The sequence below is a fragment of the Lygodium microphyllum genome, chromosome 3 (assembly GCF_053477565.2).
Source record: "Lygodium microphyllum isolate KBCC chromosome 3, Lygodium_microphyllum_v1.1.10, whole genome shotgun sequence".
Taxonomy (NCBI): domain Eukaryota; kingdom Viridiplantae; phylum Streptophyta; class Polypodiopsida; order Schizaeales; family Lygodiaceae; genus Lygodium; species Lygodium microphyllum.
In genome coordinates, this window is record NC_141137.1 from 72,908,547 (window position 1) to 72,980,635 (window position 72,089).

The following is a 72,089-nucleotide window of genomic DNA, read 5'->3' on the forward strand; positions in this document are numbered from 1 at the left end:
GAAATGTGAGACAGATAGTTTCTTACCAGTGTAAGCCTCATGAGGTGTTTTTCCCTTGAGAACCTTTGTATAGCTCCAATTTAGAATGTAGACTGCAGTATTAACAGCTTCAGCCCAAAAATGGTTAGGCAATCCCTTGCCCTTTAGCATGCATCTTGCCATCTCCACAATGGTGCGATTCCTGCGTTCCACAACACTGTTCTGCTGAGGTGTGTGAGGCGTTGTCAATTGACACTTGATCCCTTTGCTCTTGCAAAAGCCTTCAAACTCCTTTGAGTTGAACTCACCACCACCATCTGTTCTAAATTTCTTCACACTTTTCCCTGTTTCATTCTCAACAAGTATTAGCCATTCTTTAAACTTACCAAAAGCTTGAGCCTTATCACGAAGGAAGTACACCCACATCTTCCTACTGTAGTCGTCGACAATCAACATAAAATAAGAAGATCCCCCCAAGGCCTGTGTAAGCATCTTACCACACAAGTCAGCATGCACCAACTCTAGAGGAGCCTGTGCTCTATTCTTGCTTTCTTGTGGAAATGCCTTTCTATGTTGCTTGCCCATCATACAAGCTTCACATGGTTCCTTCAATTTAGTTATTGTAGGTAGGTGAGCAACCATACCTTGCTTTTGCATCTCCTTCAATACTGCAAATCCGATGTGTCCAAACCTTTCATGCCAAAGCTTACTTGTGCCCACTCCAGCGGTGGCTGTAAGAGCACTTAGCTCATACAGGTTGTTCCTTCTTTCTCCTTTGCCAACAATTGTGCTAGCACTATCAATAATTTCTGCACCTGTCTTCTTGAACCTCACTTCATGACCAAGATTAGTTATGGCAGCAACTGATAAGAGATTTCTCCTGATTTCGGGAACATACAACACATTTGAAAGCTTTTTGAATTCACCATTTGTAGCAACAAAAGAAATAGTACATGTGCCCGCAGCAGGGCATTTAGCATCATTTCCAACCGTCACAGTGATGGATTCTTGTAGAGGCTGCATAGAACTGTATAGACCTTTCTTGTTGGTCATGTGACGGGAGGCCCCACTATCCAACACCCATGAGTCAGTGGTAGATTCTTATTGCGCCGAGGAGCACACTTCCTCAATGATCGCCATGAATAATTCCAACTCTGCTTCAGTCGTATTGGCTGTCTCTTTCCCTTTACTTTTAAGGGTACTATTCTTTTCATCTGCCTTCTTGACACAACAATCTGCAATTGCATGTTCTTTCTTCTTGCAGTAGAAGCACTCTCCTTTAAACTTCTTCTTGCCGCCCTTCTTCTTTTTGTCACCATCATTTTTGGTGGAGGAACCACCTTTGCCTTTTGCATTGGCAGAGAATGCAGCATCTCCATTGTTGCTTCCTTCTCGGGCAGTTACTAGTCCATCAAACTTTTGTGGACAAATCCGAAGACACCTCCGAGCTAGCTCTTCGCTAGTCTTTTGTATCCCAGCGCTAGCCATCTAGTCGCGCAGATTCTTAATTCGAGTGATGAATGCTTCAACTGTCTCTCCTTCAGCAAACTTCTCTGCTGCTAGTTGATTCTCCAAGTTTTGAATCCTTGTTTGGTTTAGTGTTTCATACTGACTCCTTAGTACATTCCACGCCTCTGACGCTTTGGTTGTATGTTGAATCAAAGTTAGAGCACTGTCAGAACAGCTTGTAACTAAGGCACACAATGCATCTGCATTCCTTCGTTTCCAAGCTCGTACAAGATCTGCATTCGGAGGAATCATCACACTAGGATTTGATGGGTTGGGGGTAGGCTGTGGTTCTGCGTCAGTCCCCAGCACAGTCTCCAGAAGCTCATAAGAATCAAGGATAGTTCTAATTTTGAACTTCCACAAGGTGTAGTTTGTACCATCTAACTTGCCTTCGCTGAAGGTTGGTGGATGAATCCTCAGTGTTTGAATAGCCGGTACAGTAGCACCACCTCCTGCACCGCTTCCTAATGCACCAGAACCGCTTCCGAAAGTCGACATAGTTTCTCCTTGCTATTGAAGCCTTTGCCTCTTGCACACTCTTCAATCTCTAGAGCCCCCTGGGCTCTAATACCGTGAAAAATATTACACGGTGCAGTGAACAGAATCTGAGAAAGAGATAGAGAGTACACAACAGATAAGAGGAGAATTAGTAAATTCTTTAACTCCAAACAACTGATACAAAGATGGCTCTGTCCACCCGTGCGCTTCCACTATGTGAAGCTTAGATGGTGATCTAGACAGAAGATAGGTGAAGAGCTTAAGGCTAGTTGGAACAACAACTCTGACTGGGTGAAAGATGAGTGAGAGATGGATGCGAAGGGGTTTATCTTTTATAGCCCGCGAAGGTCGTTAGGTCGGCCTACTAACCGACCTACCATATGAGCCTCCACTAGTCGTCTAGGGAATATTCCAGGGAATATTTCCTTTACCATCGAGCCGGGGGCGCTGCCCCCGGACGCCCGCCAGGGGGACTGCTGGCCCCCCTGGGACCCCCCAGCCAGGGGCCGCTTCCGCGGCCCTTGGACCCCACAATAGGGGCCCCTTTTAACTCCCTTACACCACAACTCGATGCAATGTGCCTCGAGTTGCTACCAACTTAACCACTCCATCTAACCCAAAGATTAGACCCACAACGGTCACCTTTTTGCCATCTGGTCACATAGACCTCATCTGATATACAAGTCAGGACTCAATCAATGTCCGGGCTCACATTTGGCTTCTCCTCATAATGGGGGCCTAACAACTTTCAGCACCATGGATCATTGGTAACACCTAATGAGGGTGGGGCATTGATCATATCTAACAGAAACTCCAACAATCACAATGTGTGACATGCCTTTCCTTATTCAAATGTCACTAAAATAATAAAGAATGAAGTAACAGTGATGGGAACCCACCACCTATAGTGTACAGGTGTGCCAGTACTATCAGTGTGTGTAACTATTACATGGGTAGCTAGGCACAAGCACCTTTACCCCCAACAATCTAATTTGTATACCCGAGTATATTTAACTTGCTAACATAATGCTATAAAAAAATTCTAGTTGCTGCACTTGGATGATGGCAATGAACCCTAACCTTAGTGATAATAATAGACCTTTAAAACCCCCTATGATATATATTTTGCACTAAACTATCTTATGTTTCCCTCCCTGGCATTATAAGCATAATGACTACTTATGTTTGGTGGTGCATAGAATCATATGTGCGTTAAAAGCATAAACATTGACTGTCAAGATTGTGGGAGAGAAGGAAGGAGTCTCACTTGTAGCTTTCTTGCTTACATAATGGGGGAATACACACAAGGGTGGAGGCTGAAAACAGTTTTTCTCTTCTTAGTTGTGTAAGCCAAAAGAACTCTCATACAAAGAAATAGAAGAACCCTATATATGGGTCTCAAACCAAACTCAACTAACTAAGGTGGCATACTAACTGAGCCACGAACTAGAGTAGATAAGGATAGCTATCATGTAGCTATTATTCATGGGCGGTGTACCAACCGCGTCTGCAAACTGACAAGTTGGTGACATAAATACACAAAGGTCACCCTGGCGTATCACGAGTGGAGCTCGATATCTCAACACTCCCCCTCAAGCTCAATCCCAATTCCTGCACACCAAGTAGGTCTCTGAACTTGCGCAGCTTCTCTGCGCCCAATGCCTTCGTAAATATGTCAGCTACCTGATCCTCTGTGCTGACATAAACTAGATCAATAAGACCTAGTAAAACCCTCTCCCGCACATAGTGATAATGCACCTCAATGTGCTTTGTTCTAGCATGATAGACTGGGTTATTTGCCAAGTGTATACTACTCATGTTGTCACAATAAATGACAACTGGCGCATCTGTAGACTGATGCATATCATAAAGTAGCTTATGCAACCAAGCTCCCTCACATGCAGCCATTGCTGCACCCCTGTACTCAGCCTCTGTGCTCGACAAGGCAATTGTAGGCTGTTTCTTGCTGCGCCAAGTGATTGCAGCACTTCCAAAAGAGAACACATATCCACTAGTAGATTGTCTATCAGAAATACTACTGGCCCAATCAGCATCAGTGTATCCATGCAGCTGTATCTGAACCCCAGTCTCATAAAATAGTCCATACTGCAATGTGGACTTCACATACCTGAGTATGCGTCTAGTCGCATCCAAATGCGGTTTCCTTGGAGCCTGCATAAACTGACTTACCAATCCAACTGCATAGCTCAAATCTGGCCTGGTAATAGTCATATAAATCAAGCTTCCTACTATGCGTCTGTACATAGTAGGGTCTTCCAGAAGCTCACCTGCATCTGCGCTCAGCTTCACATTCTGCTCCAAAGGAACTGAAATAGGCTTACAGCCTGTCATCCCATATTTGGACAGCATGTCCAATCCATACTGCCTCTGCAAGAGCTGTATCCCACTTGGTGATCTAATCACCTCAATGCCCAAGAAATAACGCAGCTCTCCCAAATCCTTCATCTCAAACTTCTGCTTCAATAGCATTTTCACATGAAGGATATCTTCATCACTGTCACCTGTCATAATCAAATCATCAACATAAATGACAAGTAGCATAATACCTTTCTCTGTTTTTCTCACATAAAGTGAGAAATCTGCCTTGGAAATCTGAAAGCCAATAGTGACAAGATACTGTCCTATCTTGTTAGACCATGCTCTAGGTGCTTGCTTCAAGCCATACAAAGCTTTCTTCAACCTGCAAACAAACTCAGGATGAACAACATGCACATAACCTGGTGGCTGCTCCATATAGACCTCTTCTTGCAAATCACCATGCAAGAAGGCATTCTTTACATCCATCTGATGTAAAGACCATCCCTTTGATGCAGCCATAGCAATGACTGCTCTTACGGTTGCCATCCTTGCAACCGGACTGAATGTTTCTTCATAGTCAATGCCATATGTTTGTGTATACCCCTTGACTACTAATCTTGCCTTGTATCTGTTCACAGAACCATCTGCATTGTGCTTCACCTTATAAACCCACTTACAGCCAATTGCATTCTTACCTTTAGGCAAAGGTACCAATTCCCATGTAGCATTTGCTTCCAAGGCATCCATTTCTTCATCCATGGCTTTCTTCCATTTTTCTTTTTCCATGGCTTGCTCAAAAGAAGCGGGTTCTGGTTCCTGTATCACCTTGACCATATATGCATAGTGAATGGCTGTAAATCCATCATATTTCAGCCTATCCATAGGATACCTAACTCTGGTAGACCTGCGCAAAGTGGATTCACTCCCAGGTGCTCTCAAAACATCCCTGGTCTTCCTTACTCCAGGTGTAACAATAGAAGGAATACCCAACTCATCATCAATGCTCTGTTCTGAGCCACTGGATTCACCATCCACATAAGAGTGACCTGCATTCACATCAAACATGGGCTGATCAACCTTCTTTTTTCCTTTTCGTGATACCTGCATACCACTATCTGCATTACTTTGAGAAGATTATCCTAATCTCAATCTGCCTGTCCATGGCGAAGAATGTGAACCACTGCTAGAGGACGCTCCAGGTCCACTAATATTTTGTGACTGTTGCTGTGAATTCTATGCAGCATTACCATTTTGTGCATCTACATCATCAATCACATTTACTGGTTTATACCAGCTACTCATCTCATCAAAAACATCTCTGCTCACTGTAAACTTACAAGTAGAAGGGTTATAGCATCTATACCCTTTTTGCTGCACAGAGTAACCAATAAAGATGCACTTCTCAGCTTTTGGATCCAACTTGGATCCCAACTCATCTGGCACATGTACATAGGCAATGCAACAAAAAAATTTCAAATGAGAAATATTTGGTTTCCTACCAGTATACCTCTCCTCTGGAGTAATTCCATGTATTGCTGCAGTGGGAGTCCTGTTCATTATGTAAACTGCTGTAGCAACTGCTTCAGCCCAATAAAAATCTGGCAGGTCTTTTTCATTGAGCATGGCACGATACACCTCTTCAATATGTCTGTTTTTTCTTTCTGCAATTCCATTTTGCTGTGGGGTATGACTGCATGAATATTGTTGCTTTATGCCATGCTCCTACAAGAACCTTGCAAACTCATTTGAGAGGTACTCTCCCCCTCCATCTGACCTTAGGCATTTTATTTGCAGGCCTGTTTCTTTTTCAACCATAGCTTTAAGAGTTTTGAAATGCCCAAAAACTTCACTTTTCTTTTTCATAAAATACACCCAAACTTTTCTGCTATAGTCATCAATAAAAGTAACAAAATAATGACAGCCTCCAAGAGATGCAGCTTTAGTAGTCCACACATCAGAGTGGATTAATTCCAATGGCTTCTTACTCTCTTGAACATGTCTAGGAAATGATTTCCTTGCATGTTTTCCAAACTGTTAGGCTTCACATACCTTATGCATTTCTGCAACCTTGAATCTAAGCAATCCTGCAACAATATTTTGGGCCTGCATTGATTTAAGTCACTGTACATTAACATGACCAATGCGTTTATGCCAGATATCAATATCTGCAACTACACTGGTCCCATGTGCAAACATTGCTGCACTCAATTCAGACATGTCTGCATCCAACGTAAACATTCTGCCCTTCTTCTTTCCTTTTGCTATCAAGCGACCTTTATTTTTCATATCCTCAACAAAGCATCCATGAGGATTAAATCTGACTTGCAAGCCCTGCTCAACCATTTGACCAACAAAAACCAGATTCTTGGTGATATTCGGGACATGAAATACATTGGATAGGTATTTCTTTTTCCCATCCTGCATAGACAAGGGAATTTTTCCAATCTGCACAATAGGATGTGCAGTATCATCACCAGTCTCCACAAATCCTGGTTTTTCCATTTTCCTTGCATCCTCCATCCATTCTGCATGACCTGTCATGTGGTTTGATGCACCTGAGTCAACATACCATACATCATTGCTTTCTTCTACACTTGTCACAGAATTGTTCATGTGCTGCACCATAAACAAATGCTCATTTCTGTCATCACCCTGTCTACTAGAAAATGCATAATTTCCTTGTTGCAGTTTTCCATTCATGATGTCATTCTGCTTTTTATAGCAGTCTTTAGCCATATGACCCATTTTACCACAATAGTAGCATTCAACATTACTGTTTGCATTTTGGTCTCTTTGCCATCCACCACGACCTCTTTGGCTCCCCCTGCCTCTAGAGTTACCACGTCCTCCTCCATAGGACTGGTTTTCTTGAGTTTGCTGCATATTTTGATTTCTATCACGGCCTCCAGATCGGCCTCCTCTACCTCTGCCTCTACCTCTTCTAGCATTTGAGTAGAAGACAGCTTCTTTTGAAGTTCCTCCTGAAGAAGATGCACCACCATTTCTCTACTCCTCAGAAATTAGAAGAGCAATCAACTCCTCAAAATCAGGAAATCTTTCACGAACTGAAATGGATGTCCGAAACTGTGCATAATCCTTTCCTAGACCATTCAAGGTCACAGAAACTAAATCATCATCTTCCACTGGCGACCCAATGGAAGCAAGTGCATCTGCAATCTTCTTCACCTTCATGTGGTAGTCATTGATGCTCATATTTTCTCTTTGCACATTGTGCAACTCTTGCTTGAGCTGCATTTTCCTGGCTTGCGTATTTGTGCTATACATCTTTGACAGAGTATCCCATGCCTCCTTTGGCGTACTTGCATCCTGAATATGCACAATCATAGAGTCTGAAATGCTGATAGACAGCCAATACATAACTTTCCTGGCTCTCTCATGCCATGCTTTGAATACCTGCATTTACTGTTGATTGGAAACATCAGGAAGAACTGGTTCTTCTTCATTTCCTGCAACAAATTCCCAATATCCTTTTCCCATAAGGAAATTCGTCATTCTAAACTTCCATGCCTGGAAGTTGTTCTTGTCAAGCTTTTCAGTTACAATCTGTGAAAGAGAATCAGACGCCATTATAGAACACTGCGAAAAATTCTGTCACTGCAAAAACTCAGCTTCACCCTCACAAGGGCAAATCTGCAAAACTGGCGAAAGTGGTATTTGACCACACAGTCACTTCCTAGTGACGATTTTGCATAAATAGGAACCAAGGATGATTCTGAAACTCCCAATGTCTTTGCGCACAAGCATACGATGCAATTTCTACAATAACTTTTCACCGACCTGTAGAACAGTGGTCGCACAGCATAAAACAGGGCCTTTTCCTGAGTGCGTACAAAAAACTTCCGCCTCCAAAACAGGCCCCGAAATGGCCTCGAATCAAAAAAACAGGGTCGTCAAGGGCTAAAACCCCTTTCCCGCAGCATATATTGCCCTCTTGCTTCACCACGAAGGGCGTCTCAACCTGAGACAATGTACTCCTGCAATTTCCGGCTGTGCTACCTATAGAGATCTGCTCCCAAAACAGAAAATGAAAGCAACACTGCTCCTCTTACCAGACCACCGCGAGCTTGGCTTGCTTTCTTGAGCTCCTTACCACAAACAAGGCTCTGATACCATGTCAAGATTGTGGGAGAGAAGGAAGGAGTCTCACTTGTAGCTTTCTTGCTTGCACAAGGGTGGAGGCTGAAAACAGTTTTTCTCTTCTTAGTTGTGTAAGCCAAAAGAACTCTCATACAAAGAAATAGAAGAACCCTATATATGGGTCTCAAACCAAACTCAACTAACTAAGGTGGCATACCAACTGAGCCACGAACTAGAGTAGATAAGGATAGCTATCATGTAGCTATTATTCATGGGCGGTGTACCAACCGCGTCTGCAACTAACAAGTTGGTGACATAAATACACAACGGTCACCCTGGCGTATCACGAGTGGAGCTCGATATCTCAACATTGACCAAGCACATAAGCTTTGTTTTTTGAATAGTTATCCATATGCCAAGAAGTGGCTTTTGTGGCTAAATAGACATAGTAAACTTGTAATAGAATTTGCAGCTTCGAAACTGATTGAGTATATGCAATTAACCATTATGAATGTATCTATTTGAATTTTCCAAGTCTTGTTGAAACTCTTGCTCGATTGAACAAACTGTAACCCTAGTTGTGGTGTAAGACCTTTATGACCCTTTTTAGGGTATTACTTACCCTAAAACCCTCTTATATTTCACCCCCCCAAACTTAGGGTTTCCTCTCCCTTGCCCAATGGCTCTTCACTATGCTACCTCTATCGCTATGCTTGGCCAAGCTTTTTCATACCAAACTAGACTGATCAAGATCACTCCATCTCATTTCCCCACCATGCTATATCTTGCATGCCACTATTGTCTCAATGGTACCTCACCAATGACCACATTAGCCTATGAATCTTGGCAAGATGTGTGCTTAATCTTTTCATTTTCTTTATTTTCTTTGGTTCATTCACATGCTTGTGTTTGATAGATCTATGCCCACTCTCATCCATTCATGTTGCTATTTGAGCCATTACTCGAACCATGGTGACTACTGGAGCACATGCAACCTTCTACTTGTGTAAGCAATAGATATCTTCTTTTCCCTTCTCCCTTTATATTAATATCATTGTGCAATCCTTGATTAGATTATTGTGATGTCACATTATGCCGTAGCTTTTATTATCATTTACCATGGACAAATGACAGAATGTGTAAAAATAGGCCTGACACTCAGCATCACCTACCTAACCCTAATTGATCCATGTCATAAATACCATATCTTTAAAATCTAGAGATCATTTATAGCTTATTTTCCAACATATTCTAGTCTAAATTAAAGTTTTTTATTAATTTGATGAGAATTTTGTAAGTAATTATGGTTTTTAATAATTCATATAAGTTTTATTACAACTTAGCCATTAGGCATTTTCTTATATAGCATCTAATTATTAGTTCTTATGGTTAATCGCTTATGATCGTTTAACTAACCATTTTTTGAAGAGTGGTTGAGTGTTGTCTTATTGATGTTATGTTTAAGTTAATGTGCCTCCACACCCATAAATCTAGCCATATGCTAAGGAACAAGGCTATGTACACATTCAAAGAATATCTTTGTAAAGTATGCATGATCTCTAAAGTACTATATGGCACCTATATTTGCCTTCTATTCTACTGTATGTACCTATGCATGTGGTCTTACTCTATCATTGCAAGCCTTTACCTACAAATAAACTACAATGACTTAACCATAAAACTAATTCTTAGCTTGTTTACTTGGTTGAGTAGGTTTGTCTTAATTTGAATTAGTAGTTTTGTCATGTATTTAAACCCAATCTCACCCCTACCTTAATCCATGGGAACTAATTAGAGCCTCACTACTCTTTTTGTTCATTTTACTTTTTTCTAGCTTATCGCTTTTGTATGACATCAATCTGCTTCAATTAAAATTACAATATGCTCTTATTAAACCACATTTCAATAGGAACCTAAAGTAAGTATTAGTTGACAAGCAATTATGGCCCTAAAGCTCCTACGTCTAGGACTATGCCACATATGGTCTTACTAAACATTCATGGCATATTATCTAGCTTAAACCCATGACAGGGACTTTAATTGGAATGGCATGGTGAATTAAATGCTAAATGTCCATTTTCAAAAGTATCCATTTCCTCTACTATTGGGTTTGCCTTTTTTTTTTTTAACAATGTGTTTTACTCTTCTATTCCATTAGGCTACTTCCCTATATAGTCATAGTCAAGACCTAAGCCCTACATAGGGTTACTTCACTATACAAGCATAATTAGGATCTTAGGCCCCTATCTCATCAAATGCTTACTCCTTCTCTTTGCATAGTAAACTTGTCTTACTCCTTCTCTTAAGCATAATTAGGATCTTAGGCACCTCTATTGAGTAGCCTCATGAACATATGCATGGTAAACTTGTCTTACAAGGGTAATTGGGATAGCAACTGAATACTACCCTTGATACTTGCAATGAAGGATTGATTATCTAGCCCTCATTAATAATATTCATGCTTGATTTTTGCAGGTACCCTTTCAAGCTTGTTTCTTTGTTGTGTTCAGGCTATCTTATGAATCTAAGCTTGATGTTGGTGCCTATTTAGCTAGATGTAAAACTGTAATGATACTTCTAAGGCTTTCACATAATTGCAAATGGTTATGAATATGTTGCTCCTTTCTTAGCCATCTTTGTGATCTAAATGCTTGTTGAAACACATGCATACACACATAGGTTATTTGCATGTCTCTCTCTATACATATGGAGGTGTACATACATCTACTCCCCTTAACCATACAAAGGATGTGTATAAAATGCTTGTTTCAAGTCACATGTAAATTGAGAAAAGAGACTCTCAATTATTGTTTGCAAGGTTGCCTTATTTTAGGATATCTTATGAAGGAGAGAGTTGCGTTAATCTCAGGATAAGTATAATTTAGAATATTGGTCATAGATTGGAATTTAAGAATTTATCATTATCTTTTAAAAAGTTAAGCATCCTCCTCGCGTGTAAATAGCACCTAATTTTGTGCAAAGTGAGTGTGTTCCTATTTGTAGCAGAACCGAGAAGCTCAGCACAAGCACATGGAGCTGGGGCCTAATTTGACCTTGAGAGGCCGCCATGTCTATGCATTGTCCGTGCATTTTTATTATTAAGAGGTCATATTCTTACTTCAATATAATTATGCTCATGTATATAAGAAGCACAAAATGCATGGTGAGCTATAGCAAATATGCACGGGGTAAGTCCCACAATCATTGCCAACACCCATCATAGTCTCCTTCTCAATTTTGTGAGTATTGTATATGATTAGACTTTACATGTGTAGCTCAAGATAATTTTGTGAGTATTGTATATGATTACACTTTACATGTGTAGCTCAAGATAATTTCTTCTTTCTCCTTTTTTACATAATTTTTTTAAATAATTCTCTCTCCAACAAAAATACTGCTTATAGAGGCTTTTTGTAAACTAAACTAGAATATTGAGTTTTTGCTTGCTTTTTCTTTTTTGTTCTAGTGCTAGCTTTTTCTTTACTTCATGTTCATGTGTGTGTGTGTGTGCGTGCATTATACATGTGTGGCTCAATATAATTTATTTTTTAAATAAATTATTTTTAACAATTCTCTCTTTGACAAAATCACCTACTTATTTAGGGTTTTGCAAATTAAACAAGAATATTGAGTTTTTGCTTGCTTTTTCTTTTCTTGTTCGAGTACTAGCTTTTTCTTTATTTCATGTTCAAATCTGTGTGTGTGTGTGTGTGTGTGTGTGTGTGTGTGTGTGTGTGTGTGTGTGTGTGTGTGTGTGTGTGTGTGTGTGTGTGTGTGTGTGTGTGTGTGTGTGTGTAAAATCATTTGAGAGCTAGCATTGTAGGTACAAACCTTTGTAAAAGAGGGTGCTAAGCTTGAAATTAGGTATTGAAGTTTGATGGAAAACCCAATACAATATATCAAATTCCTTTGTGTCTACTTTAAAAGTTCCTAACAACCAAATATTGTGTTGAAATTGAACACCAAATGGCATTGAATCACTTTAATGAATTGATGAAAGTGCTCATTAAGATAATGGAGGCCCTTTCTAATGTTGTACACTTTAAAATCCTACTTTCATCAAGTTTAATCACAAATGTAGCTACTCCTTATACCTCTTATAAAGAAAAATCATAGAATCTGATTGTCAAACGTTGAAGGGTAGGAAGATCAAGAAAAGTATTATTAAATTCATTGTAAAGAATCTCTTTCTTCTTGCTCTTGAAGCTAGCCTTGATATGAAAAGATTCACTCAAAACTTCCATCATTTTACCATTAACTCTTTGTCTAATAGTCTTCACCACAAATGGCCTTGAAAGTAAACAATTACGTAGTTAACCTTATTTCATGTTTGATAACATTAGCTAGAAAATTTGTATATATGCATCTCGACTAATACCAATACTATCCAAAGTCTTTTGCACTAACTTAGAATCCAGAGAATGATGCTCAATAAAAGAATCCAAGCATTATCTCTTTACTTTTTTGAATTTTTTCTTCTCAATAATATCCTTTGGGATTGTTGAGAGCAAGAGATGATAATAAAACTAAGATACCTTTGAAGCATCTCTCTCACTTAAATTTGGCTAAAGAAGAGACCTAAACAAGATCGATATCATAACTCATATACTATTATAAGCAAAGTTCTCAGCATTTCTTAAGTCAAAAGATATACCTTGCTGCTTGGATTCTTTTACTGTAACCACCTCCTCCTCGTTTGAGATGCTCAATATTCTTAAGAGTTCTTTGTTGATTTCAAAGGCCTAAAATCATTTGTTTTCACTGGTATATGCATTGATGTGTTTCTCCAATGAATGATTATTTTGTCGACAATCGTGTGGTATTTGCAAACAACTCATCTGTATGTTTTGTTAACAATTGATTCTCTAGTCTAAGAATATCCTTCTGTGCAACAATAAGATTAAGTGTATAGCCTAAAAATCCATTATAACCATCACCAATAAATTAGATCAATGAAGAGCTATCATAAAAAGAAGTGCTATTTTTTATAGCATTTGTGATGGGGTATAACCTTTCATCCAACCAATGATCAAGATTTTTATTTATGTCAAATCAAAACACATGTTTCATGGACTCTAAAAAAGTATTTTATTTTGTTCCTTTCCTAATTGGTTCATACTTACATTCTAGCTCAACGTGAAGATGATAGAGAGCTCTTTTACTAGTGTTACAAGGATCACTGGATGATTGATCCATAGCTAAAGATGTGATCTACAACTTTAAGTAAGAATATTGTATGAATTCAAAAAAGTAGAAGAATGAGTAAGTAACTAATAAGGAGAAGAAGAAGGAAAAGAGAGCGAGGATGGAGGAAGATAGACCACATGTCAAGAAAATTCAAATTAAATATTTGCTTTCACTTATATCAAGACAAGATAGGATCTTCATTAAGTCAATCATCATTATCTTTATGATGGCCTACATTTTTAGGTTTGATGAAAGCTATGAGAATATTATGATAATGACCTTTTAGCAAATTTACATATATTTATTTACCAAGATATAAACTTTTTTAAAACTCAAAAGTGATTTTTATGTTCTAAAATATTTTCTCTATCTAAGATCTCTTACATGGTAGTTTTAAGACTTTAAATCTACCCTAATGCCTCATTATGGTAATCTTATTATATAGGTGCTTTATATCGATTATATGTTGATTGTTGTGTGGGAGAGCTCATGAGATGAGTTGGATTCTTTGAAGACTCAGCTCAAGAAGAGCTTTGAGTTGAAGGACATGGGCAGACCTCACATATTCTTTATATGTGCATTACACGCAATTTCTCTAAGAGGCTCCTTTACCTGTCACAATAGAAGCACATATAAAAGATGCTTGATTGATTGCATATACAAGATGTGAAGCCTATTGGCTATCCTTTATCTTTCCATGTTGTCTAGGATACTACAGTCGTGGAATTCACTTACTCTAACTATGTAGGACATGCAAATAGCACCTTTGTATGTATTTACCTTTGTTGGAGATGTTGTTTCTTAAATGTCTAGGCTGTAGAAATCCATAGCATTATCTATTATTGAGACAGAGTATATTGCAGCCACTGAGGCTTGCAACGAGACCCTATGATTAGCCTATTTGGTGGCAGATCTTGGTATTACTATTACTCCTACAGTACATTTGAATTCTATGAGTGCTATTCAGTTGGCCAAGAATCCAATCTTCCATGTGAAGACGAATCACATTGAGATGTGCTATCACTTCATCATGGAGGTGGTAGAGGACAAGTTTGTTGAGCTTGTTAAGATCTCAACTTATGAGAATCCTATAGATCTACTCACTAAAAGTCTCTCGACAAAACATTTTTCCTTCCTTATAGGAAGATGATGGGCGTAGAATGAGACCATGTCTTTCCTCATCCTGTTGTACTCTACGTACATGTTGTATTTTGCTATTTTTCTTTCCTCACTAAGGTATAGTGGTCTTTAAGTGGGAGATTCTTGGGGGTAAATGCACTTGTTCGTAGTCACCCACATTTATTCATTATACACTATACCCTCACACTTGTACAGTGAGGGTGGCAAGCACCCATCATTATGACTTTATTCTTTGTTCTTTTAGTAACTCTTGAATAAGTGAAGGTCGGTCACACATTGTGATTGTTAGTATTCCCACATACGGTGCCTCTCTCTCTTGCTCTGTTACTCGATCTGCCATACCTCTTGCTTTCAGTTGTGTGCTTCCACTCGAGCTCTATCTTTCATGTTATAGAAGAAAATTCCTCTCTATAGCGACACAAAAATATTCTAAACATCTAATTCTACCATTTGAGACAAAGTTTTACTTACTATATTGATGTAATTTTTAAAGGGAAAAAGCATCTCTATAGCAAAATGTACATAAGGGTGAAGGATAAGGTGTCCAACCACAATATGGATGTGTTCTTGTACACTATAAATTAATCACTCAATATTGATGCATTGTTGTACACTTCTCAAACAATACTTTCATTTGAAATAATTGACTACTTATTGATTGATAAGTGTCATGTCAAAATAAATATATTTAGTAATATGAGTATCTAAAATAAATTGGAATAGTACCAATCAAATACATTGCCTTTCTATAATAACAATGATGATGCAATTCTGATTGTGACATCATCTCACAATTGGCTCATCTTGCACTTCCATTTACCATAACATGCTCCTTAACCACACTACTTCACATGCAACAAAAACAAGATATCTTATACTCAACCTTCGTAGAAGAAAATGCCCTATTGTTTGCTTCTTGCCATCAAGGAGAAATATTTGAATCCAAACAGAAGCAATAATCAAAAAATGATTCTTGGAATTAATATCTCCTATCCAATCTAAACCATGTTGGCTAGTTCTCGCAATCCAAGAGAAATTTTTGAATCCAAAGAGATGTTATAGTCAAGAGTTCTCTTCAAGTACCTAAACATTCACATTCCGATTTTCTATTGAATTTTTGTAGCTATCGATATCGGTTAGTGGTAAGGTATCCTCAATCAATAAATTTGCATTGACCTCCATAAGTATAGATATCTCCTTTCAATTTAACATGACAAATATGTTTAAAATCTTCCTTGCATACTTCTATTAATAAATAAATATCTTTCTTGGCCCTTAGCAAAATACAATCCCCAAACAATAATATATCAAACCTAATTCTTAATTTCAAAACCTTAAAAAGAATTTATTTATTAACTCATACCTAACATTCCTTACCCATTTGATCAAAATAAATAAAAATCCTCATGTCTGCATGTTTGTTTGGGCATAAAATTAATTTGTTAGCCACAAGCATTAATAGTTTAGTTCGTTGAGCTCCAACGATCCCAATGAATGCCACGAGCATTGATAATTAGTTGAGTCCCAAAAGATGAAACAATAGCTTGTATCATGGTGCAATCTTTTGACATACTCTAGGGGCTTGTTTCGATGATGCAATACCTTCTTCAATTTTCAAACTTTGTTCCAAAATGGGAGAGCTCAAAGCATAGTGGCTATGTCTTGTACATATTCTCCATGTCGTCATCATTTAAGTACATTGGCTTGATATCCCAAACAATATGAAAATATACATTTGCACACCTCCTTGGTACTTTCTTTAAGTTAATTGTGACGGTTGGTAGTTTGGTATAGAAAATAGATATCATAACCAATATGAGTTAGAGAAGCGATTGGTAGTAAATTCCTCTTAATCTCTAGAAGTTTTGTACGTCATCACTTGCAACAACAAAGAAAATAAAACTTGTGCCCTCAATAGGGTATAGCATTATTGCCAATTGTCATAGTGATGGGTTTTTAGAGGCTCATAGAACTATATAGACCTTTCATTATAGTCATGTGAGGGAATGTGCCACTATCTAATAACCATGAGTCAATGGTTGATACTTATTGAGGCAAGGAGCACACTCCATGCTATATAACTTGTTTGGAATGTTATGAATCTTCATGTACATAACGCTAGTGGACTCTCTCTCCACATCATGTACCCCTTACCACAACTTTAGTTTCCAAGCCATACTATTCGCATCATATCATGAACATGGCCAATAATACTATCTTCAATGAAGATATACAAATATCTTGTTGCTCAAAGCATCTTTTTAACCCATCGTTTGACGAGCAAGTTTTCATCACCACCTTGGCTAACTAATTTGGGCAACTTTTTAACCCATGGTTTGACTAGCAAGTTTCCATCACCACGTTGGCTACACCATCAATAACTAAGTCCCATAAATCTTTGTTGATAATATTCTAATATGAAAATGTCACTTTGGGTACTTGTTTTAACCTTGCTTCTTACCTGCAATTATGTTTACATTTGCAATGTAAATAGCCATTTGTTACACTAATTTATTTTGCAATTAAAAACATTCCAAGCAAACAAGTAAAACATAAATACACACTGCTGTCAAAGATAAGCACAAGCTGCTTAAAGCATAGATGTGCTAGCTGCTGAGCATCTATTATCTGACATCATAAAGCATCCAATGGACAAGGAATGCAATGATGAATGTTCTGTACAGACTCACGCAATAAGTGAGAAAAGCCTGCTCAGGCTGCCATCCATCACTTTTGCATAGTGCACAAGCACAACATAACTACATATGCCACACCAATCCTACAATACAACCAAGAACAGCCTCAAATCTACGGTTTTTCCACTACTGAACATACATTAACACATCTTGTGCCTTTCCACTAAAAACTACCTTGCTCGACAAGAGCCAAGGGCATGCATTCCCAAAATATATTGCATGTCCTGTAAATATTATACAGTGCATATGCTTTCTAAAACTTTCAAACAGATGCAGTAAGTAGTAGCCATGAATATGTGAACTTCAGAATCAAGGTCACTCCAAAATATTTTGTTTTGAGCTCTTAACCTTGCTGGATAAAGATAGTAAGGAAACCTTTCAACTTAAAATGATTTTGGTCTGTTAGAGCTTTATGGAACTCCAAAACAAATCCATCTTCAATGGATACGTGGTTTTACTAGTAAGAAAGAACAAAGTTTCCTGGTATTATGTTAAATTTGTGTTTATTATTTAAATTTGGGCTTCGTGTAAAAACAAAGAAATAGCTATACCTTTCATACTCAGTTCAGAATGCAGGAAGGTACCTTTTCGCACATTCAGAATCTTTTTTATGCAACATAATGGATTAAAACATATTATGACCAACCCTCAGTTATGACAACAATGAATATACTTCCTTGTCCAACAAGGGATGGAAGTTGATAGAATGGAAATCAAAGGGATTCAATCAATCAAAATTGGAAACTATCATAACCGCATAAATGAATTTACATAATTTGACAAGTAAAATGAAGATTGTATGAAGATCCTACAGCTCATTGCAAGGGCCTCAAACAACCCCCTGCTGGGTTACCTGTTAAGTAATACAAAGACGGGAAGAATGCTAATAGCTACTGTAGCTTTACAAAAACAGTCACGCTGAAAGAGCCAGTAAAGCAATGCTTGTGTCTATGCCACCCATCTGAATGTAGCACCCTGATTTGTAAATGGCACACTTCAGTTCTTTGCCACCCTGATCCAGCCATCTGTATCTTCTTTTGATGGTAGCACTTGCATAATGATCCATCACGGCAATAGCAGTGGGTTTTTTTTTGTAAAGTCAAGTTTGATGCGAGCATGAAGTTAACTCTGCTTTGAAGTGTAGACGTTACAAATGTCCTTGCAGGACACCATGCATCTCTCGTTCCATCTGTCCTTTGCTGCCCTCTTCATACTCAACTCTCTTTTTGCGAGATCTCCGTTTCCCAGGTCCACGAGGTTCTATGAGCCCACGCCGCTGCAGGCTTTTGTATCTCTCTTTAGCTAGCATATAGCATCCCTGGAAATTTATATACTCAAACAAAAGTTGTGAAACACAGATAATATCTCACATGCGCAAATATTTACATAAATATCAATTATTGGTCTGCTACCTTCAATTTTCGGAGTGATCCTGTTACTTCCTCTGATAATAGGACTTGCACTGGATCTGGTTGAAATCTGGTTTTTGCAACCAAGAATTAATAGAAATTTGTCATAAATCTGCATGGATTGATGACCCCAATGAACTAAAATAGCATTTACAAGTCAAAAGAACATGGCAGTGCTGACACAAACCTGTGCTTTCCCAACCGGGGAGGCCCTTGGGCACATTTCTCCTGCTTTGCAACAGTTCGACGCACCCACTTTTGATGCTTATTGTGTTCCTCATCTTCAATATCTCTGATTATTTCATCTAAGCTGAACATCCAAAATTTTACGCATTGAACAGCATGAAAAATATTTAGGAGAAACACCAATCACTGTAATATGGCGATGATTGAGACCCACACAAAGAGCAACATTTCACAAATAACATCTAAAAAACAAATCTCTACAGACATGCTTTTTTTCTTATATTTTTAGTGATCCTCTCTAATTCTCGAAATGAACATAAATACAGGCACAAAAACAGAACAACTTCCTTTTGACTCACTTCAGAACATCTTTTCCTAATTTTGCTCGTTTCTGACTCTGTTCTTCTATTTTCAACTGTTCCTTCCTCCGCTTTTTCTTGTTTAAGTCTGCCCTGGTTAGCTTCTTCACCTTGATTGGCCTGCAAATAACAAAAATAAAATCCAGCTCAGCCATTTGAGAAAGTATACTAGAAGACTTTACAATGGAATACACAGCCAACATGTACACTAAGAACCTAGAGAACTTGAGTGCAGTTAAGGGTGTACTCTCAAAATTCTCATTGAGCAGTAGAGAATTATTTTCCTTATGACAACAGGTTTGACCTTGCTATGGCTAATCTGAGGTGCTTATTTAAGCAGTCTAATTAGAACTAAGTTTGCATGTGCATTCTTTGAACAATGTTAGTAGTACATCTATAACTTTGAATATGTCCTTAAAATAGACCTAACTTTGTGCATTGGCCATCTGACTCAAAGGTAAAAGGGACACCCTGAACATCAGATCAATTCAGTGTCCAGAAAAGCAACACTATATGAGCAATAATGCATTATCATACAATTTGCAAAGGTTGTAGAAATATAATAAATAATCCAGAGTACCTTGACTCCCGACTATGGTTGTCCTCAATCTCAGTTTCATCACCTTCTTCATGGACTTCCAAGAAGTATACCTATATTAGGCATGTGTAACCAAGGTAATGTTTAACACTGAAATGAACCAATTCAATCTGCATGAAATCAGGCATACTAACTGCTGTATAAGTGGGACACGCATGCCCATATTCTCCATAAAAGGACATCTGAAAATGTAATTCATGAAGTACCTCTACCTGTATTAAACCTATTAACACAAAAGCAGATCAGTTAACATAACCCACACAGATTCAATTATCTTGTAAGGTAAAATGGGTGATGTGATTGAGATTGAATGTCACCATCAAAGTCTCTAGTGTCTGTCACATAAATTATGGTTTCATGTGACACTTACAGGGAAACGACTTAAGGAGCTGTGTCTTATAGAATATACACATACAGGGTTCCAGGGTACATGAATAGCACACCTAAGGAACACATGTGACCAAGGGCTTAAAATACAGGGCTCCAACTGATCAATGCATGTGGACAAGGGCTAGAGCCAATATAAGTATGCAATACAGTAGGCATGCACATACTTACTAAGACCAGCAAAAACTAATAATATAAGGTCGTGTTGAGTTTGGGAGGTGCATCCTGCAACTCCCACATTTTTCTTTCCTATTCAATTGCAGAAACCCTAATTTACATATCAGACCAGCAAGCTGTTTTATTTCATCTGTCATTGGTATCACTGCAAGAAGACGTTGGAGATCAAGGAGATGACTGAAAACCTTAGATTTTATTAGCAAAAGCAAACGTCCTTACAAAGTGCTCGCGTTGCAGCAAGAGTGCCACAACTGGTGAGAAAAGGCAACAATCACATTAAAAAAGTCAAAATCGCCTATCAGCTATATTCCAACAGCCACGTGGGCAACTTCTCATCTTTGTAAAGAGTCAGAAGTCCCAACTGCTCACAAAAATAAGAGAGGAGGTCATAACTGCTGTAGACGAGCACTTCTCCCGTTGGAAGACCCCCAATGAGCAACCACCACAGGAACACTTTTCCCTGATAAGGGACCTTAGACTTCCAAAGCAAGATAAATCTTTCCCACCACTTCTTTTTATTGTCCCTACGATGCCATAACCTATTCACTTTCCCCATGACCCATCTCTTGGCTTCCACCATCTAATGATATATTTGATTAGCTGACCTTTTCGCAAACTCATCAGGAAGCACAAACATCTAGTCACGCCAAGGATCCAATGGTTGTAATGCATGCAAAGGAAAGAACCTCTGAATATTGTCCTATATGGACGACCAAATGTCCCTGTATCTACGAGGCACCCTAAAGTATTGATGAATACGCCTAAAGGAATAAAGACGGAGCTGCCCAGGAATAACACCATCACGGACTGTCTTCAACCCTAACCTAGCCATCCGATTGAACTTGTCTCGCTGCAAATCTTTTTGTGGCAAATCCAACAACCTTCATGAAGCCAATATTTCTCCTTGCAGTGAATTTTTCTCTTTATGAATATCCAGGGGACGCCAAACTGCAAAACGAAGCATCTCCTACCAAGAAGCTATCAAATGAGAAAGGAAAAAAGATTGGGAGACCTTTAAAGGCCTCGTAGAATTAAGCGCATGCCACTAGGAAGCATAAATAATTATGCTACCATGAGAGATGCCAATGTTTTCTATGAAGAATTTGGCAATGTGTGACCAAGGATGACATTGAATACATAGATTCTGCAACAGAGATAACCTCAAAGCGGCCATATGCAAATTGACATCTAGCAAAGCTGCACCCCCCATCCTTTTTGGAGTGGCCACATGTTGCCAGGAGATCCATACTTGCCCCAAACAATTACCTTTCTTTTTCCAGAGCATAAATCTGATAGGCTGAACCAAATCCAAAATGGACTTCTTAGTCCAAGGAAGCAATGGCAGAAAGAATGAGATCACACTGATCATAATGCATTGGCCCACTTTTACTCTAACATGTAGTGGCCAACTCTAGGATTTCCAGTATATGAACCTGTCATGAATTCGGGAGGCCATCCAATCCAGCAAGGCTCGGGGAGCAACCTCCACACCAATAGGATATATCCCAAGTGTCTGGTAATATTACCCCTTGTGATCACAATTCCATTCCAGCCCAAGGCCTACAGATCATTCTTCGTACAGGAGCGAAGGGTGGATTTCTAAGTATTAATGTGAAGACCCGATGCCAAAGCAAAAAGATTCCAAGCAACCATTGCCAGATTAACATTAATATGATCCGCCTTAAGGAACATAAAAGAATCATCTGCCAAAGATTGACCCACAAGTTGGTCACCGCCAAAGAAGATTTAAGCCAACTATCTCACCTTGAGCTGCCACCTTATCCAATAATGAGAGCATGGGGTGAGTTACCAAAGCAAACAGCAAAGGGCTGAGAGGACAGCCTTGCCGAAGGGACCAAGATAAGGCAATTTCCTCCGCAATCCCTACATTAAGAGCAATACGGGCCACAGCACCCTAACTGATGATATCAGCTAGAGAAATCATACGAGGATCAAAACCCATTGTAGACATTAATTGCCGCAAGAAAGACCAACTAACATGATCAAATGACTTCTCAATATCCAGCTGAAGTGTAACAACCTGCTGGCTAGAAGCTTTGGCATAGTCAACTCCAAGCTGAACATTCAAAATGTTGTGCATTATATTCCGACCTTTAATAAAACCGTATTGACGTGGAAGTATTCATCTCTCTTGCACTCAATAAAACCTCACACTCACAGACAAATCACAAAGTACATAACCACATAGGCTAGGAACTGCCTAAATAGGCTGTTTAGGGGCGAAATAAAGAACTAGGTCGGCAAGCATAAAACTGGCCGGCTATAGCTGCCACATCGCAATCTGGCCAATTGATTGTCCAACTGTCCTTGACCATTGTCCATGTCCTGCATGCTGCATGATTGCTCGTCCGCTGCCCTGTGCACTGCCCACCTGAGTGCTGCTTGTGCCCACCTGCCCAAGGTCTTATCACCTCGCTTGCTGCCCATTTAGGAGGTTTATCATCTAACACCTCTTTTCAAATCCTGGACACAGCATAAGGCTTAGGGATCTGGAATGCTAATGTTAAGTGGCCTGAGGAAGAGCTTTGGTGAAGAGATGAGCTATGTCTAACAATACTCTCCTCCCAAATGTGATGATACTAAATCTCAGCATGCTTGGTATGTGCACGGAACACCACATTTTGAGTAATGGCTATCACGTGGTAGTTGATGCCGCCCTGTATTCTGCCTCTGCAAGACTTTGCTATGGCTTCAAGGCCGATTGTTGAGAAGCCCAAGCACTTGTCAAGCTCGAGACTGTGAAGCATGTGACCACGTTCCTTGGCCAACAAGAGTAGGTTCTCGTCCGAAACGATCATGCGGTGTAGATGGATCGCCTTGAGGCATGGCCAATTTAGGGCCATCTCAGAGATCCATGGCTTGGCATAGCCTCCCCAGTTGGCAGGGACGAGCGAGCACAGGGTCAAAGGGCGAACAAAGATGGCAGCACGGGGCTTCCCCTTCAACCCCACAGACTCCAGGGCCTTGAACCTCCTCGTCACTCGCACAGGATCGATGGCATAGCAAAACGGGATGTAGAGGTCTCTCCTCGTCCGTTGGTCCGCTCTGTACCACGCCTTGCAAACCAGGGATATGGCGCTCCTGCCGGGTGCATCATCGATGTATCACAACACGCACTCAAGCACCTCCTCTGGTACGCACGGGCTCGTCTGCCGCCTCAGCTCTGCTTGTCCGGCTTCTTCTTCCATGTCAGCTCGATGCAATTCTGAAGGTTTGCTCCAAGGTGTGGTACCTTCCCTTAGTATTCATCTCTCTCTCTCTCTCTCTCTCTCTCTCTCTCTCTCTCTCTCTCATATTCCAATTTCTAGTCAGCCACTTCCACATTGTAGCCAAGGTGGTTTCATACATTTAGTACGATACATTTGTGAGTACACAATAAAAAGAGGAAAGTGAAATCAGAGAGAAGGAGACAAAGAGAACATAAGAGAAAGAAGGAACAAATGTAATTGCACTAGCTGAAGGTACAAGGCTGCAACAGCCAACCCCAACACATAGCTCTACGGGTCAATGAGGGCGCCAAACGATAGCAAGGGGATGAGAGAATGAGGAGGGCTGGCTGATCACGAACGATCAATGATGGATAATGGATGATGAAAGTGGGAGGACAGGCTGCCTATATATAGGTGAAAAAGAGGGAAAATCCTAAATGTGGCCAAACCCCTAAAAATAGCCAAAAGTGCACAAAAAAAATGCACTAATATGCCCTCCATCTAAAGTGTCTAAAACACACAAAATGGCATACAAATACAAAGTCAGAGCTCCTAATATCCTTGTCTGACTTAGATTAAGGCTGGCAGGCAAGAGATGACCACATAAGATACTAAGTCCAAGCCTATGACTCAGACCGGTATGGTTCATGCCATAGTACGGGGGAGTTTCGGAAACGAGAGAAACAGAAACGGGAAAAACCGGAGTTTCGGAGTTTCGGTCAAATTTTGGAAACGAAGAAACGGCGTTTCGGATTGTACACTAAAATAAATACAGTATTATGTGGATATGTAAATATATCAAAGCCTACAATAACATGTACCCAAATTTCATACAAAACTTTTGAGTCCATGTTATATGATTGAAATCATGATTCATTACACATGTCACGACTCACGAGTGAAGATTGAAGAGTTAAGACTCAATGGTTGAAACTTAAGACAGCTTAACACAATTAAGACTCAATTTTCAAAACTGAAGGCAACAAATGAATTATAATTTATGACTCCTAAATCATCTATGATCTAAAGAGCAGTGAAGACTGACATCAAGAACAGTGGAGACTAGCATCAAGACCAATGGAACAAGAATCAAGATGCATAATAAGTGAAATCAAGATACCATGATACATGTAACTATGTCATGTAAATAATCAGTTAAAACTCCAAAGTCCAGTGAGCATTGAGCACTGTGTACTAGTCTCTAGACTCTAGTAACTACTGAGTAATAAGTATCGACATCAATGAATGATTGGCAGGTGTAGTCTGGACAACAAAGCCCGATGTCTTTGTCGGGAACGCATGCCAAGTGGTCTTTCATGCATGTTACGCTCCCTGAATTCTCCAATCCACAATAGTTGCACAGCCACTTCTTTGATCCACCGAAGCCCTCGTATCCCTTGATTGGAGTGATGTGTCTCCAATATGGATCCAACGCCATGATTAGCCTTTAGATAATGGGGAAAAGAAGAAGAATAAGAGAAAGTGGAAGAGGAAAAGGAAGAGGAAGATAAGGAAGAAGAAGAAGAGAAGAAAAAGAAAGAGGAAGAGGAAGAAGTAAAGGCTAATAGGGGGAATAAGAGGAAGAGGAAGAAGAAGAGGAGGAGGATGAGCATGAGCATGAGAATGAGAAAGAGGAAGAAGAAGACAAAGACGAAGACGAAGAAGAGGAGGAAGAGGAAGAAGAGGAAGAAGTAAAGGCTAAAGGGAGGAAGAAGAAGAGGAGGAGGAGGAGGAGGAGGAGGCGGCAGCGGCGGCGGCGATGGGAGCTGGAGTGCCCCGAAACGGACCACGAGATGCCAAAACACCGGTCTACCATTTCCGTTTCGGTCTGAAACGGCCGGTCCGTTTCTGCAACCCTGAAACACCGTTTCGGGATACTAAGGTTCATGCAAGCAAACTAAGGACTCAGATTGTCCAAGCAATAGTGGGACGGTGGCTCGATGACGAAGAAAAGGAGCAATAGCATAAAACAAAGGTCCAAAGTAAATTGGAAACCCTGAAGCAACTCCTCACGATCCTAGGAAGTCCCCCTCTAAAACATAAAGGGCCCAAAACTCCATAACCGCATCAATATTTGCCCCCTTTGAAGGGATGGAAGGTACGAACGAGCCACCTAAGGAGATGATGGGAAATGGGGTGAAACCTGTGAAACAAATGGTGCACAATCGGAAACTGGTATAGCTATAGAAAGATGCCTCAAAGGGCCCTACATAAAGGAAGGGAAATGAAGCATAGACCCCTCTCCGGCCAACCTGTCACAAAAGTGACTCCCATAGAAGAATCCCCAACAAAGACAATTAGCTCAAGGAAGACAATGCGGGTCCCGAGCCTAGGAAGGCCATAAACGAAGAGAAGAGGGAAGCCCAAGTCAAGAATATATAGAGCCCCAAAAACAGAGCTCAATGGTTGGTCAGACAATAGAGACAAGTTACCAACACCACTAATAGGCACCGAAGAAATGTCATCAGCAATGACGATACCCTCAAACAAACCGAGAACCTATAGCAAATCACCTTAAAGAGTCATAGGACTCAAGGCACCACTAGCCTAGCAATGAGCCAAGGCTTCTCAAAGAAAGAGACAATCAAAGAAGGCTCATCCACCTAACAAATGTGTAGAAACACTAACGTAGTGGAAATAGCATGTGACAAAGTAGAGGTGGATGAAGGCTTTGATATAGATCCACCCTTTGCTCCCGGACAAAGGTGAGGATAAATCCTCCAATACTTCTCCTAGGAGTGTGAGCTCTTTCTACAGTAAGAACACATGGGATATCCTCTATGCTTTCCTACATAAGTTGTATCAAAGTCGAAAGATGATTCCAACTTCTCTCTCTTCCCTTTCTTCTGCTTGGCTTGTCCTGTATTGTAGAGAAAGCTACATAAGCACAGCCATATTTACAAGCTCCGCAAGAATCTTTCACTGTGGCACACATTCTACTCAAGCACCAATGGGACTACTCCTCCCAAGTAAGTCTCCCGACAACGAGAAGTGAAAAGACTAGTGTAGAATACATCATATGTCGGTGACAAAAGATGTGAGAGAAGTGTCACAACTGGGTCCTTCAAAGAAATGTTTGTACCAAGGATTGAAAGCTCATCTCGAATCTCCTCCATCCTGTGGATGTAATTCCTAATCATAGGGGAGTCTACAACAAAAAGCTGTCGTAGTTTCAACTCAAGAGATAATCAATGCCCAAATGTCTCAATCCAAAGGAGAGAGATCAATCTCCTCCAAATCTCTGCAACAATGCAAAGATGTCTAATATGCTCAAGCACACAAATCTATACAACTCAAAAGGAGAGGAGTGAGATCTAGCATTCAACCGATCCCATAAACATGCCAAATCTGCAGTCACACAATCATGAGGATCCACGGTAGATCGGGGTATAGGGACTCTAACAAAATCCCAAAGGTCACAGTCATCAAGAAGACACTCCATGGGGCACGAGCATAGAGGGTGGTTTGTCCCATCCAGCTTGTCGGACACGGAGAGAGAGGATAGGACTCGCACTTGCTTAGGAGATGCCATCAATGCCACTCAAGGACTAGATGCCTTAGAAAAATATAACGAAAAAGAGTAATAAGATTGTGGTCGATCTAAATGACCCTGAATCACACAATCCCCCATAGCATTCACATAGGCCATAGACGTCCTTACATAAAGTACCTCCAAGAAAACAAAGAAGATGCTGCCACTAGAATAAATGTGACCAATAAGAGGTGTCATCAGAATAATCGAGGTTCCTTAGGCCACAATACAAAAGAAGACTGACTTGGGCAAGATAGACAGCGAGTATCCGATCCTGAAGGAAACACACAATGCCGAGCAGAGAGAAGGATCAGTAAATGCAGAGGAAAATAGGGCTTCAACCTTGGAACACAGCCAATCTAGGGGCTAGCAAAGGACCAAGAGTGCTGGATACCGAGTCTCTACAATAAATGCAAATCTGCCCTAATGTGGACTTGCAATGGAGGCAGCCCAACACCAAAAAGAAATCACCCTAGTCAACAAAGACCAATCAGTATGAGAACATAGCAAAGAAAGAAATTTTTATGCATGTAAACAAGCCGCCCAACCTGCAAATGTGTCACCCAAGAGGACCAATGACCTACCTGCACAAAACGCCCAATCTATTTGACACCGCTTGGATGCAGTAATGATGCCACCCGGCCTAGTAGAGGCCGCCCACGAACAAAACGCAAATCTGCCCAAATAAAGCAGCCAAGTGCAAGGCCTACAACACATGGGAATGACGCTTGGCAAGTTTTGTCGCAAACAACAAGCTCCTCTTCAAGATCTCCGACTCCCACATGTGGCTTTGATACCGTGTGAGAGTATACAATGGAAAGAAGAAAGTGAACATGGAGAGAAGGAGACAAAGAGAACGCAAGAGAGAGAAGGAACAATGTAACTGCAATGGTTGAAGGTACAAGGCTGCAACAATCAGCCCCAATACAACTCTATGGGTCCATGTGGGTGCCAATCAATAGTAGGGGGATAAGAGAATAAGGAGGTTTGGCTGATCACAAAGGATGAATGATGGATAATGGATGATGAAAGTGGGAGGGTAGGCTGCCTATATAGGCGAAAAAGAGGGAAAGCCCTGGCCCCTAAATGTGGTCAAACCCCTAAAACATAGCCAAATGTGCACAAAAAGAAATGCACTAATTCTAAAACACATAAGATAACAAACAAATACAATGTCAGAGCTCCTAATGTCCTCGTCTAACTCAAACTGAGGCTCACAAGTAGGAGATAACCACACAAGACACATGACTACTAACAATGTTCTGTATACAAATACAGTGTGGTATAGTACATACATAAAAAATTTAAAGAATAAAATATGTTATTTTGTACATACATTTAAAAAATACATATAAAATTATATATATAATTAGCCTACACACATATAAACTGTGCAACTTAAAGAAAATTGCAAGGCCTCTCTTTGAAGAAAGACAAAAGGATCGGAAATACCACCAATAGCTTCTTGTAGTGAAGCTTGTCTACATGGCCTTTTGCTTCCGACGGTGGCGATGGAGCTCAAGGCCATTGAGGTGCATGGACTATGATTAGGAGTTTCTGAAGTATCCACTTCCATGTCAGGGGTGACCACCAGCGGTGGAGAGATGAAAAGCTTTATGAAGAGGCGTAGGCATAGTGGAAAAGAATGAGTAGAAAGGAGGAGAGGGAGAGGGAGAGGGAGAGAGAGAGGATGTAATATGTATCATGAGAGAGAGGAAGAGGCTAGAGAGAGAGAGAGAGAGGAGAGGCTTGAGAGAAAAAAGAGGGTGTGAGAAGCTTGAGAGAGAGAGAGAGAGAGAGAGAGAGAGAGAGAGGCTTGGGGGAGAGAAACAAGAAAGAAAGAAGGAAAAAAAAAGAAAGGAGAAAGAAAAAAAGAAAGTTGTAGGCTTGAAGTAGAGTGGCCAAAAAGTGCCTATTTTTTCATACTAAATCGTACGGATACATACCGTACCATACCGTACGGATCAATCCGTACTACATATGGAGACAACCTTGTATGTATGAATGAAACTAGAAAGTGAAAGAGAGGGAGAGAGAGAGGGAGAGGGAGAGGGAGAGGGAGAGGGAGAGGAGAGGGAGAGGAAGAGGAAGAGGAAGAGGATGTGAGGAAAAGGGATAGGGAGAGGGAGAGAGATAGGGATAGTGATAGGAGAAACTTGGAAGAGGTGAGGGAGAGGGAGAGAGGGAGTAGGGTGATTGAAGAAGACGGAAACTTGAAGAAGATTGAAGATGTAGGGTGATTTGTGTGTTGAGATAGCAAGGAGGGGGCTGCCATTTTGTAAGGGCTGAGGTGAGGGAGAAGAGAAGAGGGAGGAGTATGATTCATGAAAGAGGGAGCAGTGTGAAAGAAGAAGTTCAAACAGCCCCAAAAAGAGGAGCAAAAGTGGAAAAGGAACAAACAGATTTCGCAACAATCACAATCTCCACAATGGACACTTTTTTGAACGGTACGACTGCAGGGAAACTGAATGGTACCATATAGAACGTACCATTTGTGCACAAAATGCAACCCTGAAAGTTGTAGCACTCTGAAAGTTTGTACCAGCAAAATTGTTGCTGTAAACACGCCTAGATCTCCAAAAATTAATGCCTGTAGAGGCTGCGAAAAGGGGAAACAGCAAGCTAGTGCAAACTGTAGTATACACAGCCCAAAATCAACTCAAAATAGCAACAACCAATTGGTTTTGCCAAGGAGGGCAACACTGATTTTGACTTTTCAGGGTTGCTTCAAGCCAACTTTGGCATGTACCAAATAGGACAGCATTCTGAATTTGCATATCACTGCAAAAAAACACTTCTCATTATCTATTTGTTCAGCTCATGAATTCTCTGCTTTCATTGTAATTGATTAAAGGAAGGGAAAAATGAAGCAAATATTTTTATACAAATCATGGAGGGTAGGGATGAACTTACACATATCAAAAAGGATCACAAACTATGGCCAATCTAGAAGCAGAAATTGAGTCTAAGAAGGAAATTTGGGAAGACTCTATAGCTACTCCAGAATAACATGAACTTTTAATGTCTCGAGTAGATAACAATGAGATGTGATTACACATGCTCGTGCAAACAATCGACATCATGAATTCGCAAGTAACAGTATTAGTGGGGTTAGTCAAGAAGGAGAAAGGCAAAGAAAAAGAAACACACCTCCATTCCTAGACTCTAATACACCTTCAACATCAAAGGATGTCGGCCAAAGCCTATCATTGGGGTTGTAAACAATTAAGTGGTGGTGACATATAAACAAGCCAATGTGATTCCTTAAGATTCAGCTCAATTCAAAGCCATCTTCTTGACAGAATTTCTTCCAATGAATGAGATGGAAAGAAGTTGGTACGATTGGGATAAGTTCATGCAAAGGTGTAGACCCTCCCTACCATATATCATGAAGTACCATGTATAATCCTCGAGTTGTATGATGACTTTCAGAATACGACAGGTTTTGTTAGGGGGTGAACAAGACACTTTAAAAGAGGTCATTAATTTCCATTGATTTATGAAGATTGTATGCTTAGGTGCATTCACTAGCTAGACTAAGTCTGTATCAAAGGCCAATAAATTAGGCACTAGTGACTAAACCATTGGGAGGATTGGGATAACATCATGCAAAGGGATATACCCCTATTGACATATATCATGTAGTATTGTAAAATAATCCTAAATTTTGGGCCTATTTATTGTTGGGCTCCTCCTCATATATAGTCATCATCATTCATCAGGTGGACTTTTGTTGGAGAGAGGAGCCAGTGCCAATGCCCACACAGCCATTGACTCACTGTAGTAGTATGCGATTGTCTCGTGTTTGGTATATGGATTCCATTTCCCAAGCATTCTTTTGAGTTCTCTTCTTTTGCAGTGTTCTTCTTTTCTCTCTATCTTGTGTTCAACAGTCCATTTCAGCATATGTATACGCTTCCATTGTTGCATCCACTTTTGACATGGTATCAAATTGCAGGATCTAGGTTCCTGTTGGGATTTCTCTGCTGGTTAAAGGTCCTCCTCCTCTTTTTTTTATCAGGCAACCTGTGGCTGATCATATTTCAGCCTATCAAGGGTCCACTTCTACCTACTTTTTCAGCCTGCACCCTGCATTTTCAGCCTGCGCCAGTATTCAAGCCTGAAATCACCAATTTCCTGTATTAAATGCTCGACTAGCCTGCGTTTTTCATTTTCTGCCCTTGACCGTGGCTAGGTGACTGTTTTTACAGGCTGTTTTTGCTGTTTCTAGTAGTTTTAGACTGGATTTTCTTCATCTAACGGTTTCCCTTCATTTCTAATCAGATTTTTGGTTATCTTGCATGTGAACTCTCATTTTGTGACATCTTTGATGTTGGTTCGGCTGTATTCTCTCTCTATATACCTTCTATTCTCTATCTTCTCTTCTTATCCTCTCCAAACGGCTCCTCCATGCACTTCTACAAATGTTAAGCTACATGAACCTGACTATCTCACATGGAGTGCTAAGATGAAAGTGTGGTTTGTGCAAAAGCGGATTTGGTACATTGTTAGTGGAGCTATTCATTAGCCTCAGCGTCTTCTTCTTCCCAACGATTTTGATGAGGAAAACAATGAGGAAGTTGTGCTTACATGGGATTCGGACAATGCATGTGCATATTCTGCACTGCTTTGGAGTATTTCTAAAGAAGTCCTACCGATGGTTACCTCTTACAGGACATCCCCAAAAATATGGTCGAAGCTTCAAATGTTGTACGAGGCACCTTCCACCATGCGTGTAGTGACCCCATATGGACAACTTTAACAGATGAAGTTTGAGCCGAATGACACCATTTCACCATGCATGCAATGACCCTTTATGGACAGCTTTAACAAATGAAGTTTGAGCCAAAGGACACCATTCGGTCCTTTTTGCTCTGTGTTTCACAGGTACATGACTAACTTCGACACATGTAGTTTGCCCTTCTTGAGGCACATCTCGTGGGAATGGTACTCTACAAGCTCCCCCCGAAGTTTGATGAAGTGGCGAGTGCTTTGTGAGTGCTAACATCATCTACACCTATGAGCTTTATACATATGTCCCTATTGTTGCTTGAGCATGATACACTAAAGGCAGGTGACAACCCCTATAGGTTGTCTATAAGACAAGTGATAGCAAGTTTATGGCCCACAAGGGCAATCACTGTATGTGGGGCTCTTATTGATGGTGGACTACAATCAATCAGCCATTCATAACATAGCGGCATCAAATTTCAACCAATTTTGGTGATAAAACTCTAAAATTTCTCTCTCCAACTTCTCTCCATTCTCTCGGCTAATTCACAACTTGCCTCAAGAGATCTCAGCCAAATTCAATCCAAAGGGTCAAGCCCTCGTACTTGAAATTCATGCAATTGAAGTTTTTTTTATTGATAGACCCTAGTTTACAACAAAAATTAGGGTTTACCACCCACCTAGAAAAGAATGCTCAAAATTCAAGGCCTAGTATTTGAAATTCACTAGCTGAAATATAGGGATTTCAAAGAATTTCAAGACGCTAGTTAATGAACATTAAGTTTGGAGCAAATTTTGTCATCTAAGGAGCAAACTGAAGGCCAATCCCCAAGCAAACCAAGGGGCAAATTGGTTTGAAAGCTTGTTGGTTGCTGTAAACAACAAGATGCATTGAAGATTGAAGGAGATCAAGCTAGATCTCAGTGTACTTCGACCTTTAGCAATACAAGTTAAAGAAATACCACAAAGGGTGTCAATTTTGGGGCCAACCAAGTGTCCATTGTCCAAGATTAAATGCTAACAATTGCATTTTCAATTTATTTGAATTTTATGCTTGCTATAGTTAGTGCTTGATTAGGTTCTTTACCACTCTATCCAAGAAGGAAGGCCGATATCATGGTTCCATTGCCAACATACCATCAACTCCCTTGAAAATTAGTAGGCCCAAGGCACCTAATTGAAGGCCAAAAGTTTTACTCTGGTGCTGAAATGTATTTCGCTGAGTTTCTTCTTACAATGAGATGGGACTAAGCAATGGTGATGCCTCTCAATCTGAAAATTCACAAAGAGTTGAGGGAAATGCAATGTCTAATCTTGGATAAGGGCATGTAGCATGGGCAACAATCCAATAATGTTGGTGTAGTCCAAAATATGGGTCCTTCTAGGCCTTTTAAAGCTAATGACTAGCAAGAGAAAGAGAAATTTAATTACTAATTTAATGATCAATTGAAGACAGCAGCTAAAATGTTTATGCAATTGGCAAATGATCCTCGGTTATACACTTTTTGAACTCCCCTAAGGAGAGTAGCAAAGGCAAGAAAAGGAAATCATCTTAAGAACTTCAAGGCATCGAGACATACCAAAGGAAGAGCCAATGCAATAGCATGATGTTCCAAAAGTGGATAATAAGCATTTGCAAATGATGCCAGTGGAGCAAGTACCACAAATGCAAGGCCACCTTGAAAGTGCCCATCCAATGCTTTTTGGACAGCAAGGCATGTATGCTAACATGGATCACCCAAGGTGCTTTGGTGGTGGTTTGATTTTCCAAGCAATGGTTGATAATGCTTCAACCATGGGGATGCAAGAACCAAATGTATGCAACCACCTACGCAAGGTATGTAAGGCCCAATGTATCTAATTATGGCAAGTGGAATGTAAAACTCTATATATAGTAATGTTCACATGATACCTTACACGATGTAATATGTTTGGCAATGCATATATACAACCCACTATGTTTGGAACTCATGGTATTAATGTTGGTCATGCAAATGCTCTATATAGTGCTAGTCATGAGGAAAATTGTAGCTAGTAATGTATGCAATATATGGGAAAATGTACCTTGATATAGTTTGTAGTATGCAAATTCCCATCCACAACCACACTACAATGGTCCAAAGTATATAGGCAATAATGTTTCCTAATGCATCCAGTGCTCCTAGCATGTCACGTATACATGAGGGCCAATTGGACACAAGATTTCATGCTAGGTAAGATAGAATTGTAACAATGTGAAGGTACAAAGGATCTCCATGCTCCAAAGGGGAAAAAACCTAAAACCTTGTGGAGGTTTCGAGGCAAGTGAAGTTGGAGGTAAAGTTTCCATGTGCTTCTTGGTGATGTTTTAGTATCAAATGGGTGGAGAAGGGTGACTTAGCAAATCCTCAATGATGCACTTTACCTTACTATATTTTAGTTGGAGCCAATTTGGATTAAGCTCTTTCAAGCTCGACAAGCCATAGAAGGTTTAAAGTATTGCCTAATTCTCAAGGGAAAGGTTGCATCTCCATTTCCCCTAGTGATGGACACCTCAATTATGTAGTGGATCTCAAATGTACTTGGTTTGTATCCAAGGTATTGTATGTTGACAGTATTTTTACCATTGGGATAATTATTCAATGTACTAGTCACTGTGAATCAGTATGTAGATGTGTTAGCTTGCACCTAGGCTCTAAAACTATACAATTGCAAGGTTGTTGACATATATGGTATAAATGGAATGTACATTTGGATGTGATCTACATTTGCAAGGCATATATGGGATACATGGATGGCATATAATGTAATATTTGCAAGTTATATAATAGAAATACAATTGCATAAGTTACATACAGTTCATAACCGATGTATACATGAGTATCATGTGGTACATCATTAGTATGAGACACTGCTATGCTCAATTTATACATTGCTTGCCAAAACATGAGCATGGTTAAGCAATAGATGCACATGTTATTTGACTATGATATTTGCATGTATTTTCAGTAGTGGCAACAAATGCTTTTGACAAATTACAATGCAATGAAGAGTGATTGCAAGGATTTTAAGGAGATCTATCACAAGGACGTAAAATTTTAATACTGTGCTTAGAATTTGATTAAGTGTTAATCAACTATACAAATATCAAGTGACGTGTGATGTATAAGTTAGTTATTTCACAATGACAAGCCAAGAACCTCGAGAAGTTAGTGAGTGCCAAAGACAAAAGTTGTAATAAGTTATCATTGATAGATACTAGGTGGTAACCAATATCAAATTTTGACCTTGAAGATTTCATTAGCCATTAATATCAATGGTGACATTAAGAATTAGGTATTAATTAATTAATTAATACCAATTCACGGACTAATAAATGCTCTAGTTTGCTTGGATTATAGATTGGCCTAGCCAAATATGGTTAATTTTCAGAGCGAGAATTAATAAATTAATTTTTTTAATTAACATTCTAAAAAGTAATTTATTTGAGCTAAAATTTGCTAGAAAATTACAATTAGAAGACTACCCTTTAGCAAAACTTACCCATATAAGTGAGAGAAAGGCTATTAGAGAATACAACTTCATTCTAGCATAGTGGAGGTTAGAAGAGAAGAAGAGAGAGCTCTTGCTGCAATTTTCTAACCATAGGCGATCAACCCAACCATTGCACGCTATCAAAGAGCTTTTTGTATGCAAGTGACCACAAGTTTGGGGTCCACAAGAGCAAGAGACTACATATAGGGTTCCTATTGATGGTGGGCTATAGTCAACCACAGGGCAGCATTAAATTTCAGCCAATTTTAGTGATGGAACTCTAAAATTTATCTCTCCAACCTCCCCTCCATTTTCTCAATCAATTCACAACTTCCCTCAAGAGATCTTAACCAAATTCAATTCCAAGAGGGTAGTTTAGCAGCCATCGTGGCCAGAGTGCTCAGAATTCAAGGCCCAGTACTTGAAATTCAATAGCTGCAATATGGGGATTTCATAAGAATTTGAAGAGGCCAACCAACCAACATTGAGTTTGGGACAGAATTGGTCATCCAAGGAGTAAATTGAAGGCCAATTTCCAAGTAAACCAAGGGGCAATTTGGTTTGAAGGCTTGTATGGAAGATTGAAGGAGCCTGGATCTCAATGTACTTCAACCTTTAGCAATACAAGTTAAAGAAATACTACAAGAGGTGCTAGGTTTGGGGCTAACCAAGTGTCCAATGTCCAAGATTAAGTGGCAACATCTGCATTTTCAGTCTATTTGAATTTTATGCTTGCTGTAATTAGTGCTTAATCAGGTTATTTACCACCCTATCTAAAAAAGAAGTCTGGTTTCAGCATATAACTTCCCCACCTTCTCCTATGGCACATAAAAATAAGCATCACATCCAAATACCGTAAAGTTGGCAGTGGTTCTATCCAAATTAAGTCTCATATGGGGTCTTTCTAGGCTCTACTATAACTTATAAGTGTAGGGGACTACTTCTAGATATGAGTAGCAATAGAAACAACTTCAATCTAAAGGGTACCACCTACTTGTCAAGTATAACTTATTACAACTTTCGCCTTTGACACCACTGACTTCTCAAGATCCTTGGCCCATCATTGTGAAATAACTAACTTGCACATCACATACGCATCCCACATTTGCACATTTGATTGACACTTGACCAAATGCTAAGCAAAGCATCAAAATTCCATGTCTTCATGACAGACCTCTCCCTTGAAATCCTTGCAATCACCTTTGATTGCACTACAATGTGTCAAAAGCATCCGTTGCACATCATGGTGCAGCAACACTTGAGTCACATCCTTGTGTTGTACTAAGTGAAGTGAAGAGCTTTGTGAAGATGACTCTAGGAGTTTGGAGCTACTAAGTACTGCACTCTCTGTCTTGACTACTGCTGTATGATCTGTCCAAGATAATTTCCAAAGATTAGGTTTCTTTATTGTTCAGACCAATTTGTCTAGCTGCTTCATAGTGTCTTGATCCACAGTTGACCTAGCCTCTACCATTTCAGATGGAGCCCTAGATCACTCATCAAGCTTCCAGATTTCATATCAGTGTCAAAGCTATAGTTGAAAACTGATTAGTGTGCTCCTCCTACCTCGCGGCTTGAGGCCGACACATGGTCAGAGGTTCACTTGCTTCAAATTTTACAACCTGCCCGGACACAAGGGAGGGTGTTGTGGAAATCAAGAGTACACTAAGTTGAGAACAGTGGGGAGTCCTTGCCATGATCAGATTTATGGATGGTGTAATTGCATCAAAAACCATCCAATGTGCTCCTACTACCTTGAGACCAACATGTAGTCAGAGATTCACATGCTTCAAATTTTACAACCCACCTAGATGCAAGGGCAGGTGTTGTGGACATAAAGACAAGACCGCTGGTAAGTGAGGATGGTGGACTGCCCAATGAGCAGGAGCAGCAGAAAACATCAAGGAAACTGGCAGAAAATGTGCTCCTACTAAGCCTGACACCATTGGTTGGCAAAATTTCTCTTACAGATAAATTCTATTAGGTAATGCAAAAAGATACCGCCTCAAGGCTCATTGGGACTTTCATGTGTTTTGGAGCTACGATAAAATCCTGATGCTCCTCAGATGAGAGCACTTGTTTGTTCACTCTTTGAATGTTTTCCCACTGTCTTTGGCTCTAGCCTCTACACTACTTAGGGCTGAGATTTTTGAAAAGTATTTTCACTGTTTCACTGTAAAGAGTGTATCTGTGTGTCAGGTGCATGTAGGTGTGCCAATGTATGCGTGTACACGTGAGCATGAGTGCATTTGTGTCTTATGTGAAGAAAGAGAACTTAAAACAATCACAAAATTATGCCCTCCAAAGGTTTCCTTTGCAAAAAAATCATGAAACTGCTTTTCCAGCAATGATGGTAAGCTTCTTACATCCTCTTCATCAATTACTTCTCCAAGTACAGTCCTTGGTATGGGTGGAGGTTCTAGCTCTTTTTGATACACCTTTTGCATTTCTTGTGCTACAGCAAGACCTAATGCCTCCTGCAACACAGCCATCAAACATGAATATGACAAATGAAATAGTCAAAAATGCCTAAATACCATATTACTTAAATTGCCACTCCAAAACTGACATCTATGAAAGGTATGTGCAATAAACCCATGAATGCACAGGTGCCAAACAATTATCAATATACAGATGACAACAATCATCAGTTCTGAAGCAAACAATTTCAGTTCTTCTGCCATAAAGACACCTGAAGAGAAATTGTATTACATTGCAATGTAATCATGTTAAACCAACTCCTTTTTGCCATTTCATCTGCATTAATCTGGCTTGTTTTATTTCCTTGATTTGTCATGACACCAAAATCCCATCAGGTAGGTAGAGATGCTGATATGTATGTAAGTTTTAAAACCCATTTGGAAGTTAGACTTGAGGTACTTGCACTCTTGTCTCAAACAAGAAATGGCACAAAAGCAAACCAGAAGATAGGCATGTGCATGTCTAGCATCACCAACAACAAAAACAATCACAATACTGATCCAAAATAATATTGAAACTTTTAATGTTTCTATCTAATCCAAGAATACTTATGTTCCAGCAAATCAATGCATAAACTCTTACATGAGACAAGAATCACATACAATATGTTTAAATTCAGCATGGGGATATCATCCCAGTCTCAGTGGCAAGTTAATCAAAATACAAATGAAATAAGATTTCTTGCCTGATGATCTTCAAAGGGTGGATTGTACGAGCAGCCAGGTGCATCCACTTCCACAGCCTTTGCAGAGAGACTGGTGGTCCGAAGTTTTTTAGGTTGAACCTTCATCCAGCCTTAAGAGCCTTAGCAAAAAAAAATTGCATCCATTGAGAGAAAAAATAAGAAAGAATATCTATAACCAACCTGATTACTAGCAACCAGTTCTTTGCTACCTGTATCTGGCAAAACAACAACAACAAAGAGATAGAACCCAAATTGTCATCACTATGCCCAGCTGGAAAGAAGAGCTAAGAAACGAATTGCAACTTAGGGCCTTTTCAAGTCAAACAGGCATCTCCCAGAAAACAGGATGCTCACTTGTGCATTCACCCTTGCAAGACTTATGGAAAGGGAAATTGATTATTCTCCAAAGACTCTATAATAGAACTTCTCTCTGATTGACTTCACACGAATGACTTAAAACCCTAAATGAGCCCATGAAATTATATCTTCTTGAGCATAAAAGTAGGAACCTTCAGCACTCCAAATGTCTCGAAGCTCCTTTGTACCCTGTTTACCCTGGTAAACACATCCAGACTATATTGGTAAACCTGAAGAAATCCAGATTATACACTTTTCTTTAAGGTAGCTGCAAGCATAAATTCACACAATGTGCTTTGCAAATAATTCACCTTGCTGCCTCCAATATGGTGGAGTCTTTTCGTTATTGGCTTTGCCTTTTTGCACTTTTTCTTAGCTGCCAGTAAAGGAGGTACTAGAGATGATCGCTCTAGAATAGCCTCACAACGGAGCATCTTCTCTTTATGCTTTGAAGTCTTTTTAGCAAGGGAAACATCTACAAACATAAGCAAATACTGAGTACAGCAAATGGTAGGAGCAATCATAGTAAATAAACCACATTGCATTTCTAATAGGATGACTCCACAATTTTGAATCAGAAGAACATAGATTTATGAACTCCATACCAGCATTCGTATATGAAAAAGCCAAAAAAGAACAAGGACAAAGACAATCAACAATCAAGAATATATATGTACTCAAATTATAAAGACGAGACAATGGCCAAGTATGCCCTCCATTGGATCTAGCAACCAAATTGCTGAGTCTTTGCAGCTAAAGCTCCTCGAGGCCCAAGGATGTGGTAAGTCCCAAATCCAACTTGGTTGACTTTTACAAATCAACTATTACCTTTGCTTTCAAAGAACCCTTACCAGTCCCTTTCTGAGCTTCCCATGTGAATACCACTAGAAGCTGATAGTGCCCAAATACAAAACAAAAAGGTATTCATCCATGTACTAGCTATTTAATCCGGTTGTGGAAATATTGAACAGCTAATACACACCCATGGACCTATGTCTAGTCATTGGACTTAAGCATGTAATCAAGGCAGTCAAAGTATGATTCATACAATGTGCTTAGTATGGGTATTTCATACAAATGGAGGATAAACAAAAAGTTTGAGAATAATTATGGTTTCAATCATGTTTAAAGGTTGAAGATAAACTTATAACTTCCAACATCGTGATTGAAGGTTGAAGATAAACTTAAAAATTGTTTTAATTTTAGACGTTGAAATTTTTTCATGATCACTTCCAAGAAAATTTCATATTTAAAGGTTGAAGATAAACTTAATAATTATTACTTCCAACATCACGATTCATGATATAAATAGAGTGGCAAGGCAAGTTTCAACTTTCCAATATCATGTGATAAGTTCTATTACAAAAGAAAAGGTCCAAGCAAGTCCCAACCTGCCAGAGTCACTAACTCATGTGGACCATAAGATCAAAAGTAATAGGTGTCGTCAATGTTAGACCTCATAAGGCATTGGCAACACCATCAAGCTCCATAGGTAGCCAAACAATTCAATCCCCACAAGATGGGCTTCAAGAAGGGCGGACTGCATATTGTGAAGCTCATCTTGGATCTGTATCACCCTCAAAGGAAATGACAGAATCATATCAGCTGCCTCGAACCAAATAGTAGTCATAACTCACATGGTCAACAGAGCCGCATACATAAGCTGAAGCTTCCCACGCACTCCTGGAGATATTCAATGGCAGATAATTGCCGGAAGAACTTCCTTCAAGATGCATCGAAAGAGAGTTGGGTATACCTTTGCATCATCATCATCCCAATTGAGGACTGCTTCCTCAAAGTCATCTTCATCCCAATCTGATGGAAGAGGAGAGGGCTCTTGAGGGTGCAAGGCAGATCCCAAAACGGTATACCAAGGTCACTTCTACACAAACCAAGCTTTCATAGTGGTACTCTAGGTTAGATAGTCAAGTCCTTTAAGATTGTCATCAATATTATAGCATGGAGAAGCCATTTTAGATGAGATGCAAAGAAGATAAAGTAAGGGGAATGAGAGATAAACACCGAGGATGAACAAGTTCAACAGTTCAAACAGAAAGAAAGCCACTTCAGACAAAGAGAGGAACGAATGTGAAAAGCGTGTGGCAACAGAAGCACGACAATAGACACAATCGATCTTGCCCCTCCGTGTGTGATCAGGCTGAAAACACAAACAGGCTGAAAATGCAATCTGAAGAAGCTGATGCTTGTGAAAAAAAAGCACAATATATCAAAGCATCAGCAGGTCTAATGAAAATGATGGCTAAAGAGACAAAATGCAAGTACGAACTGATAAAATGCAGGTACAGCAGCAAAAACACAAGTTCGGCAGTGTCAAAATAGGCCGCCTAAATGCTGAAAACTACTGCCCAATTCTAGAAATTGAAGCAATAATGCTCATGTCAGGTGCATTAAATGCACTAGAAATAAGTCGGTTGCATTAAATGCACCAAACTCAAAAATGAAATGCCTTCTACCTATGAGCTCTCTAACCCTATAAATGTATAAGGCTAACAACAAGGCAATGCATACACTCCAAGAGTTGATTTACCCCCTTCCTTTTTAAGGAGAAAAATAAAGCTCACTATAAATTCCACATGCACCATTTGCAACTTCACTTGGTGATGCAATTAAACAACAAGAAAGTGATATAATCTCACAGATTTGAGCTACGTTAGGCACATTAGGGTATAGAAACAAGTTTTTATACCAACCAAGGAATCATTGAAATTATGAGTATAGTCTAGCTGGAAATTTGCATTGCATCTGATCAAAAAGGATACTTGTAACTATTCAAAAGTTTATGTTTAGGTGGGACCTCTATTTAAGGTTAGCGTAGTCCAATAAAGATGATTAAATTGATACAGAAGCTCAAGTGTGGATGTGTTGCACAAAAATCTTTAGAGAAGCATGCAATTTATAATGAACCAACAAGCTTTTTTAGTACATTGACACTAGAACCTGTGTCAAAAGTGGAAGCAGTGATAAATGTGTGGAAAACGGCTGTAATAAACTGCTGAACACGAGACAAAGGAAAGAGAAAGAGAAACACTATAAAAGAAAAGAACATTGCACAAGAAACTTAGAAGCAAAGAGATACTCGAGAAATAGAATCCGTATACCAAGATATGAGATGGTACAAAACCAATGCGAGTCATTGCTGTGAAGGCACTAGCACGTACTCCTCTCCCTCCACCAAAACTAGTCAAGTGATGAATGACAATAATGATGAATGTGGAGGAGAAGCCTCAATAAATAGGAAAAAATAATGCCATAAATCATTCATGTCGACCAGCATTTAATGTTGGTTTGCTAGCAATAAATGCTGAAATGACTATCATAAAATGCCTAAATAATCAGGATAATATCCTACCCCACTGATATGCACAGACTCAGCCATGAACTGACCTATCTGCTAACACACCCTCTTAGATCATAGGTGATATAGTACAATACAATATATAATGATAAGGTCTCATCATAGCACATACAACAAGGACCACTAGAGTAGAACCATGGATACCCAAGCAATGGGTGCACAAGCCACCACCAAGGTGCCTCAGAGCAACTCTCAATATCTATCAACAATGTCTTGTAGTAGCATACAAGACCAGTCTATCAAAAATGCAATTGAACATATGTGACCATGGAGTCCCTGCCTTTGGCCAGACCACCAAAGTGTCCCCTCATGTGAGCTCAAACAAGGAGCCAATCCCGCTCTCTATCAAAGAATCAGCTCATCATGAACCTAGATGTCAATCCTAGCTTCAGGATTTGAATCTACCAGACTTCAATCGGTGCATCAAGGAAACCCCTCAAGAACCTATGCACCTGTATACCTATATAGATGAGGTTCGCCTACCCTATCTCACCACCCCCTCGCTCTCCCTCTCTGGCACTAGAGAGTTGTGAGGGATGACCCCATCACATGTACTAGCAACATGGAAGGGAGGCCCCTGCAGCCATCACTGCAGCCACATAGATAGAGCCTAACCTTGGATCTAGAGAAGAGGAAGACTCATGGAGAGAGCCATCACCTTGCATCACCATCCACGCCTACTACTATTGTAAAGCTGCTAATGTCCTGCAATCCTTCCGAAGATATCCCTTCTTACCACAATAATAGCACTTAGACGTCTTCTTCCACAGTATAGCACCCCTCTCTAAAACTGAAACATTTGAAGCATCAAGAGATAGCATCCTCACAAAAACCTGAAGATGAACACAACAAGTCTCCAACATAATACTTGTAGATCAAGAAATAATGTTGGCATGCTAATCATTAGGAGATGGCAGAGGAGCCATGAGAAGGGAGATACAAAGAGGATGAAGAAAGGTAAGGGATATTCACGAAGAAAAGTATGCCAAAAATACAGACTCACAAGGATTGCACAAGTTCCAAGCAGTAAAGAAAGCACATAGAACATATCAACAGTAACCAGAGACTAGTGATGAGAACATGACAACTGGATGCACATGAACCCTCTGTAAAGCTGAGCAATGCACCACAAAGTGAGAAAATGGACAAAAAATAACTAGAACTAGCCTGAAAATACTATCGCCCAACCCTACACAGTAGCAAACAGCCAAAACGCAAGTGTTGATCGGTAGAACACAGGTAGCAAACACCAAAACATAGATTTGGAAGGGTCAATAACCATAGTAGCAGGGGAACACCGTTCCACCCCATTGGGAACATGGAAACACGTTCCATGCTTTAAAAAACCGAACGGAACGGGGGAACCTTGCGGAGGAATGCCCATCAAGGGGAAACGGCTCGAGGAACATGGGGGGGAACGTGATCTATGAACATGGAAAAAGTGGTGCCTTGCAGTATGAACTCTTTCGAGAGTGGTGTCCACACTATTCGGAGTTGCATGCACAGTCCAAACTGTCGAAAGTAGGCTGCAAGCACCATGCGCATCATTTCTCACGATAGTGACTGATCATTGACCTCTTTAACATCAAGGTTAGCATAATTAATGTCACATGTGTCCACTCAGCATCATCAATTCTGTCTAGGCGCAATCTGTCCTGTAATCGGTTCTCAGAACCAGCAGACTGCATTTCACACACACACACACACACACTCTCTCTCTCTCTCTCTCTCTCTCTCTCTCTCTCTCTCTCTCTCTCTGCCCTTTAAAGGATTGCAAGTGTTTTTTACTGTTTACAGTTCTCTCTCTAGACTCTCATCGTCTCACGCAGTGGCCTACTATTTTTTATTATTTACAGTTTTTACTATGTATCTGTTAGCCTGCTCTTTATCATTCTCAGTCTGTCATCTCCTGGTTGTGAGCTCCTGTCAGAGTCTGACAGGAGACAGAGGAGCTCTGTCAGTTCATTTTGTGGCTGCCCTGGTTAGCCAGCAGCCTTGGGTGTCATACAGCCCAAACTGGGCTGTTTTTTATGCAGTCTGCCCATTTTCTGGGCAGTCGGCCAGATCTGGCCAAAGTCGGCCAGATCTGGCTGGTCGGCCAAATCTGGCCAGGTCACAATCTGGCCAGGTGACCTGGCCAGATTTGGCTGGTCGGCCAGTTTTCTCGCCTGGGGGCTATATATAGCAGCCCCCCCAGTCATTCCAGCATTATGCGCTGCAGGCCGTCATCTCCGTCTCCGGCATTGGTGCTGCCACTGCTTCCAGTCTGTCCTGGTCCCCTCACTGACGCTCCGGGCTGCGTGCAGGGACTATTCTGTCCATTTCAGTGTATTCAGCATTCATCTCAGTCAGTGCAGACTTTCTTCCTTCATTCTCTGCTTTCTCTCTCCTCTCCTCTGTGTTCGTGTTCTTCCGTTGCACACTCTCACAGTATCCTTCTCTCTCTCTAGACTCTCACACAGTCAGAAGTCTACCTCTCTAAAACAACTCTCAGCCTTTGACTGAACTAATTACAACTCTCTCTCTCTCTCTCTCTCTCAAAAAGCGCTCTATTTTTACAGCATTCTCTCTCCCCCTCTCTCAAAACAAGCTGAGAGCCTCAATTTTTACTGGCTACGGCTCTCTCTAAAGACTAAAACAACTCTACTTTTATAGCCCACACACAGAGACACTCTCTCTCTCTCTCTCAAAGTCTCATGGAGGGTCAACTCATGCTTTTGATTCCTGAATTAGTAGAAGTCATGGCTTCTTCAAGATCAAAGAGTTCGAGCACAAAGCGATCTCGGCCTAGTTGATGGGATGAGGTTGAGAAATTGGACCATTATGCATCGAAGGGAGATGCAAAGAAATGGAAATGCAAAAGGAGTGAGCAATTGAAAACAGGAGGATCCAATTGTGTAAAGCAACACTTGTGCCATGTTGACATCAGAGCACAAATAAATTTTTACTCAAACACCACACCCGAAATGCGAAGGCAACTCTTGGTAAAGTACCCAAGTGAAGAAGACAAAGCATGTGCAAGGAAAAATCGAGCAATTGATGCCTCTTTTTTTAGTGGACAAGCTGATCATGTAGTCATGGGCGATGGAGCCATGCATGGGGGACTTGGAACTTTTGCATTCTCATACGAGGTAGGGGCCAGTGGTTCTGGCTCCACCAAGGCTTTTACTACAGGTATTGGTGGCAGGAATAAGAAGAAGAAAAAGAAAAAGGAGGAGTAGGAGAAGGCCAAGGATAATAAGGAAGAGGACAAGAAGGATTCGAAGGAGAAGCAGACCAAGTGCCCACATCGTGGGAAGGGCACTCACCCCGAAGAGAAGTGTTGACAGAAGTACCCTCATTTGAAGCCGAAGGAGAAGGATTCGAAGGCTACCCCCACAATCACAAAGTCTGCCTTTTTACATGCTATGGCAAGGTTTTTCTACCATGATCATGTTGCATTCAATGTTATAAGATCTCCCTACTTCCTTGAGATGGTCCAAGAGATTGCAAAGTATGGTCCAACCTATAAGCCTCCATCACATGAGACATTGCATACCACTTTGTTGCATAAGGAAAAGGATGCAATTGAATGTGCTTTGGCAACTATGAAAGAAAGTTGGGTGAAGAATGGTGTCTCTTAGATAGCTAATGGATGGAGTGATACTCGAAAATGGTCCATCCATGGAATGGTTGCTTATTCCCGAGAAAAGATGCAAATCATTTCCTCACATAATGCCTCAAGCATAAGAAAAAGTGTAGATTAGCTTGTGGAGAAATGGGCTAAAGGTGTTGAAAAAGTTGGGGCTGAAAATGTAATCCAATTTATTGTTGATGGTGAGGCAACAAATAGGGTAGCATGTATGAGAATTGAGGAGAGATACCCTCATATCACATTCAATCCATGCTTTGCTCATTGTTTGAGCAATTTGCTAAAAGACATCGACAGCTTGTCATGGATTGATCCCTATATCCAAAAGGGCAAGGATATAATTAGTTTCATCCAAAGCCATCAGTGCATTCTTAGTGAGTTTCACAAGAGATCACCTAAAAAAGATCTCTTAAAGTACTCTGAGACGCACTCTGGCTATAACTTTCTCATGATGAAGAGACTTAAGAAGGTAAGTTTACCCCTAAAGCAATGGGTAGTAAGTAATGAGTGGATGGGATGGAATGGGATGAGTGCAAACCATCATACTAGATTATGCATTTTTTAATGAATTGAAGAGCATCCATATTGTCATGAAGCGAATTATGCACTTGATGCGAATTCCAAATGGACGAGAGTCATGTATTGGAAAGATTTATGAGGGGGCACATCGCATGATTGAGAAGTTAGGACAGCTTGGTTTGGATGATACAAAGAATCAAGAAGTCCGAGATTTATGTGAGGCAAGATGGAATGCTTATCACTCACCTATGCATACAGCAACATATGTATTAGATCCGGAGTTCCAAGGATGTGATCAAGAGAAGGATGATGAGGTAATGCAGGGTTGGGACATAGTGCTCTCTAGGTTGATTCCCATTGACACTAAGAGAAGATTGGCGAAAGACCAGCTTGCTTTTTATAGAAACAAGTTGGGAAGGTTTGGGTCTGTTGATGCACAAATAGATTGGTTTAAGATTGGGACTACCTTATGGTGGGAAGATTATGGGGCATGTACACCTGAGCTTCAAACATTGGTAGTGTACATTTTGTCTCAAGGTGCAAGCTTCTCTCCCATTGAGCAACTATGGAGTGTATTTGGGCATGTTGCATCTAAAAAGAGAAATAGATTTGGGACAAAACAAGTAAATGACTTGATATTTGTGAGTGCAAACTTGCACTTACTTATAAATATGGCTTCCCTCAAGGCTAAAAAGTTTATAGCTCTTGATGAAGAAGAGTCCTCAGATGATGAGGATGGAGAGACACCTATGCCCACAAATATGGCTGATTATTAGGATACTTTGAAACATGCAAATGCTGATTTTGATGATGATATGGTTTTCTTAAACAATGTGGATGATAGTCTTTTGGATAGTCTTGCTACTAGTGGCAGCCATGTATGATCAAATGGTTACTTTGAGAGACTTTCAAATTCCAAGCTTCCATATTCTATCCATTGTAGTTGTTACTTGATGGTTCTAAACTCTTTTATGTAGTACAATCTTAGATTATCATCTGTTTTGGGTCTTATGTGCCATTTCAATATAATCAGTCTTTTGTCTAATGCATTTTTCAAAGATCTTTTATGAAATATATAAATGTATAGTTTAAAATACATAAATCGTGTATATAGTAGAGGTCATTCCCCTAACGTTCCTGTTCCCCAAGGGGCATCATTCTCGTTCCCTCACGACCTCCCATTCTCGTTCCCGTTCCCGTTCCATTGCTACTATGTCAGTAACAAGTCCCTAGCCCTGAAACAAGCCCAAAAAGCTGAAAACAAAAATGGCAATCTACAAAACACTGAGGAAACAAGCCACAAATGATCAAAAGATGGTCGTACACGCTAGAAATCAGTCCCAGCAATCAGAAAAAGGTCCAATCGGCAGCAAAAAAGCCAAAACTCAAACCTAAAACATTTCAAAATAGCAACATGAACAATGACCTTGCAATCTAATACCATGTCATAAGTGGATGCAATGATGGAAGCGTGGAAAGCTGCTGTGATAAAATGCTGAACACAAGGGACAAAGGAAAGAGAAAGAGGAACACTACAAAAGAAAAAAACGCTACACAAGGAAATTAGAAGAAAAGAGATACTCGGGATATCAAATCCATATACCAAGATATGAGACAATACAGAACAAATGTGAGTCACTGGTTGTGAAGGCACTGGCACCTACTCTTCTCCCTCCACCAGAACCAATTAGGTGATGAATGATCATAATGATGAATGTGGAGAAGCCTAAATAAATAGGCAAAAATAATGCCATAAATCATGTCAGGTCGGCCAGCAATAAATGCTAAAATGGCCATCATAAAATGCCAAGAAAAATGTCTAAATAATCTGGATAATATCTTGCCCACTGACATGCACAGACTCAGTCATGAACCAACATATGTACTAACACCGTGAACTAGCTAGCATTAACTTTGTGAAACTTCTATAGCTTAAAATACACTTATCAATTTCAACTTATGAGACTTTGCACTTGCTTTGTAAAATTTCACAAACATTGTTGTGTAGCAGATGTATGGATTGCCTCTTTACAATGACTATAACCCTAAAAAATGTCCCATCACACCCTAACTATTAAGCTTGTTGCCACTAGTGAAACACAAGCTTCAACTTTTGTGTTTCATCCTTGGAGGTTGGTAGAGCTAGGCTCTAGTATACATTGATAATCACTACTACTCTAGTGCTCCTATAAGCCTTTAAATTGGCGCTTTACTCTACTATTGCCCTTGATGCATTAAGTCTTGGAGTTTAGCTATAAGAAAACACAATTGATCCATGCACACCATATTATTGTGACATTGATCAAGAAATAAATGCCGGGCAAACCTACCTTTACTTTCCCCACACAATGACACAATGGAATGAGGTAAAAACAATCAAGACTGATCATTTTCAGTAATTTTCAACATACTAACAAGATATAAACTTTGCCACTAGAAAGGATGACCTTGAGGAGCCTCATACCTTGTTTAAAAACTTATACAGCTTAACACATACTCGTCCCCTTCAAAAAACTTGGGATTTTCAGAGCTTACAAAATTGCACATTAGGACTACGTGTGATGAATAGGTTGACTAACTCAAAAGGTTTTCAGGACTGCTCCAACATGGATGGAACCACCATTTCTACTCTGTTCACTTCAAAAATCCACAAGGGCTGGCAGGGCTTATACGTGCATTTTGCCCCGTTTGAAGGCATACATTACATGCTGAAAGGTCTCACTTAAGGGGTCCAAGCTTTACACTTGATTTTGTGACAGTCGAAATCATGTCTTTTAGAGATTCAGATTGCATCTCTTTCAGTTTCACTTATCTGCACACACGTGAGTGTGTCTCATAATTGCTTTTTCCCCCTGATTTCCTCTTGTGATGCATATCCAAAAATATCTTTGAGAATCTAAAGTCCAGCTTACACTTAAAGGGGGTACGTGACTAAAACTAAGAATATTTTGATGGTCAGTACAAGCAGAGAGGCACCAGCATACAATATAAGGAAATTCAGTGTCTGTAGATAAATGTGTGAAACCTAAAGAAGCAAAGCCAGAAACCAACAATAAAGGATAAAGGAAAAAGGAAAACAACAAGGTCTGTGGAAAAACATGGTGGACATTGGAAGCTGTGAAATTGATTTCTTGAGCTAGGAATCAGAATGATAGCAAATATAGTAAAGGATGCTTACCTGCTGACTTATCGACGAAGAAGAGGCGCTCATCAGGGAGAGCATCCAAGGAGCCACCATGGCGTTCATCATGAGCAGCTCTGTCGACATAGTCATCCACGTCTTTAGAGGGGATGTTAGTCCGCCATGCCTTCTTCCCTTTCCTGGATGACTTCTTCGCCATCTCCTCTCTCTCTCTCTCTCTCTCTCTCAAGTGCGTGCGTGCTTTGAGAGCTTTAAACGCTCTGTAAAAATTTTGCAGACAGAAAGGCCAAAGTCTCAACTCTTCGTCCTTCCAAACACGTGCTGGTGACAAGGGTGTGTGAGTTCCGTAAGGTGCCGTGGAGCGTGATGCCTTAAGTGGTTGAATCACATTCAAAAATTAAAGCGAGGAAACATCATAAGGATCCTAGAACTTGAAACAACAAGTTTGTGGAACATATTTTACTACTATATTATTTTTGTTGTAGGTTAAGAAAGCTCCGAACTTACCCTCTTTTCCAAACCTCCCTTTTTCAATCAAAACCCTCTCCTTTCCTCTCTTTTTCATGTGTAATCCCTCATTTTCTCCTCTCTCTTTTTTTTCATTAGAGTCTCTCCTCTCCTTTTCACCTCTCTTTTTTAAATCAAAACCCCCTCCCCTCTCTCTCACTTATAATCTTTCTCTTTCTTTTTCCCCTCTTTTTTTTAATTAAGGGTGGGTTCAAACTAGCAGCGGTAGAGATATATCAAAGAAGCGTTTGATGTGACATCTCCCAAATGGTTGAGACTTCCCTCCTCTTTCTGTCGGACCCACCCTCTTTCTACCAACCCCTCTTGCTCGAAAGAGCCTTGGCACTAAAAAAAACCTCTCTTTACCTTCTTATAGTACACTATGCCTCTCCCGCTTCACTATTCACACAAAGGAGACGGAAGGTTGGTCATGTTTTGTAATGCTATCGCAGCCATTTGAACCCAGTTTAAATTTCTCCCCCTCTCTCTCTCATGTGTAGGGCCTAGATTCTCTCTCTCTCTCTCTCTCTCTCTCTCTCTCTCTCTCATTAAACTTTTTAATTTAAACTTCTCTTTTAATTGAATATTTTTAAAAGCTTTTGTTAAATTTGAAGTTTTTCTCTATTAGATTAAACTTTTTAATTTAAACTTCTCTTTTAATTGAGCATTTTTAAAAGCTTTTGTTAAATTTGAAGTTTTTCGAACATAGTTTTTCGTGTACTTTGAGAGAGAGAGAGAAAGAAGAAGAAGAAGAATAATAATAATAATAATAATAATAAGGATTAAAAAGAGAAGACGGAGAGAGGAGGGGGGAAAGAGGAAAGAGGAAAGAGGAAAGAGGAAAGAAAATAGTCTTTTTTTAATTAAACATTTTTCTTCTCCCCCTCCTCCCTCTCTCTCATGTGTAGGGCCTAGGTTCTCTCTCTCTCTCTCTCTCTCTCTCTCTCTCTCTCTCAGATTAAACTTTTTTATTTAAATTTTTTAATTAAATATTTTAAAAGTTTTTTTAATTTAAAGTTTTTCAGGACATAACTTTTCACACACTTTGAGAGGGAGACAGAGAGAGAGAGAGGAAAGAGAAAAGAGAATAGTCTTTTTTAAGTTAAAAACCTTTTTTTATATCGTTTTTTACTTAGAGAAAGAGATAGAGAGAAAATATATAGTTTAAAAGAGAGAGAAAATAGGGGAGAGAAATGAGAAAAATAGAGAGAGAATATATATATAGAGAGAGAAAAGAGAGCGAGAAAAAAACTTGAAAGAGAAAGAGAGAGGAAAAGAAAAATGAGAGAGAGAGAGAGAGAGAGAGAGAGAGAGAGAGAGAAACCAAGATAAAGATACAAAGAGCAAAAAAGAAAGAAGAGGAGAGGGAGTGAGAGAGAGGGGGGAAGAGAGAGAGAGAGAGAATTATAGAGGAATTACAAAATTTAAGAGAGAGAGAGAGAGAGAGAGAAAGAGAGAGAGAGAGAGGAAAATAAAAAAGGAAAAGAGAGGATACATGAGAGAGGGGGAGAGAAAGATAAAGAGAAGAAAAGGAGAGAGAAATCATAATAATAATAATAATAAGAGAGAATTTGAACATAGAGAGAGAATTATAGGAAGAGGAAAAATAATTTAAAAGAAAGAGAAGAGGGGGAGAGATAAGAAAAGCAAGAAGAGAGAGAGAGAAGAAGAAGAAGAAGAAAGAGGAAAAGAGAAAGAGAGATGGGGAAAAAGAGAAAAGAGAAAAATCTTTCTTTTTCAGAGAGAGGGGAAGGGAGAGAGAAGGAGAGAGAGAGAGAGAGAATATATATATATATATATATATATAATTTAAAAGAGAGAGAGGGAGAGAAGAAAAAAAATTAAGAGAAAGGGGAGGAGAAGAAAGGGGGCAGAGAGAGAGAGAGAGGAGAAGAAGAAGAGAGATAATTATATATAGGAAAAAGATAAAATTTACATGCTTAAAGAGAGATTGAGGGGGGGGGCAAAGAAAGTGAAAGAAAGAGAGAGAGAGAGAGAGAAAGAGAGAGAGGGGTAACATGTAGAGAGATTTATAGAGAGAGAAAATATAAAATATAAAAAGATAGAGAATAAAAAATAAAGGAGAGAGAGAGAGAGAAGAGAAGCGCAAAGAGAAGAAAAGAAAAAATTTAAAAAGAGAATGGAGAGGGAGAGAGAGAGAAGAAAAAAAATGAAAAAGAGGAGAGAGAGAGAGGAGAGAGGGGGAGAATAAAAGAAGAGAGAGAGAGAGAGAGAGAGAGAAAAGAAAAGCAAGGAGAGAAAAAAAGGCGAGAGAGAAACCAAGAGAGGAGAAAAAATAAACTAAAATGGAAGACAGAGAAAGAGAGAGAGAGAGTGTGTGTGTGTGTGTGTAAAGAAAAAAATTAGAAATAGAGAGAGAAAAGAGGAGAGAGAAAGATGAGAAATGGATTGTTGAACGAAGTTATCGTCATGCAACTTCACTTGCCGCCTCGGGGCAACAAAGCTATCACGAAGTGGCCTAACGTTTTGTGCGCGCTTTTGGTCTCCAAAATAGTATTATTATTGAGTTCTATTAACTTAATGATAATTTTGGATGGATAAAAACATATGCTATGAATTATCTTGAGTACTACACATCGTTTAGGCCTAAAAAAACAAAAAAGCAACGCAGATTATGAAAAGTGGCGTTTTTTGCTACGGAAATACGATTTTTGCAATTTTGCCTATGTAGCCTTATAGGCCAAGTCCCTTTCAATCGATTTGAGTACCCAAGTCATATTTTGAGTTTGGAGGAGAAAGTTAGAGCGAAAACAAGTTACAACAAGTTCAAGACATACCTATAGTCCTCAAGGTGCTGATATAGGGTTTCTTTCTTAAGGCTTCTACTTGCCTACTATTGGTGAATACTTTGGGCTATCAAAGGGATTGTGTATATGTACTCCAAGTGTATATTTGCAATGTACATAGTGATTTATTGAGTAATTTAAAGGTTTCTTTTGGTACTCTTGATTCTATCTCATGTTTTGTTTTCTTTCTTAAACCCCTTTGGTTTATGGCTTGACACATATTCTCTTCAATATTTGAACCCGATGTGAAAATCCACATCTAAGATACAACAAGATGGGAGATTTAGCAATACCTTCAGAATCTACAAGACCTACAAGATTAGGAGATGCTTCTGATGATGTAAAACAAATGTTACAAGCTTTCCATGTGTACATATAACAACAACAACTATAGTAACGGTAATTGCAGCATCAAAAACAACTACAACAACAAATTCAATTACAGTCTTATGTGCCATATGAAGTCGGGCGACCAAAGCAATGGAGACTGTAGAGAACTAGATGAAGCTATTTGATGGCCATAATATTTTCAATTATCTAAAGATGTATGTAGCAAAGATGGAATTCTTCAAGGTCTCTACATGCATTATGGGTCGCAACATTCTGGATGGTCAGAATTCAAGAAAGCTTTGAGGGAAGAGTAGTTTTTGGAAGACTTATGGGTGATTGCCTGTTGATCTTTTTGAGAGAGGGTTCATAAATCCACCAACAAAGGGTTGGCCACATTTAAGCTTTTAGGGGAGCTTGAGCTTAAATTCAAATACCTAGACATTGGGGAGTAGACAGCTTTGGAGCATAAGAAGGTAAAGTTATTTTTACAAATAGCAAACCCTCCAGTACAAATGGAATTAGTGAAGTTACTTGAAGATGGAGCCAAAGTAATGGGTCTAAAGACAATTTGGCAAGATGCTAAGGATGTTGTTTCTATGTTGAATAAGAGTCAAATGTGGTACACTAGATTACAAATCGATTCTATTACTCGAGTTTCTTCTTCTATATCTACACTTGTATCTTCTCCAACAAGTACTCCTATGTTGTTACCTATCTCTATGGTTAAACCACATGTTTCTTTGGCTCGTCCTGCCAAGGATGAGGGCATCGGTGAGTTAATTAAAAGTATGAGGGAGCTAAACCTAAAGATGTCAAGGGTGGAAGAATAAGTGAAGATTATAGGTTTGTCTACAATATCCAAGAGTTTGGGAAGGGAAGCCCTTATATGTAGATGCATATGGTGTGATAGCACTGAACACGGCCACAAGGATTGTGAGGCCTTTAAAGAGGCTTATATGCAAAATTTGGCTTTCTAGCAAGATGGGAAGATTTGCTCTACTGAAACGAGACAACCTATAGCCATGAACTTTGGGAAGGGAGGCATGAAGAAGATCCTTGAGGATATGGATGTGCTGATTGCATACACTGCCATAGATGCTACATCTTATGGTCTAGATATTAAGAAAAAGCCAGAGCACAAAAAGAAAAACCTTTGCCTTATCGATTGCACAAAAATATAAGATACCTCAATTAGAGCTGTCTAGTGTAGGTGAGACTATTAGATCATAGACATGTTGGGATTCTCTAGTCAACAATGCTTAGCTAGCAAAGATTCATAATACTAAATGATTGTGGAAGAAAAGTGAAAGAGGGATGATGATTCTCCATGTTCTTAAGACCTACTAGAGGGGGTGAGCAATCTGCTCCTCCTGCAAGGTCGGTTCCTAAGCAAAATATGGAGGATGTGTAGAAGAAAGGAAAATAGCATGAGTCTAAAAAAGAAGTAGGAGCCTTGACCCAATAAACAATCTAATTACAAGCTTCTTTTAGACATTGAGTCTGCAATTGATCTAAAAGAGTTTTTGAAAAGAGGATTCAGAGCAGTAAGGTGGAGTTTACTATAGACGAGATCTTAGGTATCACTAAGAGAGAATTCCATGAAGAGATCATCGACATCATCGAGAGGAAGACGCAAGTGATCCAGACTCTAATAGGGCCTGGCATGCAACATATACTACTTATGCATGGGTCTGAAGTAAGGATGGAAAAAGGGAAAAAGGGCTATCTGATTCATGATTGTTTATGTGAATCATCCATGGAATAGGGATACACCGTGGGATTTGCCTTTACCTTCCACAAATCAAGATTTTCATTGGGTATCACTATGCAGTGGGATGGTGGTGGTACGGGAGGAGAAACGCTCTCGCCCCCTATAGCAACAACGCTTTTCTTTTAGGATTCATTAGTCTTTCAACAAAAAGTTTGGTTTATTTTGACAAAGTTTCAAAGTTGTCAAGAGTTGCTAAGAAGTATGTACATAAAAAAGAGAAAGACTTGAGAAGAGAATGTTTTTTATAGGATGATGAGTACATTGATGGGATGTATGAAGGATTTTCTTGTTTAGACACTATTGCAGAGATGGAAAATTTTGTTGAATTCTAAGAGAGAGAGTGGTTCTAGTTGTGTGCAAATTCATTCTCTTAATATATATGATGAAATTTTAGATTTTATGCAAAAAAAGGAGTTGATGAATTAATTTTCTCAGCAAAAAGAGGTGTCTACTTATATATTTCAGCAAATATAACAACAGAGCTTTGAATTCTTTCAACAACAGAGAAGAAGAGTGGTGATCTATGTCAATTAAGAGAGTTACAAAAGGCTAATGTATCTCAGTCCAAAGAGTTGAGGGCTAATCTATTTCAACGAAGAGTGATATAGAGGGTTGTTTTACTTCAGCCAAAAGAGAATAGGGCTATAGTAGCCAATAGTGCAGGGGGGCTAATTTACTTTAGTCAAATGAGATGAGGGTTATTCTTATGTAGTCTACAGTGCAAAGTGCTAATTTATTTCAGCAAAAAGAGTTATGTGTTGTTCATTTACAGCAATAGTTGTTTTTGCCAAAGAAAGAGAATAAAGCTAGAGTGAAGACTACATACAAGACAATTGGCAGGAAAGTGAAGCCAATTTACTAGACCACTACCTTTGACAATGATGAATAGATAAAGAGGAACTGCAAGGTAGCCAAATCTCAAGAAACCAAAGCACATTGTCGTGCCACTATGCGGACACAGTGTGAAAAACTTTGGAGTGCACCATCATCCGACTTTCTTATTGATCTAGAGAGTCAATGTGATTTGAGTCATTAGTGCTAGTGGATGGTCCAAAAATACTAGATTTTTAGACAATTTTAGCCTATTTTCAATATTTTGAAAATGATTTATTGTAAATATCTTAAAAAGCTAGGAAAACTCTTATAATAGGGTGGCATGCAAAAAGCAAGGGCTTTTTTAGCTAGTTTTGGGATTTTTCATAAAAAAGAAAGATGGGTGAAATCGTGTGCGTCATGATCGCAGTTGACAAGCTGAAAAAAACACTTTGTACTAGAAAAAGAAGAAGGAGTGAAATGGAAGATTCTAGATCACGTGTCCTGGTGTTTTATCCCATCAGATTTGGGTTTCGAGCAGCAAAGAGGAAGCTGTTGTTTAATCCACGTTTTTGGTCTACAAGGGAGCTCCAGGAGATCTAATGCTTGGAGATTGCTTATGAGTAGTGCCAGACAAGGGATTCCAGGTTTTATCGGGCTTTTGCCTTCTCTCTATACGAGATTGGGTGTGTAAATCTAGGGATTGTGGTGCCTATGGTGATCTTTACCATTTCTCGCATACCTTGGTATCTGCGTCCTATTCCAATGCCTAGAGCCCACCTGTCAAAGTTGATTGAACTATTGAATGAGAAGATCAGAATGGGAATTCTTGAGCCATATTTTGCACCTTATTCCAATCGATGGTCTATTATACCTAAGAAGAATGGAGTACTTAGATTCATACAACAGAACATGCAGCTAGTAAATAGAGTAACCATTTGGAATGTTGCAGCAAGGCCAGTTGTGGATGGTTTGGAACTAGACATTAGTCATGCTCTCACATGCACTAAGACCTTTCCATCACATAAATTTAGATAATTATGTGGGGTCCTCTGCCCAGATTTTAATCCTATGCAAGTTGCATTTCTTTTTATTTATGTTCCCTTTGATTCACAAAGGAGTTACACTTTAGAGGGCATTGTAACCACTTTATGCATGACCTCTAAGTTGAGCCCAAAGCTTATACTTAAGTATTCAACTTCTAGTCATGTTTGATTTCAATCAACCTTTGAGCAATGCACGCACACCTTTGAACCATGCCTTACTCTAGTTCCCTAAGCTTTTATGTAGACCATGCCATGACCATCTTTATGTTGCACCTCTCTCATTAATATATATTGTTTCTAGAATCATTGTATGGTATTAGACACTACCTCTTCAAGATAGGACCTTCTTATTTCCTTTTTAGTGTTTTTTTTTTTGTCATAACTTTAGCCACCCTCGACCCAAAGGGGGTTTTGTTAGTTATTTTCCCGTGCATGTATATGTATATTAAAGGTATGAATACCTTTTGCACCTCCCGATATTAAATAAGGGTCAAAAGATTAGGCACAATCTTAGCCTATATAATCAAGCCCTAGTTGTTGTACTTTCATAATCGATTCATTCAATTTGGTACTTACAAGAATTCCCTCCCTCCCTCCCTCTCCCTCTCCCCCTCCCGCCCTCCCTTCGTCCCTCTCCCTCTCCCTCTCTCTCTCTCTCTCTCTCTCTCTCTCTCTCTCTCTCTCTCTCTCTCTCTCTCTCTCACCATGGAGTTTCATTTGCCATGTATGTGAGTCCATCCTCATGAGCTCCATGCCCAACATCTCTTTTGTAGAAACACTATGATCATGTGAGAATCCTTCTTTTGTCACATTAAAGGTTGTGATGATGATTGTCCCATGCTAGCAATCTTCTATCCTAATCCATAACAATCTTGCTAGTGATACCTTATCTTTATGGCACTTTGGAGGGCTTGAGTCTACAAGGGAAGCAATGCCCCAAGCATAGAGCAAGATAGCTTGCAAGATGCACAGGAGGAGGGCTTGCAAGAAGTGGAGGATGAGGGCTTCTAATAAGTGGAGGAGGAGGGCTTATAAGAGTTCTTTTAGAATGAAGTGGACTCCTCCTTTTGTGGAGACATTCACGTAGATCTTCTAGTATATGTAGAGTTATGCCTAAACAAAGTTATGGAGCTTGTTGCTTTGGCTGGGGTGGATATGACACTTCTGACTCTAGTAGGGGAGGAGTAGAGAGTAGATACAATATTCATTACCTTGGTGTGGGTGGCTTTAGTGGGTGCTACGAAGATATAGATTTCGTGAGACCTCATTTCCTTGGTACTCCTTGTAGTAATAGGAGTGTTGCTGTAGGTAGTGGGAGTATTGTGACACCTCATCACCTTGGTACTCCTTGTGGTAGTGGGAGTGTTGGTGTAGGTAGCTCTAGTGTGGGATGGAGGAGGTGGGTGCTACAGAGTATTGTGACACCTCATCACCTTAGTACTCCTTGCAATAGTGGGAGTGCTAGTGTAGGTAGCTCTATTGTAGGATGGAGGAGGTGGATGCTACAGAGTATTGTGACACCTCATCAACTTGGTACTCCTTACAATAGTGGGAGTGCTGGTGCAGGTAGCTCTAGTGTGGGATGGAGGTGGTGGATATTGCAAAGACACATGTGTTACAATCCCTCACCAAGTTGGTACTCCTAGCTCTGGTTGGGGTGCTATAGAGGGTGATTTTGGTATAGGTGGTTCTAGTGAGGGTGGAGGAGGTAGGTGCTATGGAAATACAAATGCCATGACCCTTCTTATAAATCTAGTAGACTACAATTTTCCTCATTTGCCATTTCCATTAATACTTTGTCCCCTAGGATCCCCAATTTTTCTTAGCATTCTAAACATGTCCCTCTACTAGTATGCCTCTCATGTAGAGTACCCCTAGGGACACTCCATAGCATACTTCTAAGGTTTGGCAATCTGCATGCTAGGTGGGTTCCACCTTAGTTGATCCTATTGGGTGGATGAGGATACTTGAGTGGCGGTGAAGACTAATGAGGGGAAGATAGTTATGTAACATATGCATGAGTTGTGCAGGTAGGTATTTTGGCACAACTACTTAGACAATTATAAAAGTCTTTTGCAGAACTCCAAGTAACAAGACCTCAACAACCTACATCATGAGTTTCCTATTTTGATACACGCTAATCAATTCTCCACTAGGTGGATGATTGAGCTTATGGGACCTGAAATGGGCCGACATTGGCTATGGCACTAGTCGGACCTCATGCTCATGACACACAAACACCCTCATGGCCTTGCGGACCAGGAGTGTCAATCTAAGGCTGAAGGACAAACTGCCCTAAAGCTTAATTTCTGCGTTTATAGTTTATAGTCCAACATTTTCCTTAAACTCCTCAAAGGGAGAACCCTTATACATTGGCAATGCCACGATCACACACATATGGAGGCACTCCACCGACTAATCGGAGCCCCACTGCAGCTCTCCTACATCTCAGGGATTGGCCCTTTGATGCGCTGCTAGACATATAGAACATTTCCACACATACTCCTCTCAAGGTACCAATATTTTATGTTCCAGGATGTACCATTCCTCACTACACTTTCCCTTTAGGACCCAACAACTAACCTACAGCTTGGGACATCCTCTCACGCTCATCGTTGGTCACAACCTAAGGAAGACAGGTACCATGCATCCAGGAGGTTTTTCTGATACATTTTAATTATTATGCTTAATGCAAGTCGTGTATGGCTATGTGCTCAGACAAAAGAAAAATCAACATCGTGCATGGTGCATAAAGCATTCTTTTCATGAATTTCACTAGCGCGTACTGCGTTGAGAGGAGGCACCGAGCCATATACTCATGCTACCATCCTCTTTATTTAAACCGTTTCCTATATGCCAAGTACAATGCATAAATCAAATCTTTTCTTTATCTTTCAGTGTTTCAGCCCCTCTTCATCCAACTCTTAGTATTTTGCATTATTGATCGGTTAGATAAGGTTTCTATGCATTTTTCCCTTTTAGAAAGCCATTAAATACGCACAAAACATAGAAACAGGGACAAACCGAGGCCAACCTCGTGTTTTGCCATCGTTATACATTGCACAAACATAGATATAATTTTTTCTAATTTTCCTCAGTCCATTTTCTATTTTTTCCTAATTTTAAACCTATTTTTTTCATTTTTTGGGTAATTTTTCCTATTTTTTAAATAAATAATGATTGAAAATGAGAGTTGATTGTGGTCTATGGCCCTTAGGTTCATTGACAGCAAAAACTCAGATTTAGTTGGTGTGACATGTCATATTTCTCATTTATAAAGCAAAAAAAATCCAATTTTACCCTTAAAACGCATGTTTTTATGTATTTTAACACTAATTCTGGTCATGTAGCCTTATATTTTCTGATTTTTAGAGCATAAATTGATCAAAATCATGGCAAACATTGTCATAAAGAACTTTCATCCCACATGAACAAGATTTCATATAGCAAATAGCATAAAAAGATCATTTTTCTTTATAAAAATAGCATTACCGCTTATTTTCAGGTCTTGGTTTCTTGGTCTTGATTACGGGACTGATTTCCAGCATGCATTTAATGCTCAGCATCTTCAAGAACAGCACTCTTCAAGTCTTCATCCATCCGAAAGCAATCCGGTCTCATCCGGACAAGCTTTCCTCCACCATTCTTCATTGTCTTCTTCCACACAAGAACAACCCCTTAAGGGAGAGAGAGGGAGGAGAGAGAAATACTGAAATCAGAGATTTCCATTGAGGCCACCATTTGACGGGCGAGAGGCAGCGATAGAGTCAGCATCCAAGGGGGAATCAAGGCCCATAATCATTGGGGGTGGTTGTTCACAGGTAGGAGAAGGCATGATCAACATATGGGCGCAAATTTTGGCGCATTCTTGGCCACGCTTCCTCCATGCTTCTCTCTCCACAATTTCTCCCAAAGTTTCATGTTACATTTTCAATTTGGGCTCCCAAGGGTCACTTGCCCATTTGGCCAAACTTTGGTCCACCCCTTCAAATCTTGCCCATTTGTTGGCCATTTCCCCGTCCGGTGTTCAAATCGAGTACTGTAAATTTCTACGCATCCAGCTTGACATCTTGCATTGGCCGGCAACTCCTGACAACCCGCAGGGCAGCCTGAAAATTTATCAAAAATCAACAAGTGTCGCTCGGGCGCCTTTAAAGCACTTGACGCTTAAAATCGTCCTAGGTCGAGCCACCGCCTTCGATGTTGAATATTTTTCCCTTGATATTCGTAAATTTTTAGCTATTTTTAAGCACTTCTCAGCATCAAAACTCCACTCTCATTGGCGACCACGGGATAGGGCGACTCAGCCCGTCGAATCCCACAGTAGATCTGAACAAAACAACCAAAGGAAGCATCAAGCTGATACAAAATAGATACATACTAAACATAGCACCATGCTCACCCTACCCCCTAATAAAACCAAGGCATGACATCCACAAGGAGTAGGTCTAGTATAATCTAATAGAAGATCCAAAGCTAGTCACTAACCAACTGCTCCAACACGGCCAAACTAAAAAGAACTGTCAAAGAGGTTGCCCTAAGTGGTGGTCTGAACTACCTACCTAACTAAGGACAACACAACCAGGAACTCCTGCTAGGCGAGGACTCCTATAGCTTGATCAAGAAGTATTTTCTTTCAGCACATTTCTTCTTTTAGGGTTTTTATTTCCATACTTAGGCATGTAAAAAGGAGGGAGCTGAGCGTAGTGACCCAAGGAGAACAGGGCATCGGCCTCAAGACCTGTCTCAGTACCCAAGAACCTACCAAGCCCTCGCAAGGCGACACTTAATCCTTTTCTGACGCTCACTTTTATTTTCGCTCCAACCTTCCTTAATTTCTTCTTTTCTAGCAAGAAGCCACCCCTAAGAAGACAAGGCATCGACCCCGGGTTTGACTCATCCCCAGGAACCTACCAGGCCTTCGCAAGGCGATGATCAATTGCTCATAAATTTTCATTTCATTTCTTTTTCTATTTTTATAGGGGGTTAGAACCCCTTTTTACATACCTCTGTATATCGTTATTTTCTTTTGGGATATTCAGGGTTTCTTTTCCTTTATCATCATTATTTTTTCCTTTGACAGGCTTCTCTAACTACCTCACAACTAACAAGAACTCCTAGAATGACTGTCTAGCAGGCTAGCAGAACAGGGTCACTAGGACTCCCTTCTAAAACAAGTCTTTCAATGCCTGGCAATGTCTTTACAGGAGGCAACGACTACTCAAACCTCCCTCAAGCATACTGAACCTAAACCTCGGGACTTCATGCCTTGGACACCGGTCCCCAACAAGAAAGGAAAAACCCCCACAAGTATACAGACACATATAGAATAAAAACCACAGTACTCATAAAGGAAAGATATCACCTGGATAGGGCCACGAGAAGCGTCCACGCAACAAAAGGCTCCTTCCAAGCTCTTCTTCTGAACCTATCTAGCACAAAACTAAAACAAGAAACCATTAACGGTACCTGTACTAAACAGAAAACTGGCCCTCTTGGCCTAATGAAATAAAACATTCAAAACCTCGCAACACTGGCCCTCTTGGCCTAACGAGATCAAACAGAATAGCACCTACACATCCTTCCCTGAAAGAAGACAGATATACAATAATAGGCTCCTTCCCAAGGAGGAAAACACAGGCTCGTGGCCCTAAACTAAATGCATAAGGTTATGACCCATTCCTCCTGCATATACAGCAAGAGGCGTACGCATAACATGTTGTCTAATCAACCTATGGGTCCAGGATAATAACGGTAGATTGTTCTCGGCTACTCTTTGCATCACCCATATCAACCATCGGCTGCCATATATTGCATGCTCTGATAACATACCCCACAAGTGACCGGGTCCTGTTTCATCATTGATCACAATATCCAAACTAGGACCACAATTGAAGAAGAGGTCTTCCTCATAAGCAAGATTTGCCAATGAATCCGCAAACTGATTCCAATAACGTGGAATCAGCTGAAAAGACACTCTCTCAAACTCTTCAAGTAGGGTCATCGCAGTTCGATGATACATACAAAGAATGGGATTCTGCACTGTGTATGTCCCATCTAGTTGATTCAAGATCAACTGGGAATCCCCTTTTACTAACAACCGATGAATACCACCTTGTTTGGCAATATGCAGTCCCATAATCAAGGCTTTATACTCTGCCATATTGTTAGTGAATTCGACCCCGAGATAAGCAGCTAACTTCATCGTAACTCTATGTCGGGGATCTTGGATTACTACTCCAACACTCCCTTTTTTATTAGGGCCCCTGGACGCTCCATCAAAATATAATGTATACGTCCACAATGGGTTTACACAGCCTGCCATCACGAACTCCTCTATTGGTAATTATGGTAATCAAAGTTTAGCATGTTGAGAGGATGAACTGATGGCTCCATTCCACCTTCTTCATTGAACTCAACAGGGATACTTGTCAACAATCGTAAGTAGTGATGGCAGAAGACTTTGATCTCCCACACAAAGGTTTCGTCTTCTTGCTCAATCACTTTGTATCCTTTGCTCCACCATATGAGTTTCCCCTGATGATATCTTTGCTCCAGATATGGGTGCTCCAAATAAGGAATTAACTGCCCCATCAACCGGCTTTCAGCTCTTTTGCAGGTCTCAAATCATCCCTAGCATGGACCTGCAATGCATTTCTCTACATTAGCATACTTAGAAATAATAATGTTTAATCTTATTAAGATTAACATTATTTTTAAACTCTACTCCCTGTAGATCAGCTAATAGGGCCGTAGACCTATTTTTCCCTAACCTGACAATCTTGTAGGGACCATCCCATTTAGGTTCCAACTTCTCTGGAAACAGCTCCCTACGCGCATCGTAATATAAGACTAATTGCCCTTTTTTAAAGGTGTACTTCTTCGCTCTAAGGTCATGCAACTGCTTCATTCGATGTTTAGCTACCTCTTGGTGTAATAAGCTCTGCAACTTCAGCTCATCCAGGTGGGCTATAGTTGTGAAACGTTCAAAAAGGGAATCCTTATCTCCCAAGGAATGGTTAATTGCAAACCGTATAGTTGGTAACTCAATCTCGAGGGGTAACACACACTCTTCCCCATAAACCAATTTAAATGGAGTATGGCGGGTAGCTCGCTTGAACGTGGTATTATACGCCCATATTGCCACATACAACTTCTTGTCCCAGTCTCATTTCTTCTCAGAGACTATCTTAGACAAGATACCCACAAGCTGCTTATTAGTACTTTCCACCTGCCCGTTTGCTTGCGGATTATAAGGAGTCGTTTTATTATGCTTGATTTGCCAAGCTTCAGTCAAGCTTTTGATCACTTTGTTCAAAAAATGGGTTCCACGGTCCGACACTAATTCTTTCGGTAGACCGAAACGGCAGATAATCTGCTCTAACAGGAAACTTGCAGTCTCTTTTGCATTGTCCTGCCTCGTCGCCCGCGCTTCTGACCATTTGGTAAAATAATCAGTTGCTACTATAACATACCTCTTCTGGGTAGTAGACGACGGAGTAATAGGACCCACAAAGTCAATGCCCCACTTCTCAAATGGAAGGATAGCCATGATAGGCGTAAGTGGGTGTTTCCTATTCTCTCTACTGTCATGTCTTTGACAGGTATCACATCGCTTCACATACTCAAAGGAATCTTGAAGATGGACGGCCACCAATATCCAGCTCTTAAAGCTTTCTGCGCCGTCAACCATCCCACGAAGTGCCCTCCACATGCAGAGTCATGGCACTCTTCTAAAATAAAAGGAACCTTGTTAGGCATCACACATCGGCGGTAGATATCATCAACACCCTGCCGATATAGTGTTCCTGCGATCAAGGAAGACTTCAAAGCCTGTTGTTTGATTTTCCTCTTTTCAGACTTTGACAAACCAGCTCCCGTCTCTCCTGTTGATAGATAGTGTGTAATAACAGCATAGCAAGATGGGATAGAAGCTGTATCAATTTTAAATATTTCCTCAATGTCGCTTCCTTCAGCCAAAGTCTCTTTCGGCTCCCCGAAATCCATAAGGCATTCCACAATACCCTGCAACCTCGGTGGCTTACTCTTAATCTCATAATCGAACTCCTGCAAAGTGATTAACCACTTTGCCAAACGATCAGGCGGCTGTAGCTTGTTCATAAGCAATCTAAGTCCTTCTGCCTTCATATAGAATACTACCTTTTCATAGAGGATGTAGTGCCTAAATTTCTTAGTCCCAAAGACCATCGCAAGACACAACTTCTCCATGTAGGTATAATTGATCTCCGAAATGTCCAATTTTCGACTAGCAAAAGCTATCGGATGATACCACTTTTCCTCCCAGATTTGGGCTAAACAGCAGCTGATACTATGCATGGTGGCTACTGAAAATATGTAGAACATCATGCCTCTTTTAGGTGCTTTTAAAACGGGTGCTTTTACTAGCTCCTGTTTTACATCCTCAAAAGCTACCTTACAAGGGTCGCTCCATTCAAATGAACAGCTAAAGGATAACAAATTCGTTAATGACAACATTTTTTCTGCCAAGGCATTTATAAACCTCCGATAGTACCCTATTGATGACAGAAAGCTATGAACCTCTTTCGGAGTGTGTGGTGGACTCATAGCAACTATAACCTTGATCTTTTCAAGGTCAATTGCTATTCCTACTGAACTGACCACATGGCCTAACAATAGCCCATAAGCTACTTCAAAAACACACTTCCGTGGGTTAAGAGCGATACAAAATTGTCTGCAGCGCTCAAAGCACTTTCTTAAGATAATCAACATCCTTTCCCTTATAGTGGCTGCCCCAGGTCATCAATAAATACTTTCAACTCATCTAGGGAAATATCACCAAAGGTCTTGTCTGCTATTCGTTGCCACGATCCAGGTGCATTACATAAACCAAAGGCCATCACATGGTACGCAAAAGTACCAGAGACAGTAATAAAAGTTGTTTTCAACTTGTCTTCTTCTGCAATTGTCATTTGGTTATATCCCACAAAGCAATCCATGAATGAATATATCTCCCTACCCGCTAATTGATCCAAAATCTGGTCAATAAATGGCAACGGGTAGTAATCCTTAACTGTCTGCTTATTCAGCTCTCTAAAATCCACACACATAATCGGATCTGGTTATTTTTCTTCTCCCTGATAACAACTGGTGAACACCATTCTGTGTGTTGTACAGGGAAGATTAAACCAACTTTTCTTAGCTTCTGTAACTCCTCAAACAGACCATCCCTCAATTCAAAAGGCATACGCCTTACTTTTTGATGCACAGGACGACTGCTATCTTTTACAGGAATAGTATGAACATCTAGGCTGGGAGGAATGCCTCTCAGCTCATCATAACTCCAAGCAAAGATATCACAAAATTCTTGAATCAAGGACACATAGTCCTCCCTTTCTGCTGAACTGAGTATGGAACTTAATTTAATTGGCCGCGAATCATTCGGCATGCCAAGGTCCAACTCAATCACATCCGTGTCTCTTATCCTATCTTGCAGCTCTATCGGCTCATTTAGAGTTATCTGATAGATATCCTCTGTAGTGGACCCCTCTTTAGATTCATCGCTGGATGATGTCTCACTACCAGATGGATCATGTGCTGTCTCTAATTCAGTAGAAGATAAAGGATCTCTCTCACTTTGAGGAGACTCAGGATAAGCATCGATTACTCAATTAGCACCTCTACCTAGAACCACTTGACTGGCCGGTATATCGACTTGACAGTCTGTTCGTAAGATCCAAGGCCTACCTAGCAAAACTCGATAGCTAGGATGTCCTGCAAATCTTATCACCCTAAAGTCCAAGAAGCATTCTACACTTGCAACTGTAACATGGACTCTAGTAACACAACCTTCTGGTTGTCTTAGACTATCATCAGCCATTCTCAGAAGGGTGGAGTTGTCTTTCTGGATGCCTAGACCCAACCTCTCCATCAACTCTGAACTCATGATATTGACAGAGGATCCAGTGTCTACAATGGCATGTTCCACTAATATTCCATCCACATAAGCTGGAACCCTAGGGCAGTTCTTTTCAGCATGGTCAAACCAATCTTCCCCTACTCGTGCTATGCCTAGAGGTTCTACAATATACCCGATACGCAGGATCTTCTTAAATTCCTTGCATACTCCTGGAGATAATTTAATCAATTGCAAGAGGTTCACATCTGGTTTAACTTCGCAAAGAGAACTTGCTAAATCAAAGTCATGATAAGTAGCCAAAGCTCTCTTTTCTCGCCAAACCATCCTCTCTTTTGGTCTTTGGACCGGTTTGGGTGCTTCTTTCTTAGCTCTTGCCTTCTTTCTTGGTACTGCCTTATCTTTCTTAGGGTTAACTTTCTTGTCAACCGGCCTTAGCTGTCCCCCTTCCATGCTAGGGTTCTGGACTTGTGTCTCCTTATTCCCTTGTTTAGGGTTTGCCTCAACCGGTTTTGCATTATCTTTATCAACCTCTTTAGCCTTTTGGCCTCTTGTCACGGCTCTTAAGTTAGAGGTTTCAGCATCATGGACTCGTACAGCCTCAATAAGGCTGACTCTGTTGCCTTGTGGCAACTCTTCTATAGTTGTTCTTCCCCTCTGCAATATTTGTCTTGGTGCATCATTCTGTTTTAAGTTATTTCCTTGCGCTCTATGATTCACTGGGCTCGGTTGTTTACTCCCTTGTTGGAGAGAACTAATCTTACTCCAACAGGTAGCAGTTAGATGGCCCGACTTCCCACAAATGTCACATTTCACATTTGGACAGTTTCTAGGGAAGTGCTGTCCACCACATCATTTACAACTGAATCCAGAGGGTTCACCCTCTTTAGGGCGTCGACTCCCTATCAGATTTTGTTGCTGCTTTAAGAAATTAACGTCGACAGCTATTTGTCGATATGTTCGGAAATCATATCGGTATAATGCTTCATCATGTCCTTAACTTCACCAAGGACATTAGATGCACTCGACTCATAGCCTCGATCGTCAACCCGTCGCTCCGTTGGCCTAACAATCTGATTTGGCATTGGCTATTGACCCATAGGAACAACATTAGAATTTGAAACCTGGCCTCCAACATTTGGTGGAGCCAACTGACTTGCCATAGGCATATACACTAGGAGGGGCCGTAGTAAAGGTACATTCGAAACCATACTCCCTCTCCCAATAGGGTTAGTCATAGGCATCCCTTGACTTCCATTCATCAATGATGGATTGCCGCTAGGCACTAAACCCCCATTAACATTCATTCGAGAGGAGTAGGCCATTTGTAATCGTGCTTCTACTCCCTCTGCCCGCGTAATAGCGGTGTCCATGTCTGCCAAGGCCACACTGCTCAATTGTACTTGGATATTAAAATCCAACCCATGCAAAAAGTATTGCAATTGGGTAGCCGACGGAATGGGAATGTAAGTTTGCAACTTACGAAATACTTCCTTCAACTTCTTGGCATATGCTTTCACATTCTCGTGAGGATCTTGGCGTGTTACATTCAAGACCCGCAACCAATATTGGCCACCTCTTTCAGGGGCATATTTCGCCCAGAAAGCTGCATAGAATTGATCAATGGTGGTTATGGTTCTAGACTCTATGCTGCGATACCATACCGCGCAGCCCTTCCTTTTAATGTCATATTGAAGAACATCATGAGATGTCCCTCGTCTTGGATACGATAATTGAACATCAATCTTTGAAATTCACAAATGTGAAATTCTGCATCCTTTTTCGCTAACCCATTAAAAATGGGTAAGGAACTCCTAAGGCTGGTAAATCCGGCGTCCCTCAGGAATTGCAATAGGCTGTGCCATGGTGACAATCGGATTAGTAATAGGAGCTTGAACGGGTGAATTCACCCCCCCCACTTGAAGTGGGTAGACTTGGTGGAGGAGAGGAAGAACTTACGCTTCCTCCTACACCTATCAGACTATGTAGAGCAGTTGGGTTACTAAGATCACTGCTTCGTATACGTACTAGACTACTCCTTTGCGGAGAATAATGGCTTACGATCTCTAATCGCTGCCTAGCCCTCTCAGCACGTTCTGCTTTTTGGATTTTGGCTTGATGGTCCTTGTCAGAGGACATAAACCAACTTCCTTTTGGTCCCTAGAAACCCTAGATTCGAAAACCACCACTTATAAGTGGCTCCTGGCAGACGCACCACTGATGGGACCTGAAATGGGCTGGCACTGGCTATGGCACTAGCCGAACCTCATGCTCATGACACACAAACACCCTCACAGCCTCGGGTTGGGACCATGAGCGTCAATCTAAGGCTGAAGGACAAACTCCCCTAAAGCTTAATTCTTGCGTTTATAGTTTATAGTCCAACATTTTCCTTAAACTCCTCAAAGGGAGAACCCTTATACATTGGCAATGCCATGATCACATACATATGGAGGCACTCCACCGACTAATAGTCGGAGCCCCACTGCAGCTCTCCTACATCTCAGGGATTGGCCCTTTGATGTGCTGCTAGACATATAGAACATTTCCACATATACTCCTCTCAAGGTACCAATATTTTACGTTCCAGGATGTACCATTCCTCACTACACTTTCCTTTTAGGACCCAACGACTAACCTATAGCTTGGGACATCCTCTCACGCTCATCGTTGGTCACAACCTAAGGAAGACATGTGCCATGCATCCAGGAGGTTTTTCTGATACATTTTAATTATTATGCTTAATGCAAATCGTGTATGGCTATGTGCTCAGACAAAAGAAAAATCAGCATCGTGCATGGTACATAAAGCATTCTTTTCATGAATTTCACTAGTGCGTACTGCGTTGAGAGGAGGCACCGAGCCATATACTCATGCTACCATCCTCTTTATTTAAACTGTTTCCTATATGCCAAATACAATGCATAAATCAAATCTTTTCTTTATCTTTCAGTGTTTCAGCCCCTCTTCATCCAACTCTTAGTATTTTGCATTATTGATCGGTTAGATAGGGTTTCTATGCATTTTTTCCTTTTAAAAACCCGCTAAATACGCACAAAACATAGAAACGGGGACAAAACCGAGGCCAACCTCGTGCTTTGCCATCGTTATACATTGCATAAACATAGATATAATTTTCCCTAATTTTTCTCAGCCTATTTTCTATTTTTTCCTAATTTTAAACCAATTTTTCTCATTTTTTGGGTGTTTTTTTCTATTTTTCTTTAATAAATAATGATTGAAAATGAGAGTTGATTGTGGGCTGTGGCCCTTAGGTTCATTGACAGCAAAAACTCAGATTTAGTTGGTGTGACATGTCATATTTCTCATTTATAAAGCAAAAAAAATCCAATTTTACCCTTAAAACGCATGTTTTTATGTATTTTAACACTAATTCTGGCCATGTAGCCTTATATTTTCTGATTTTTAGAGCATAAATTGATCAAAATCATGGCAAACATTGTCATAAAGAACTTTCATCCCACATGAACAAGATTTCATAAAGCAAATAGTATAAAAAGATAATTTTTCTTTATAAAAATAGCATTACCGCTTATTTTCAGGTCTCGATTTCTTGGTCTTGATTATGGGACTGATTTTCAGCATGCATTTAATGCTCAGAATCTTCAAGAACAGCACTCTTCAAGTCTTCATCCATCCGGAAGCAATCCGGTCTCATCCGGACAAGCTTTCCTCCACCATTCTTCATTGTCTTCTTCCACACAATAACAGCCCCTTAAGGGAGAGAGAGGGAGGAGAGAGAAAGACTGAAATCAGAGATCTCCATTGAGGCCACTATTTGACGGGTGAGAGGCGGCAATAGAGTCAACATCCAGGGGGGAATCAAGGCCCATAATCATTGGGGGTGGTTGTTCACAGGTAGGAGAAGGCATGATCAACATATGGGCGCAAATTTTGGCGCATTCCTGGCCATGCTTCCTCCATGCTTCTCTCTCCACGATTTCTCCCAAAGTTTCATGTTACATTTTCAATTTGGGCTCCCAAGGGTCACTTGCCCATTTGGCCAAACTTTGGTCCACCCCTTCAAATCTTGCCCATTTGTTGGCCATTTCCCCGTCCGGTGTCCAAATCGAGTGCTGTAAATTTTTGTGTGTCCGGCTTGACATCCCGCATCGGGGGCAACTCCTGACAACCCGCACGACTGTTTGAAAATTTATCAAAAATCAACAAGTGTCGCTCGGGCGCCTTTAAAGCACTTGACGCTTAAAATCGTCCTAGGTCGAGCCGTCGCCTTCGATGTTGAATATTTTTCCCTTGATATTCGTAATTTTTAGCTATTTTTAAGCACTTCTTGGCATCAAAACTCCGCTCTCACGAGCAACTGTGGGAGTCCATGGGCTAAAACGATTTCACATATAAAGAGCATTAAAAAAGGATAGGGGTGAGCAAGAGTTCTTGGATAGAGAGGATTGGAGGAGGATCAAAGACAAGGCCACTTCCTCCCCATAGAGATGGCGATAGTAGAGGCACACAACAAGGATGAAACTGGTATTGTCGCTATCACTAGCAATCTTTAAGATCCTATGGATCAAGTCAAGTGTTTCAATTAGTGAGTGGCTATGGCTACCTCTTACATAACCACACACGTTCTCACACAAGGGTGTAGTTGAGCTTACCGTCAAATCCAATCGTTGTAGTCCTCTTCCACGAATCCTTTGATGGCTCCATGATTTAAGGCATTCGCTCAAGCAAGCTCCATCTCCAAGCTCCAAGCTCCAACCTCCATAGCCACATGCATGAGAAAAGAGAAGAGAAGAAGGAGAAGATGAAGAGAGGAGAAGAAGAGCTTCTCCACAATTCCTCCCTCTCATACACTCATACTCTCGCTCTCACAGTCCCTCTCTCATGCACAATAAAGAAGCAAGAGCAAGAACAAGAAGAGAGCTAGTTTGCACACACACACCAAGAATGATCTTATCCATTCTCTTATTGACTTTTATACATGTCCTTCTCCCTTTGGACACCCAACCCTTTTTCCATGAACGGCCATTTGGGCCTTGGTCTTGTTTTCTACTTTCTTTCCTATTCTTTTCCTATTCTCATAGCTCTTTTACATGCATCTTTTCATTTACAACTTTGCATAGGAGGGAGCCTGGCACTCTTTTATAAAAGACAAAATTGCTCTTTATTTAAAATGCGATTTATTTCTTGCGTGTCTTG

General features: G+C 40.2%; 1 protein-coding gene across 1 annotated transcript; it reads right to left on the minus strand.

Moving 5' to 3' along the window:
- Positions 1-18,151: 18,151 nt before the first annotated feature.
- Positions 18,152-50,091, minus strand: LOC148038502 (Nop53 protein). Its single transcript, XM_087672830.1, has 11 exons — positions 49,776-50,091; positions 39,383-39,546; positions 39,224-39,269; positions 38,895-38,929; positions 38,715-38,813; positions 37,915-38,025; positions 19,961-20,031; positions 19,381-19,500; positions 19,023-19,145; positions 18,839-18,905; positions 18,152-18,744 (listed from the first exon to the last, which is right to left on the minus strand). Exons 1-11 carry the CDS (start codon positions 49,936-49,938, stop codon positions 18,574-18,576), a joined length of 1,170 nt encoding a protein of 389 aa, XP_087528956.1. The 5' UTR covers positions 49,939-50,091; the 3' UTR covers positions 18,152-18,573.
- Positions 50,092-72,089: the final 21,998 nt, after the last annotated feature.

Bases quoted from the DNA above. Each gene is read 5' to 3' on its own strand.
- LOC148038502 (XM_087672830.1), bottom strand. From the start codon at position 49,938: ATGGCGAAGAAGTCATCCAGGAAAGGGAAGAAGGCATGGCGGACTAAC. The intron at 19,501-19,960 runs GTACTCTGGATT...TGTTATTTGCAG, and splicing joins AACCATAGTCGGGAGTCAAG to GCCAATCAAGGTGAAGAAGC. The intron at 18,906-19,022 runs GTTTGTGTCAGC...TGCAAAAACCAG, and splicing joins CCCCGGTTGGGAAAGCACAG to ATTTCAACCAGATCCAGTGC.